At 38.5% G+C, this 66,542-nt stretch overlaps 3 protein-coding genes, 1 long non-coding RNA gene and 5 pseudogenes across 25 annotated transcripts; 5 read left to right on the top strand and 4 right to left on the bottom strand.

The window, feature by feature from the left end:
• Nucleotides 1-13,532: 13,532 nt before the first annotated feature.
• Nucleotides 13,533-17,496, top strand: LOC137724494 (MDIS1-interacting receptor like kinase 2-like). The gene is made up of 4 exons (XM_068463236.1): nucleotides 13,533-15,008; nucleotides 15,231-15,540; nucleotides 15,835-16,808; nucleotides 16,888-17,496. The coding sequence occupies exons 1-4, from the start codon at nucleotides 13,595-13,597 to the stop codon at nucleotides 17,262-17,264; spliced, it is 3,075 nt and encodes a 1,024-aa protein (XP_068319337.1). The 5' UTR covers nucleotides 13,533-13,594; the 3' UTR covers nucleotides 17,265-17,496.
• Nucleotides 17,497-17,810: 314 nt separating this feature from the next.
• Nucleotides 17,811-25,153, bottom strand: LOC137726736 (uncharacterized). Of its 11 annotated transcripts, XR_011067683.1 has the most exons (11): nucleotides 24,980-25,153; nucleotides 24,276-24,410; nucleotides 23,910-23,992; nucleotides 23,563-23,654; nucleotides 23,226-23,268; nucleotides 22,946-23,004; nucleotides 22,762-22,849; nucleotides 22,616-22,677; nucleotides 21,549-22,520; nucleotides 21,307-21,395; nucleotides 17,811-20,978 (listed from the first exon to the last, which is right to left on the bottom strand). It is a non-coding gene; the product is annotated as an uncharacterized lncRNA (long non-coding RNA). The 11 variants fall into 11 exon arrangements; XR_011067678.1 differs by having other exon boundaries at nucleotides 17,811-18,480; nucleotides 18,645-20,978; nucleotides 22,616-23,004; XR_011067681.1 differs by having other exon boundaries at nucleotides 17,811-18,748; nucleotides 18,923-20,978; nucleotides 22,616-23,004.
• A 488-nt stretch (nucleotides 25,154-25,641) lies between these two features.
• LOC137724767 (probable carboxylesterase 12) lies at nucleotides 25,642-27,473 on the bottom strand (annotated as a pseudogene).
• Nucleotides 27,474-29,315: 1,842 nt separating this feature from the next.
• Nucleotides 29,316-32,529, top strand: LOC137724766 (MDIS1-interacting receptor like kinase 2-like; annotated as a pseudogene).
• A 56-nt stretch (nucleotides 32,530-32,585) lies between these two features.
• Nucleotides 32,586-36,004, bottom strand: LOC137724492 (uncharacterized). Of its 12 annotated transcripts, none has more exons than XM_068463233.1 (7): nucleotides 34,851-36,004; nucleotides 34,310-34,442; nucleotides 34,013-34,117; nucleotides 33,878-33,913; nucleotides 33,730-33,768; nucleotides 32,876-33,010; nucleotides 32,586-32,788 (listed from the first exon to the last, which is right to left on the bottom strand). In XM_068463233.1, exons 3-7 carry the CDS (start codon nucleotides 34,036-34,038, stop codon nucleotides 32,701-32,703), a joined length of 324 nt encoding a protein of 107 aa, XP_068319334.1. In that variant the 5' UTR covers nucleotides 34,039-34,117; nucleotides 34,310-34,442; nucleotides 34,851-36,004; the 3' UTR covers nucleotides 32,586-32,700. The 12 variants fall into 12 exon arrangements, 3 of the variants coding, with proteins under 3 accessions (XP_068319334.1, XP_068319335.1, XP_068319336.1); XM_068463234.1 differs by having other exon boundaries at nucleotides 33,878-33,898; XR_011067417.1 differs by having other exon boundaries at nucleotides 32,586-33,053; nucleotides 33,883-33,913.
• Nucleotides 36,005-39,831: 3,827 nt separating this feature from the next.
• Nucleotides 39,832-40,743, top strand: LOC137724765 (uncharacterized). The gene is made up of 2 exons (XM_068463467.1): nucleotides 39,832-40,098; nucleotides 40,333-40,743. Exons 1-2 carry the CDS (start codon nucleotides 39,832-39,834, stop codon nucleotides 40,741-40,743), a joined length of 678 nt encoding a protein of 225 aa, XP_068319568.1.
• Nucleotides 40,744-41,344: 601 nt separating this feature from the next.
• Nucleotides 41,345-44,587, bottom strand: LOC137724764 (uncharacterized; annotated as a pseudogene).
• A 4,720-nt stretch (nucleotides 44,588-49,307) lies between these two features.
• Nucleotides 49,308-56,078, top strand: LOC137726777 (pleiotropic drug resistance protein 1-like; annotated as a pseudogene).
• Nucleotides 56,079-61,544: 5,466 nt separating this feature from the next.
• Nucleotides 61,545-66,542, top strand: part of LOC137724763 (pleiotropic drug resistance protein 1-like) — a 5,494-nt pseudogene continuing 496 nt past the window's right edge.

The following is a 66,542-nucleotide window of genomic DNA, read 5'->3' as shown; positions in this document are numbered from 1 at the left end:
CCATCGTCTCAAGCTATCTTGTATTTTTCACAATACTCACTTTGAAAAGGTATATTCTATAGCTTCGTTCTATTTCGTATGAAAAATTAGTGAATGGTTTGTTGTTTTTAGGTTTTTTTTTTTTTTTTTTTTTTTTTTTTTTAAATGGATTTTTTGTATAATCAATTTATTGTTTTAACTTGACAAGCGTAACTCATACCTTTGCAACCTGTCCTACATTGGCATCAAGTATGATATTCATTTCTGTATTGCAGCTTCAGATTATTCTAGAGCCATAGTTATGGAAGGAAAAAGGATTTTCCGCCTATGACACCCAAGAAAGGTAGTAGTCTTGTCTTTCTTTGTTAATTTATTAAGAAACGATTTCCTAAGCATTCTTCTTTTAACTTATTCATTTGAAGTGTAGGAAGGTTGTTGATTATCTCATTGACCCTGGCCTTTGTTGCTAGCACAAGTGATGGAGATCCCTAATCACTTTATGTAAATAATGTCTTCGTCTTTCTGCACATTTCACACTGAGTTGTTAATGAGATTGTTCTTTAACTAGACAATTGTTTCCCGAAATCTGTTTTTATGTCGTTGCCATGCATTGAGCTATCTCATTGTAGACATCGAAATTTCAGTAAAACAAATGTTCACAAATGCATTAAAGTTTTGACGTGTCAAGGCATACATGGCATACGCCACGTGTTGTACAAATTGTACACATGGCGTGTGACTCAACAAAATAGGAAGAAATACCCTTGAAGGACAAAACAAGTTTTTCTTCTCATGTTGGGCAATGACAAGGCAAGCACACTTCAATCCATTACGGATCAAAGCAAGTTTTTCTCATTTGGGCAATGACAAAGCATACACATTTCAAGTTTAAAATGGTGTTAAGTGGGAAATTAGGCCATAAGTTAGACCACTTCAAGTTTAAAATGGTATTAAGTGGGAAATTAGGCCATAAGTTACACCACTTCAATTTTAATATTGCATTAAGTGGGAAAATTAGGCAATGGTGCTTGGAAAGGAAAAAAATATTTTGTGGTGGTGATTCATTCTCAAAGCCTATAAATAGGCTTCTCCATCAAGGTATCAAGCATCAAGGAATTCACAAATACATTTCTTTACTCCAAAATTAGAAGAGAATTCCCCAAATCCTTGAAGCTTTGAAACTCCAAAGCTTCCAACCATCCAAATTCCCAAGAATTCCGAAGGATCAAGAAAGCTCTCTTCGTTCTTCGTTAAATCCTCTTTCAAGATCAAGCCCCGACGACCCTTGAAGAAAGTGTTCATCCGTTCATCCTAAGCATAAGCCCCCAACGGCCCTTTGGATCAACAACCTCAACAAATCCACACATCCAATCGTTCTTCAAGATTAAGCCCAAAAAGCCCTTGAAGATCCGTTCATCCATCAACCTTCAAGATCAAGCCCAAAAGCCTTTGAAGAAATCCACACAACCATTATTCAAGATCAAGCCCCGACGGCCCTTGAAGAAAGTGTTCATCGTTCATCCTAAGATCAAGCCCCAACGGCCCCTTGGATCAACAGCACAAACAAATCCACACATCCAATCGTTCTTCAAGACTAAGCCCAAAAGCCCTTGAAGATCTGCTCATCCATCAACCTTCAAGATCAAGCCCAAAAGCCCCTTGAAGAAATCCATACACCCATTCTTCAAGATCAAGCCCAACGCCCCTTAAAGATCCGTTCATCAACTGTTCATCCTTAGATCAAGCCCTGACGGCCCTTTGGATCAACAACTCATCCACAAACCTACACCCTACGAAGATAGAATCAGAGGACCAAATTTGAGAGAGATCGTAACCCCAAAATCATAAACACAAAAATATTATTTTGTACACGTTATTCTGGTTTCTTGTTTCAAGGAAACTTTCGTGTTCACAAATTTGGCACGCCCAGTGGGACATCTCTACCTCTCATCTCTATCCTCAAATCATCGAAAAACGCAAATGGCATCAAGAAAGGATCAAGCTGTTCCTGCAATCAAAGCAAAGAACAAGAACATCATCGTCGCAAGTGGTGATATTTCGGGCACCATAACCCGAAGTAAGGCAAGAGCTCTTTTTGCCGCGGCTTCCGCCCCTGCATTAACTCTGTCAAAGGAACAAGAGCACCTGAGGCACGAGCCTGTGATCACCCTAGCCTCGCTAAGGGCATCAAGAGGGGAAAGCCCGAGGAAATACTCAGAGTCCCTACTCTCCGACGCTGATTCGAGCGGCAGTACAACCATGCAAGTCATGACCACTGGAGTAACTTCAATCGAGGAGCAGCTAGCTCAGATGAATTAAGCAATCGCAAAGCTCACACGGACTGCAGAGGAGAAAAACTTGCAAACCGCCGGACTCATCAACCGTCTGGAGGCACAGCATGGCGTCAAAATGAAACCAAGCTCTCTTCCAACTAAGAAGACCGAAGAAGGCTTTAACCCAAATGCCTACGAACTCATGTCAAAGGCTAGGCATGACTTTGATTCCTCTTCAAATCTTGGAAAGAAGGTTTCAAACACCGTCAATGACAAAGATCGTGACTTCACCGAGACTCAAAAGAAGTTGAAGGAGCATGATTACGGAGTTGACAACAACAAAGCTGGACTTGGCTTCACACCAAATACACCCGTGAAGATTTCAAGCAAAGTGAAGAAAGCTAGCGCTCAACACATCAGCGTGAGCATTGAACAAGACCAAAAAGAGCCTAAACCCGCCCCTCGGACGTCGGTCTTCGATAGGATGAGCCATTCAAGCTCCAGAATTTCAGTGCTTAATCGCATTGGTAGTCAAGGCCGAACCTCTGTCTTCAAGAGGCTTAACGTGCCAACATCCCAAAGCTCTGTTTTTGAAAGGTTGTTAAAGCCTAAGAAACAAAGCAACACAGCTATCTCTCCTCTGCGACGATCAGCTTCGGAAAGATTTGAAGATAATGAGAAGCCTTTTAGAAAGAAGAGGACAACACCAAAGGAAGAAAAGTTCGATGGGTTAGCAGAAAAAAGGCGACGTTCGAAGCTTGATTCCTTCAAGGATGAAGCGCCAAGCAATCCTAGAGGTCGACACAAAAGGACCACTGAAGGTAAGGAGGCGCATCATCGTCCACACTGGCAAATCTTCATGCCAACAAACCCAAGAGAACGGCACTGAAGATGAAATCCCTAAGAAAGATGTCACTTCTGGCTCTTTCGACTCAAAGTCTTCACCTCGACTGTTGGGGGCATGCTCCAAGTCAAGTGAAATTGAAGGATGGACTCATGTCACTCCGAAGAAACTGCACGAGAAACATATGTCTTCTCCACAAGTGCACCAATCGGAAATGGGGCAAAGCAGCTACCGTCAACCTTCAAAGCTACATGAAAATGTTGAGGATGATGAAATTACAACACAAAGATCGTTCATGCGGGATCTTTTCTTCCTCGAAGACGTCTTCAATTACTCGATCAAGGCTCATTGCTATGAAGATTGTGAGGAATGCAGTTCGAAGATCGCTTCGAAGAAATTGGACAAGCAGCAACCATCTTGTCCACAAGTTTATCAGTCGAAAAGGGGGCAAAACAGCTCTTGTCAACCTCCAGAACAATGTGAAAGTGTTGAAGATAATGAAATTTCGACACAAAGATCGTCCATCCCCATCACAATGTGCGACCTCTTCCCAGAAGACTTTTTCAATTACTCGGTCAAGGCTCATTCCTATGAAGATTGTGAGGAACGCCTCTCCTAGATCGCTTGACAAATCCACAACAACAAACAAAAGCTCCTCGTTCGCACGAGCCTAAAAGGCGACAACCAAAAGCTCCTCGTTCGCACGAGCCTAAAAGGTGACAACAAACGCTCCTTGCCTGCACGAGCTGAAACTGCAAACGGCACCAAAACGCTCATTGCCTGCACGAGCTGAAACTGCAAACGGCACCAAAACGTTCCTGGTTTGCACGAGCATAAAAGGCGACATCAATTGCTCCTTGCCTGCACGCGTTGAAACTGCAAGCGGCACCAAACGCTCCTTGCCTGCACGAGTTGAAACTGCAAATGGCACCAAACGCTCATTGCCTGCACGAGCTGAAACTGCAGAAGGCACCAAAACGCTCCTTGCCTGCACGAGCTGAAACTGCAAACGGCACCAAACGCACCTTGTCTGCCCGAGCCAAAAAACCTGCGCGAGCTGAAAAGTCTACAAGGACGGCTAGCCTTCATCAGACGTTTCATCTCCAACCTCGCAGGGCGTTGTCAACCGTTTAGTCGCCTTATGAAGAAAGATGTTCCATTCGTATGGGACAAAGCATGCCATAATGCTTTTGAAAGCATAAAGAAATATTTGTCAAGTCCACCTATCCTGGGGGCACCTGTGCCCGGGAAACCACTCATATTGTATATTGCTGCTCAGGAAAGTTCAATCGGAGCACTATTGGCGCAAGAGAATGAATCCCAAAAAGAAAGAGCACTTTACTACCTCAGTCGAACTCTCACCGGCGCTGAGTTGAACTATTCCCCAATAGAAAAGATGTGCCTCGCTTTGGTGTTTGCCATTCAGAAACTCAGACATTACATGCATGCTTACACCATCCACTTGGTTGCTAAAGCCGACCCTGTCAAATACGTTATGACTAAGCCAGTCTTGACAGGGCGACTCGCTAAATGGGCTTTGCTTCTTAATCAATATGAGATCATCTACGTCCCAGCTAAAGCCGTCAAGGGACAAGCGCTAGCAGACTTCCTTGCCGATCATCCAATCCCGGCTGATTGGAAAATCTCAGACGACTTGCCTGACGAGGAGGTGTTCTACATCGACATCTTCCCAACATGGACGATGTTCTTCGACGGATCCGCACGAGCAGACGGAGCGGGGGCAGGAGTAGTATTCATATCGCCACAAAGGCAAATACTACCTTACTCCTTCCAAATGAATGAGCTATGCTCCAACAATGTTGCTGAGTACCAAGCATTGATCATCGGGCTCTAAATGGCGATCAACATGGAAATCACAGCTCTTGAGGTATATGGCGATTCCAAGCTCATAATCAATCAACTCTTAACTGAATATGAGGTGAGGAAAGATGATCTCGTCCCATACTTCCGACTAGCGACCCAACTGCTACAAAAGTTCGAAGCTGTGACACTAGAACATGTGCCGAGAAAGGAAAATCAAATGGCAGACGCTCTCGCCAATCTAGCCTCGAGTATGACACTAGGAAAAGATGAAGTTGCAGACGTGCCAGTTTGCCAAAGGTGGGTGATTCCGCTCGTTAATGAAATGTCACTAGATGATACAAATGTCATCTCAATACTTCCAATCGATGCTGAAGAGTGGAGACAGCCGCTGATCGACTACTTAGAGCACGGAAAGCTTCCAGATGATCTCAGACACCGTTCCGAAATACGTCGACGAGCACCTCGCTTCCTTTACTACAAAGGAACACTCTATCGACGCTCTTTTGAATGAGTGCTCCTGAGATGCCTAGGTGAGGAAGAAGTTAATCTAGCCATGGAAGAAGCACATTCAGGTGTGTGTGGGGCACATCAGTCTGGACCAAAGCTACATTTCCGGCTTAAAAGAATGAGTTACTACTGGCCGAGCATGGTGAAGGACTGCCTGGAACACGCCAAAAGGTGCCAAGCCTGCCAATTCCACGCCAACTTCATACATCAACCGCCTGAACCATTACACCCTACAGTTGCTTCATGGCCGTTCGACGCATGGGGATTGGACGTTGTAGGACCAATTACGCCAAAGTCATATGCAGGGGAAGCTTACATCCTAGCTGCAACAGATTACTTCTCCAAGTGGGCTGAAGCCATCCCTTTAAGGGAAGTAAAAAAGGAAACTGTTGTTCGTTTCATCAAGGAGCATATCATCCACCGATATGAGGTGCCTCGCTACATTATCACTGACAACGGAAAGCAGTTCTCCAACCGACTCGTGGACGAGCTTTGCGACAAATACAAGTTCAAGCAGCACAAGTCTTCCATGTATCATGCTCCGGCCAACGGCCTCGCGGAAGCATTCAACAAGACGCTGTGCAACCTCCTGAAAAAGGTAATCGGCCGAACAAAGAGAGATTGGCATGAAAGAATAAGTGAAGCACTTTGGGCATATAGGACTACACATAAGACTCCTACCCAAGCTACACCTTATTCTCTCGTATATGGCGTAGAAGCTGTTCTACCGCTCGAAAGTCAAATTCCCTCACTAAGGATGGCTATACAAGAAGGCTTGACTGATGAAGAAAATGCAAAGTTGCGCCTTCAGGAGTTGGAAGCGCTGGATGAGAGAAGGCTCGAAGCTCAACAACACTTGGAATGCTACCAAGCACGGTTATCCAAGGCATTCAACAAGAAAGTCCGCCCAAGGTCTTTCCAAGCCGGAGATCTCGTGCTGGCATTGCGTAGGCCTATCATTACAACTCATAAGACAAAAAGCAAGTTCACATCAAAGTGGGATGGACCCTATGTAATACAAGAGATCTACACCAATGGCGCCTACTTAATCATGGCAGAAGACGGGTTGAAGATCGGCCCCATCAACGGCAGATTTTTGAAGCACTACTACCCTTAAAGCAAACGCACCACGCTCCTGGCCCGCAAGAGCATAAACTGTGTACGGCAAAATCATCAAAAAAAAAAAAAAAACCATCACTCATTTGAACTACGTCATGACTTGATCCCTCCTCAACCAAGGGTACGTAGGCAACTTGAAACTTCAAAACTTCAAGTACAGTCACATCATCAAAATAAAAAAAAAATAAAAAAAAAAAAGAAAAAAAAAAAAGGGAAATAACACATCTTGGTGATGTATATGTTTTATCTGTATTTAGCATAATACACTAAATAAAGTAAAGCATGTTCATTAATCTCCTAGAAATTACAAGTGCGTACAAGAAAAAAAAAAAAAAAAAAAAAAAAAAGAGAGATGGAGCTTTCATAAAGGATGTTCACGTGAAGCCCCACTACTTGGGAAAACTACAGAAGCGGGATGCATCAAAGAAGAGGCCTCAATACTTGGTGGAACGCTAGATGAGCCAGGAAAAAGGTGCCTCTGGAAGAAAGCAGCAAGCCTTTGACGGTCACTTTGAATTCGACCACTGGATTCTTGCAGCTCATCAAGCTTCCTCTTCATGCCCGTCGAATAGTTATTTGCAAGCACATGCAAACTTCTATTCTCGTGCTTAAGCTGTTTGATCTCTTGCTTAAGAGTTTCCACCTCCGCCATCAATGATTCCACTTGGCGGGATCGAGCAAGTAGGCGTTGGCCCATGTTGACACAGAGCCTGCGCACTGAACACTGAGAGTTAGGGACTCTTGAACGGCCAACTCATCGGACCGTTCTGAAAACAGCCTACTATCTTTTGGAGTGAGGAAGTTCCTAGCTACTATCGTAGCTGTTGTTGCGTCCTTCATCACAGAATCTTCACCTATCAAAGAGCCATTAGAAGATAAGAAAGAAGGGCACCATACATTTACCTGACGCGGCGCACTCGGATCACTGCTGAGACTCAAATCTAAGCAAATGTTAGACGGGTTAGCCATTGTCAAAAGTTTAAAAGAGAAAGGTGGATGGAGTAAAATCAGAAAGGGCCGAAGACGATTTTCACAAACGGGCGATCTTCAAAGTGTGCATGTTGGAGGTGATCGATACCTCTATAAAAAGCCAAGGCGACACGACCACCGATTCAAAAAACCGGATTTTCCTGCGTGAAGTTCGGCGACGCTTTCGCGGCTTTTCAGATAACGTGTTCAACTTTGTCAAAAGATCTCTGACAAAGTTGAAAACACGTGAAGGTTATCATCCCAACTACGCGCTTTTGCCAACAAGCGTGGTGACAGAGCCGCACCCGTGACTACTTTTTCGAAGAGGCGCTCGCTCAGAAATCGAAGAGACGCTTGTTAAAAAATCGAAGAGACGTTTGTCGACAAGGGTAAAAGAACAGTACCACCACTTGCTATTGGGAAATCCCTATATATGTCGACCTTCATCTTTTATGGCAAGGTAGACCTGAAAAAAAAAAATGCCCAACTCTTCCTCACCTCTGAGGGCGCACTCCCAGCAAAGCCTCTCGAAATACTCAATTTTTTTCTTCTTCCCCAAAGAAGATACCAGATGCCTGGAATACAGATGAGGCAGGAGGAAACGGTAAATCGAAGCATGTGGAGACAAGCACAACAAATATATGTGCTGATTCATTCGCTGCTTCTTCAAAAGCAAAAGTATCTCATATCATCAAGGGCGAAAGCAAAGGTATCTCATATCATGCTTTTTCCCTGTCTTTTCCTTTGCCCTTGTTCTCACCTGCCAAGACAAGGACAGAGAAAGCAATATGTCGGAACCTCCACTCAAACTTGCGCTGCCACCAAGAAGTGAGGGTCCATTCAAATGCAAGGTTTGCATTCAACTCCTGCATCAGAGGACAAATACTACAAGAGAAGATGCTAAACCTGCATAAGGAAATACCACTTCTGCAAAGGGAGCAAGTAAGGCAAGTGAAAATGATACATCGAAGCATGTGGAGACAAGCACAACAAATATATGTGCTGATTCATTCGCTGCTTCTTCGAAAGCAAAGGTATCTCATATCATGCTTTTTCCCTGTCTTTTCCTTTGTCCTTGTTATTACTCACATGGCAAAGTGAAAGAGAGCAATCAGCCGGCACTTGGAGTCAGTCTTCCGATCTGGAACCGACTACCTGGAACCTTTGCCTGGTTGCGTACCTAGCGTTGCTCGAGTAGTCATCTTCAACGGTTGATACACTGCCAGAGAAGGGACAAGGAAACTTCAATCTTTCCAATTCGTATTCAATACAAATTGGAAAGATTGAACAAAGAAACAGGTCAGCACCTCCACCTCGTACTTGCCTGCCATATCCTGAAACCGCTCGTAGACCTTCGGGGGGAGACCAAAAGAATCCTGCTGCCTAGTTCAAGAGTAGCACAAAGGAAAATCAACGAGCGGAGGAGACCAGAAGAATCCTCCAGCCCAGTTCAAGATCAAGCCTCAATGGCCATTGAAGAAATCACAAGTCCGATTCAAAATCAAGTGTTCACCACCCTTGAATCAAATTCAACTCCAGATAAAAGGAGTAAGTTCAGACCTTCGGGGGAGACCAAAAGAATCCTCCAGCCCAGTTCAAGATCAAGCCTCAATGACCCTTGAAGAAATCACAAGTCCGATTCAAAATCAAGTATTCACCACCCTTGAATCAAATTCAACTCCAGATAAAAGGAGTAAGTTCAGACCTTCGGGGGAGACCAAAAGAATCCTCCAGCCCAGTTCAAGACTAAGCCTGTGGAAAATCAACGATTGGAGGAAACCAGAAAATCTTCCAGTCGAACTCAAGATCAAGCCTCAATGGCCCTTGAAGAAATTTCCAGCCCAATTCAAGATCAAGCCTCGACGGCCCTTGGGTTGACATCTACATTAAGGGACTTCAAAACACATCTTCTACACGTGACAAGCACATGTCTACGACGCGCCTTGAAGTGGGGGCATTTGTAGACATCGAAATTTCAGTAAAACAAATGTTCACCAATGCATTAAAGTTTTGACGTGTCAAGGCATACATGGCATACGCCACGTGTTGTACAAATTGTACACATGGCGTGTGACTCAACAAAATAGGAAGAAATACCCTTGAAGGACAAAACAAGTTTTTCTTCTCATGTTGGGCAATGACAAGGCAAGCACACTTCAATCCATTACGGATCAAAGCAAGTTTTTCTCATTTGGGCAATGACAAAGCATACACATTTCAAGTTTAAAATGGTGTTAAGTGGGAAATTAGGCCATAAGTTAGACCACTTCAAGTTTAAAATGGTATTAAGTGGGAAATTAGGCCATAAGTTACACCACTTCAATTTTAATATTGCATTAAGTGGGAAAATTAGGCAATGGTGCTTGGAAAGGAAAAAAATATTTTGTGGTGGTGATTCATTCTCAAAGCCTATAAATAGGCTTCTCCATCAAGGTATCAAGCATCAAGGAATTCACAAATACATTTCTTTACTCCAAAATTAGAAGAGAATTCCCCAAATCCTTGAAGCTTTGAAACTCCAAAGCTTCCAACCATCCAAATTCCCAAGAATTCCGAAGGATCAAGAAAGCTCTCTTCGTTCTTCGTTAAATCCTCTTTCAAGATCAAGCCCCGACGGCCCTTGAAGAAAGTGTTCATCCGTTCATCCTAAGCATAAGCCCCCAACGGCCCTTTGGATCAACAACCTCAACAAATCCACACATCCAATCGTTCTTCAAAATTAAGCCCAAAAAGCCCTTGAAGATCCGTTCATCCATCAACCTTCAAGATCAAGCCCAAAAGCCTTTGAGGAAATCCACACAACCATTATTCAAGATCAAGCCCCGACGGCCCTTGAAGAAAGTGTTCATCGTTCATCCTAAGATCAAGCCCCAACGGCCCCTTGGATCAACAGCACAAACAAATCCACACATCCAATCGTTCTTCAAGACTAAGCCCAAAAGCCCTTGAAGATCTGCTCATCCATCAACCTTCAAGATCAAGCCCAAAAGCCCCTTGAAGAAATCCATACACCCATTCTTCAAGATCAAGCCCAATGCCCCTTGAAGATCCGTTCATCAACTGTTCATCCTTAGATCAAGCCCCGACGGCCCTTTGGATCAACAACTCATCCACAAACCTACACCCTACGAAGATAGAATCAGAGGACCAAATTTGAGAGAGATCGTAACCCCAAAATCATAAACACAAAAATATTATTTTGTACACGTTATTCTGGTTTCTTGTTTCAAGGAAACTTTCGTGTTCACACTCATGAATCTTATGTTTTCAGTAATTCTTTTGTGTTGCCATGTCATCTTCAAACATATGCACTTGCATTCTTTTCCAGATTTATGGAACATGGAGAAAAGTTCCAGGTTTTCCTTTTTCTTTGTTAACAAAGATAATTGTTGCTTATTGTTTTCCTTGGCTATCCTACTTTTAGTGTAGGTTGTGGGAAAATTCCCAAATTACTGCTTAGGATATTAGAATAGGCATCCTGATTCTCATTTTTTCTTTCATAAATATCTATTCGATTGGAAAATAGTCCAGTGTTTTCCTTACCTACTCATTGTTCATAGACTAACTCGAGTGTTTTAAGAGTCGGTACTTTCTATGACATTTTGTAAAGCGAGCAGATGAAGCTCCACTCTCAACTTGATCAGTCTTCAATCTACCAGTTACTTTAATGTCATGTCTTCTAATTTGTATTTGTTCAGGATTTCAAAATTAAGGTCTGATTTCTACCATTTTCATTATTGTTCTATTATTTTAAGCTACAGATGAAGTGTTAAGTGTTATACATGTTAGGTAGAATTAATAAGTGAATTAGGTCCTCTTGAGAATGCAGGGGATAATTCTATGGTTTTTAACTTGGTTTTTAGTTTGATTATTTAGCTATAACATAAAATCTCAATACTTACATTTACAATATTAGAATGCACTGATCTAAACAAGAGACTATTAAATCATTGAAAAAAGTCCTCTCTAGCTGGTATAAAACCATATTATTTTCCACCAAAAAAAGACCATGTAACCATACTTTATACTTTTTTTTATAGTATAAACTTGTTGATGTGTAAATTAATTGCATGTATTTTAATATTTCATATTTTTTTTCCTTGCCTAGGTTGCTTTCTTGACAATCAAGAGTACCGAATGGAAACTTTAGGTGCTTCAATGAAGTTTGATTTTTTCCCATGCCTAAGTTGCTTTTTCGAATTTATTTATTATTTTTTTTTTTTATGTAGAGACAAAAGTTCTACGATTATTTGTACATGGACAGTATTCATTAAATCTTTTGTTTGTTAAAATCTTCTAACATTTTTGCGCAGATTGAACAAAGTTCAAAGACGTGTTATTTTTGAAAAATTCTTGATCGTGTCTTGATCGTGTCCAATCCGTGTGGGTGTCTGACACACTGACACTTCGGATTTTAAAGTGTCCGTGCAACCTAGTCTAAACTACATGAAATTTCAGAAGATTAAAAACACACAACTTTGAAGTTTCAAAGTGTCCGTGCAACCTAGTCTAAACTCTCAGAAATTTCCCGGGGACAGATTTTCTAATCCTTTATTTACGCTTGGAAATTCGGAAAGGATATTTCAACTCAATCAAGAGCTATCCCCTGGCCCCAGCCATGTGAACAAAGACCAGTCCCAGAGTGCGTGGACTGTGAAGGATGTCTTGGACAAGTGTGGAGTTGACGAATAAATATTAGGCGCCAACGTCAAGCGTGTGGGTTGAGGTATGGAAACGTGTCACACGGGAACACGAGAAACACAATACATAATCGAAAAAGAAAAGAATATCTAGAACAGTACAGCATATGTTCTGACGAGTGATTTTCAAATAGAGCAAGCAGCAGAGCAGCAAGTGAACCGAGTTGATCATGTCTTCACCAAAACACTTGCAATACCTTCAAGTAACAATTAATCAAATTAATTAACTAGAAATTCAAATGGACAAATTTGTAAACATTTTCAGACTCGACAAAATTAGCCAATTGGCTAATGAAATGGACAAATTTGCCAAATGCCCATGGAAATTCAAAATTCAAGAACCACAAACATATGCATAATGCATATAACAAAAGAAATTCGGAAAAACCTGTACTTTCTGGTAGCTCCTCGGAGCGGCCGACCAAATGAACCTAAAAAATGCCCCTACTACTGTATCTTGACCGTGTCCGACACTCCGACACTTTGGGTTTTAGAATGTCCGTACAACCTAGTGGAAGACTAAAAACACGACACTTCGAAGTTTCAAAATGTCCATGCAACCTAGTGTAAACTCTGAAATTTCGGAGGCACAGATTTTCTAATCCTTTCTTTACGCTTGGAAATTCGGAAAGGATTTTTCAACTCAATCAAGAGCTGTCCCCTGGCCCCAGCCTTGTGCACAGACTGAACAAAGTCCAGTCTCAGCGTGCGTGGACTGTTGTGAAGGATGTCTTGGTCAAGTGTGGAGTTGACGCATAAATATCAGGCATCAACGTCAAGCGTGTGAGTTAAGGCATGAAAATGTGTCGCATGTAAATACAAAAAACACGACACGTAATTGAAAAAGAAAGGAATATCTAGAAGAGTACAGCAAATGTTCTGATGAGTGATTTTCAAATAAAGCAAGCAGCATAGCAGCAAGTGAACCGAGTTGGTCATGTCTTCACCAAAACACTTGCAATACCTTCCAAGTAACAATTAATCAAATTAATAAACTAGAAATTCAAATGGACAAATTTGTAAACATTTTCAGGCCCGACAAAATTAGCCAATTGGCTAATGAAATGGACGAATTTGCCAAATGCCCATGGAAATTCAAAATTCAGGAACCACAAACATATGCATATAATAAAAAGTAAATGAAAAACAGAAAAACCTTGCGACAAAAAAAAACAAAGGAAATTCAGAAAAACTTGTACCTTCGGCGGGCCCGGCAGTGGCAATCCATTGAGCTTATTGGAAGTCAGAGGCAGCAGAAGATTCAAGGCATTACGCGTCCTTTAATGCTCATGTGTGAAATTCCAAGCGTCAATTATTAGCTCCGACTTATTTGTGCCTTGGACAAAGGGAAACACTCCATGAAAAAATAACAGATCATCATGCAACTCAAAACCATGACATTTCATTATATGCTCCTGCTGCTGTTCGCATTGCCACTGATCAAAACGACATCAATATCTCCACGAAAACAAGCAGAATCACTCATCAAATGGAAGGACGACTTGTCTTCATCATCATGGCCACCTTCGCCACTCAATTCATGGTCCCTCACCAACCTCAACACCCTCTGCAACTGGACTGCCATTGCCTGCACCAAAACCAACACGGTCTCCAAAATAGACCTCTCCCGTATGCAAATGGATGGAACACTGGCTCATTTCGACTTTTCCCTATTTCCAAATCTCACCCACTTCAACCTGAGTAGCAGCTATTTCCGAGGGCCTATACCATCTGCCATTGGAAATCTCTCCAGGCTCACAACTTTGGACTTTGGCAATAACCAATTCTCTGGCCCAATTCCGGACAATATAGGTTTGATTTCTGGTCTTCAACATATTGACCTGAGTAGGAATCTTCTGGAAGGGAAAATTCCACCCTCTATAGGCCAACTCAGGGAGCTCCAGTACCTTGATCTTTCAGCCAACTCCTTAAACTCTTCAATCCCTTCTGAGCTTGGTCTTTGTACAAACCTCTCCTCCTTGTCCTTATCTTCCAATAAACTTAACGGCAAATTGACTCAGCTTCAGCTACTCTATTTGTCCAATAACCACTTGACAGGAGAGATTCCTCAGAGTCTAGGCAAATTGACTCAGCTTCAAGGACTCAATTTGTCCAATAACAACTTGACAGGAGAGATTCCTCAGAGTTTAGGCAAATTGACTCAGCTTCAGCTACTCTATTTGTTCGATAACCACTTGACAGGAGAGATTCCTCAGAGTCTAGGCAAATTGACTCAGCTTCGGGAACTCTATTTGTCCGATAACCACTTGACAGGAGAGATTCCTCAGAGTCTAGGCAAATTGACTCAGCTTCGGGAACTCTATTTGTCCGATAACCACTTGATTGGAGAGATTCCTCAGAGTCTAGGCAATTTATCTCGCCTTCAGGTATTCGATTTGTTTGATAACAATTTGACAGGAGAGATTCCTCAGAGTCTAGGCAAATTGACTCAGCTTCGGGAACTCTATTTGTCCGATAACCACTTGATTGGAGAGATTCCTCAGAGTCTAGGCAATTTATCTCGCCTTCAGGTATTCGATTTGTTTGATAACAATTTGACAGGAGAGATTCCTCAGAGTCTAGGCAAATTGACTCAGCTTTGGGAACTCTATTTGTCCGATAACCATTTGATTGGAGAGATTCCTCAGAGTCTAGGCAAATTGACTCAGCTTCGGGAACTCTATTTGTCCGATAACCACTTGACAGGAGAGATTCCTCTAAGTGTAGGCAATTTATCTCAGCTTCAGCTCCTCAATTTGTCCACTAACAACTTGACAGGAGCGATCCCATCGAGTTCAGGTATGTCGGACCTGAAGCATCTTTCATCGTCTAATAACAATTTGATAGGGGTAATACCAACTCATTTGTATCTCGTCGTAGGCTTAACAGGTTTGGTCACCTTGGAACTCAGCAGCAATTCACTATCAGGTGCAATACCATCAGAATTGCACATGCTCACAAGATTACGGTATTTCATTGCCTCACGCAATAATCTCTCAAGCGAAATCCCATCAGCGCTTGGTCTTTGCACAAACCTCACCTACTTGTCCCTGTCTTACAATAAACTGAATGGGGAACTGCCTCTGTCCTTGTCCAATATGAAAAACCTCGTTGAATTGCATTTAGCTAATAATCTATTTATTGGTCAAATCCTTCCTTCTCTGGTCTCCAATTGGATGAAATTGGTTTCTTTGTACCTTCATAACAATGAATTCAGTGGAGAGTTGCCAAATGAAATGGGAGATCTAATCTCGTTATCCATACTCAATCTGAGCAGGAACCACTTGACAGGAAAGATTCCTCAGAGTCTAGGCAAATTGACTCAGCTTCAGAAACTCGATTTGTCCTATAACCACATAGCAGGAGAGATTACTCAGAGTCTAAGCAATTCATATCAGCTTCAGTTCCTCGATTTGTCCGCTAACAACTTGACAGGAGTGATCCCATTGAGTAAAGGTATGTTGGACCTCAAGCATCTTCCATTGGCTAACAACAATTTGACAGGGGTAGTAACAACTCATCTGTTTCTTGTTGTAGGCTTAACAGGTTTGGTCTACATGGATCTCAGTAGCAATTCACTATCGGGTGTAATACCATCAAATTTGCCCATGCTCACAAGATTAGAGGTTTTCAATGCCTCACGCAATCATCTCTCAGGCGAAATCCCATCAGCATTAGCTAACATGTTAACTCTAAGTAGCTATGACTTTTCGTATAACAACTTGACAGGGCCATTACCAACCTGTGGCATTTTCGAAAAGGCGCCAACAAGTGCTTTTGTTGGTAACTATGGCTTGTGGAGTCATGCAAATGGACGAACTGAATGTAAGTCTTCCAGTACACATTCGAAAAGGGCTAACAAGAATAAAGTATCCATTATCCTTTATTCCTTTTGCGGTTTTGCAACTGTTGCAATTGCCATTTTTTTCTTTCTTATGTTTCGCAAGAGGTCCACGATCCGGCCTCAAGTAATCAAAACTTCTCAAAGCTTCGAGAGTTTTGAAGCAATGATATTGCAAGAGGAAGTAAAATTTACGTTTGCAGAAGTTGTGAAGGCTGTAGATGACTTTCATGAGAAATACTGCATTGGCCAAGGAGGTTTTGGAAAGGTTTACAAGGCAGAGCTCCAATCAGGCCAAGTTGTTGATGTTAAGAGGCTTAACACGGACGACTCTAATGACGTTCCAGCAATCAATCTTCAAAGTTTTCAGAATGAAATCCGTACTTTGACAACTATCCGGCATCGAAACATCATAAGGCTATATGGCTTCTCTACTAGGAAGGGTTGCATATTCTTGCTTTATGAATACTTAGAGAGAGGCAGCCTCGGAAAAGCATTGTATGAGGTAGAAGGGGTTACTGAGCTCGGTTGGCCAACAAGGGTAAAAATTGTGCAAGGACTTGCTCGTGCACTTTCTTACCTACACCATGACTGCTCACCACCAATTGTGCATCGTGATGTAACTATCAATAATGTATTGCTCGAGCAGGATTTCGAACCCCGACTCTCAGATTTTGGAACAGCAAGATTGTTGAGTATTGATTCATCCAACTGGACCAACATTGTTGGTTCGCTAGGATACATGGCCCCAGGTAATGTAAAAATTTTAATGTTGTGCAACTTTGTACTATCTTTTGTAGAGTTGACATATTTTGTTCTCTTTATACGCAGAGCTTGCATATATTATGAAGGTGACGGACAAGTGTGATGTTTATAGCTTCGGAGTGGTGGCACTGGAAGTCATGATGGGAAGGCACCCTGGGGATATGCTAGAGTCCCAACTATCAGAATCATCAACATCAATGAAAGGAAATGCAGACTTGCTTTTGAAAGATGTGTTAGATCAACGACTAGAGCCTCCAGCCAATGAATTGGCAAAGGCAGTGGCGCTTGTAATGAGTATAGCATTGGCTTGTATACGAACACGTCCTGGGTTGCGTCCAACAATGCATTTTGTGTCACATAATGTATCAGCTCAGAGTCTTCCTTGCCTTCCTGAGCCAATTGGTATGCTTACCATCAACAAGCTATCGGCCCTTCAAAACTAGAAGAAAATAGAGAACATGCAGCTCCAACTTGAATTCTTGCTACGAGCAGTCTATCAAATAAGGACAAGTTGTGGAGTTTATTTTTTTTTATTTTTTCTTAATGTTTACAACAAACTTCATAAACATGTAATTGATATCTGCACCACCCTGATTACGAGTGTTGCAAATTGTGTTTGGCACTGTGGAATTCGTACTTGCATAAATAACCAGTTACACACACGTGTTCTGTCGAGATACTTTCTTTTTTGGTTTGATTTTCCTATTTGTCGTAATTGATATTGTGATTGTAATTATCTCTCTACCAATGATTTACATAGTTGTAGTTAGGGACCACTAGAAAATATGCCCGCACTTTGCTATGGGGATTGAATGTATTAGTCGGAACATGCATGAATAATTTCTACACAAAGTAACTGAAATGAAGGTACAGTACGTAAAAGTAACTGAAATGACGGTACAGTACGTAAGAACCAATTATACTTTGCTAGCTATACATGGATATGCATGCTATAAGAAACATTCATTTGCATATCGTATTGTGTCCTCAATATTGTACTCATAGTTTCAAGTAATCAGCCCACTCTGCATGAAAAACACAAAAGTAGAAGACACAATACTTGAGCATCTGGCAGGATTAGCAAGCTTGTGAAAAAATTGCTAAACCGTCTTACAAATTCAATTGCCAAATGTCATACTATAACCCAAGACAAAGATAAAGCATATAGTTTGTTTACAAATCAAAACGAAGTGCTGCCATAATGTGTGACTAAAAAAACGCCTCTTAATGTCGTCCTGCAAGAAATGAATGCAGTTCGAAAACAACCCAAAAACACCCTAGAAATCTTTATCACCCCAATCTTACTAAATAGAAGCAATAATGGACAGAATCCCTCCCTAATTTTGTAACAGAAATTCTAACAGATAGTATCAGGCTCCAAAGGTCTTGACTTATCTTTGGCATAAATATGTACACTGCAAGTTTAGTTCGAATGAAACAAATACGCATGTAAAGTAAAAGGCATCAACACTCCATGCACTGCTTTACAACCATCTCAAGTTGTTGACACAATGCTTAAAATATTCGAGACTCAAAAGATTTTCACACAAACAGAACACCTCACCTAAACAATAACCGAAGTTGTGGTATCTGAATTAAGCAGGCATACACTTTGCAAGGCTTTCTTCAATATCATCTCATATTTTCTTTTCATCTTTCCTATATGATACAATAAACCATTCACACTCAGACGTAAATAAGAGAATCTGCCACACTGTACTATTACAGTTGCTAATCCTGAACAAAAATGCAAGTGCAGCTGCTCTTAATCGAGAACTTCATCAAATAAACAACAATAAAATTTAATGTAATCCGTCAAATACCAAAAAAAAAAAGCGATCATTTGAAGGCACCGTAATGCCTTCGCCATCGTACACTTGCAGCATGTAATCGATGCATCTGTTGTTCAATGAAATCATTTGCTTGGCTAAAAATAATACGAAAAAAAAAAAAAAAACAATTACTGAAAAGACAGAACAATGGTCTAGTAATGGCAAAATACACTCCTCAACAATGCACACGAACTTGTGAGTTGAAATTTTGAAACATTCGACAACAAAAAGAAAGAAGCAAAATTAGAAGAAAAGAAAGAGATGCTCACTCAAAAAGAAAGAAGAAACAATACCAGGCTTCTTCTCTTCGGCGCCCAGAATTCCATCACTGACTCTTTCAACCGTAAATGTATTTAAAATACAAAGGGGAAAAAAACCCAGTAGAAATCATCCCATAGAATTAAATCATCCAAGTAAAATTAGACCATGGACACAAAAAGAAATGAAGGCAGTTTAATCTGACTTAATCAGTGACTTACTGAATAATCTTGGAATCTGTCCCATGCAAGCGTTCGATTTCAACCCCCATCCTCGTTGCCCCTGTAATATGTAGACATAAAGAAAAAGAAATCAACTTTAAGTTATCAATCAAATCATTTGCTTGGCTAAAAAGGTTAAAATACAATAAATATATTCACATCCAATTTATGAGATATCATGCAAAAGCAAATGTAAATGATTACAAAATTATGAATACAAATAAGAAACACAAACTTGCCAAAAAGAAGACCTATTATAGCGTGTCAAGATACTCACAGCACATAGTGTCAAGATAACTGCAACAAAATTTCCATCCAATGACTTAACACTCAGATCAAAGTCAAATAAAAGATGTCGCTTCATAATTTCCAATTTTAGTTCCTTACCAGCCTCAGTGAGCATTTCATCAATTTCAATCTCTTCCTAGAACTTTTATACTTATCTCCGTGGTAGAATTGAGAAAGAAAAAAAAAAACTCAAATTCAAGTCAAGAAAAAGAAAATCCGTATTTCTAGCATTTAACTGTTCAAAGAGAAAACTAAAAGCATAATCCTTTAACCGTACAACGGAAATCTCACTATGCTAAAACAAATTCAAATCAAGAAAATGCATATCCGTATTTCTAGCATTGAACTGATGAAAGAGAAAACTAAAAGCATAATCTTTCAACCGTACAACAGCAATCTCACTATGCTAAAACAACCATCAATTTCTTGAATAATGTCCATAGTGCATACCGAGAGAATTGAACTGTAGAGCCTGGGACATTTGATTCATTTCATCTGTGAAAACAAATCTTTTATTCTCTCTTAAACTAACCTTGATAAATATACCATTAATAAGTCAATAGTCAAAATCCTCATATAATAATTTTTCATTGATAATAAGCCAAAAGATAGATACTCAAACATATAATGAGCATAAAATTACTACAACAACAACAAAGCCTTTTCCCACTAAGTGGGGTCAGCTGTATGAAGCCTAGAATGTCATTGCGCTCGGTTCTATGCCACGTCTTTCGTTAGATCATAATGGGCAGAAAAGTAAGAGTAAAAAATCCAAACCTCAAGAATATAATTGTATTACACCAAAGGTGCATGCTTAATTAAAAGTCCTCCCAAAGTAAAGTCAAAAACTAAACAAAAATGAAATTTAACAAAATATTTAGTGCTAAAAGAAGTAACGCATACAATTAACCTATTTTATAAGGAATCGAATTAAAAGAAGTAACGCATACAATTTGCCCTACCAACTTGTCGAACACAAAAATACACAGATTTGAGCTTTTACCTCAACGAAAGTGAAGGAACAATCCGCAGCAGAATGAATTGGGCCAACGACAGAGAAAACCCAGTTGAGAGAGAAAGACTACGTAAATAACGCTATGAAAACCATAACATTTTTAGATAGTCCATTAGCTAGAACAAATCATAACACACATGGCAGACGAACCCAGAAAAAGACATTAATTAGTTATACTAGAATTACTAAGACTTCACAGTAAAAGATTTTATTTACCTGGACAGTTTGTATCCGGAAACTATAACTTTACATATGTTTTAGAAGGTCAATTTTTGTTCTTATCCATAATGCAGTACAATGTTTGAAATCTCGATGTGAAATTTTATCTGGGCATGTAATCACGAATTTTATAGCCAAACGGCATATATAAAAACAAAAAAGTGCAGAAATTTTGAATGATTCGTGTATGGCTCACCACATCTAATTCGATTATAATGTAATTCCAAGAAAAGAAAAAAGGTAATAATAGAGAATATAATGTCCAAATCTCCCAACAGTCTGCATACTTCGTGTAGAGCCTTCAGCAACAAAGTGTTCAGATTTCTGCATACAACCCAATATCAATCAATTTTCCCTCTGTATTTGAAGTAATTTCATCCCAAAAAAGCAACATAGCAAACCTGCATCCACACCATACTCATGAGAATATATAACTTCTATAGTTAATTAGTAATACAGCTACCACCTAAGTTCCTTCGTGAAAAAAAAAAAAAATAACAAAACCTAAAATTTTAAGGAAAACAATAAAACTTTTTTCTCCTGTAAGGGACCATACCAGCACCCGATTCAATCGAGGGTTTTTACAAACCCAAAACTATAAAAAAAAAAAAAAGAGAAATAAATTAAAAGTTGTGATCGATGAACACCATACCTTGGAAACGGTAAACATGCAGAGCTCTTCGAGACCGATCCCAATTCGCTTGCTGTAGACTAGAGACACAGAAGAACATAACCTTCCTCCTGATTTCATAAGTTTCCCAGTAAACAAAAAAGGCAAAACGATTGAAAGAAACGTCATATGTCAGGTATCTTTCCCTTTGAGAGACAAATAATTGACATTAACAAAAGAACAATGGACTTGCAAAAATATAAACGCTCTTGAGCTGAGCTTACATTCTGGATTTTCTCTTGATGACTTGCACGTTCAAAAATCATTGGTCCAAGTTAGCACCCATAGGCACACCCCAACAGTCTGAAGAGTTTTGTTCCAAGTACAGCGCACCCTTCATTTTCAAAATAAGACATCTTGTACCAAGTAAATGACAACATAAGGTATCATTTTCAATCTACAGAATTTTGTAATCGAACCCACACACACACACACACGTAGAAAAATCAACTATTTCCCTAGTACTAACAAAATTAGTAGTGTAAAAACCCCCAGAAAAACCCACTGCATCAACTATGAAGCTACCAGAAAAGCCCAAAGTCTTGACAACGTCCAAAGCTTTGGATACACTAATGCTAGGTTCAGAAAGAACCAAAACATCAAAGGCATGAAAATTGAGCATGTTTCCCATCTCTTCTCGAGACACAAGTGGGCTATGCAAAATTGTGCTCAATTTCATATGCGGCAATTCACCCCAACCATCAATTGGTTTAGCCAGTGCATTTATAATACGACCTAAAAAAGCCTCACTTACCGGTATCTGAGCAATTCTTCCTGTTGCTTATATATATAAGTACACTTTTGGTTTTGGAGGAGGAAGCAACCATACCCTGAATATATATATATATATAAGCACACTTTTGGATTTGAAAATTTTCTTCTTGGATAATAAAAGTGCAGGGTAAAACATACCTGAACCTTTTCACCGACGAAGTTGAAACCTCCAAGGTCCATAATGGATCCAGCTAGCAAATATTCACTACTAACATGTCAAGTTTTGGTATGAAGGAAGCAGAATATGAACATTAAGTAAGATAATAGCATTAAGGTTTCTCTATAAGTTCATTAAGTTTGGAAATATATGTACACGCATATGTACTTATGAATGTATGTATCATATCGGTTGTCCAGCGCAAGCAAAGGCAATGCCACCACAGGATGCAGATACAATAACGACCACCAAATCTGATATTAATCTACAATGAAACCAGTAGATGAGTTCAAAATCAGCATTTTTTGTTAAGAGAAGACCAATGAACTTAACGAAACTGTAATAAGCCTGTAAGTTTACCTCAAGTCTATTTGCAGTACTGGATATTTTGATTTAAAATTTGATATTATGAAGACATTGTCCTAAAAATATTAATAACAAAGTTACATTTAGGACTGTTGAGATAAATAACTGGAGCAATTATATTTTCCATGAAGCAATCTTACATTACGATCAATCAGTGTTGGTGTATCTTCTCCTCTATTATCATTATCCAGATTGAAAACATCATGTAGTTGAAACGACCTATTTATACTACAACATAGTTGGTGAGAACAGGCCATAATGGCTAGATTCCAAGGACAAAGAATATATGAAAAACTGTACTGAATTTAAGTTAGAAGCATGTACTTTTCTTCTTTCGTCTAATTTTTCTTTGACTTTACTCTCGCAACTGTTTCAAGTACCGCCTGATCCACACAAAGATAGGTAAAAAATGAAATTAGAAAGAATTACAACATATTGCATTTGAGACCGAATCAAGTATGCATCAAAACATTAGATTGCACTATATTTGCGCTAGCAGCCCATGAATTACGATAAGAAATGGTTCAATGTAAATTCCTTAAATAAAACTGAATCAGATCTTAAGAAATGGTTCAATGCTAGATAAAATTTGCTTAGTATTCACCTGCTGGCCAGCGACGCTGTTATTGAAACTTCCAGATCAGTAGCTGCAAGAATAATCAAGCAAGGGAAACAATAAATTTAATTTAAGACTAAAAACATGAATTAGCTAACAATAACAACTGTATTTAACAATTTAAGCATAATCTGATGGATTTTAAAGAATGAAATTTCACCACAACCAACTTTTCTTAAAAAATTTCTCATCTTTTCTTCTCATCCAAACACAAAATCCGAAGATCCTGGAAATTTTATTCTCTTTTTGTTTCAGGTTTCGACCTAAAACCCTAATTTGAACCAAAATGTATAGAAAGAGGAAGCACATCGGATCTAATACGAACCTTCATTCTGATCATTCTCTTTGAACTTATTGTAAGCCCGTTAAGCCTATAAGTTCACTGGTTTCCACTATACATGCCATAACGATCATATACTGCAGTTAGCAATTCCAAAGTTTATGAAATATTATGCATAAAATCTTTCATTTAATGGAAATTGAAACTGAAAAAACATTACTCATATCCATGCTAGATATATTTCCTAACAAACAATTGGTTTTATGTTTTTCCTAATATCTGTTGAAATTTGAAAAGACAAAACTACAACTTGTGTAAAGTTCAAAATCTGCATTTCGAAGGTAAATCAGAATCCAATGTCAATGGAAGCGGAACGGTAAATAAGAGCTTACTTGTTTTTTCTGAATATCCAACACACGTTGATCTGTCATCGTGGTTTCCAATTGAATCATGAGTTCCAGAATGTAAATCGAACCTTGAGTATAAGAAAACCCAGAGAAGGAAAATTAAATCCCTCACAAATGGTGCAAGAAAATATGAGAAACCTAAATTAGTCCCAACGGTGAGAGCTTTCATCAAGGAAGTAGACAATCCACACGCTAAATCACCAATCGAATATGAAGAGATCACTAAGAAGAAATCCCTCAAACCCAATATTTTATTAGAGTTGAAAATCAAAATTAAGCCAAAACGGAACCTTCACTACCCAAATTAAGCTAATAATCCACTAACCCAACAAAAAGGCAAAGAAAAATCACCTCTAGATGACTGACATTGATTCAATGCAAAAAGAGCTCAAGCTGCTTCATATTGTTCTGAAATTAGAGAGAGGGTGCGAGAGATTATGAGAGGACGGAGGGCCGAATGCCGGAGTGAGACTCAGCGCCTCTTCTCTGCATATAAAAGATGCCGCACAATTATGCAACTGACCCCGTAGACTTATAAACATCACAAGTATAAATTCTGAAACTGATATACATTGAATAGACTATACACAAAGCATAAACAAATTCAGCATATGAACACCAAAACCTACCAAACTCATGTGCTTGCTTGAAGCAGCTTTTGGTCATTTTTCTACAATCTACTGCATAAAAAGGACCAAACTATAACGCTAATCTATATACATAATTTGCTATAATACCCAAAAAAGTTAAATTAAATTAAATTAAAAATTGAGTGGAAGCCACGACCAAAGTGGTAAAAGTCAAGAAAACATCCAAACCCCAGGAAGAAAAAAAAAAATTCTTTCAGAAAAATCAGAGAAATTCAATAAGGTAATCAATCAATTAAGTACCTAATTCCCCTTGGATGCCTTGAATAAATATAACACTCCAAGATAAATAATTAACTGTCCAATATTATGTTTTTCCTGTTTCCTTCTTATTCTCGGGAAAGAAACAACCCCAAAACAAGTAATTGAAGAAAACCATACAGAAAATATTGGGGAGGAGTGACATACAATCTGCTGAGTTCTTCTTCGCTTTGCAGATAAGAGATGGTGCCTTCTCATCGAGTTCATGCATGTATTGCCCGGAGTGAGATGGTGAGCGGGCGTGAGAGAAGGGCAGTGGGAGTGGGAGAGAGTCGGGAGAGAAAAAGAGGGAAAGAAAAGGGAATGGAAACGGAGGGGACAAAGGAGCAATCATCGTTAATAAATAGAAATTTCCAATCCGAATGGCACCAAAGGGTTGGTGGCAATTTTGTAAATAAAATGAAATCCACCCCAAAACACTGTTCATTTGTAGGATTTATGATTTTGTATTCTCATTGCGTCCACCTTATAAGGATCCTTCACACCATTTTGTAAATAATCAATGAATGTTACAATTTACATCAAATTTCATATGTTCAAATTTAATATTAGAACACAAAGTTGTATGTATAGTTTTGATAGATCTATTTTCGTTTATTTAATTGTCATGCCACAATTAGATAACTAAACGGTTTCTACTTTTAGTAAATTTTTGCATGAATAATCTTTCAATGGTAACCAAAAAATTAATCGAGATTAAGAGAAATATTGTTCAAGAAAAGATACATAAAGCTCATAAAATATAGGAATTTAGTAGGTTGTAGTATAAGTCATAAAACGGATTACAACAACGGAAAAACCCGCAAACACTAGTTCAAGAACAAGACTATCTTTTTCTGCATGGCCACAACATTCTCACAGGCAGGTTCGGACAGATGGTAAACATGGTCCTCCCCTTTGCTTCTATCACCTCCACAACTCCATTCCATCCACTCTCTCTCAAGGCCTTCCCATAGTATCATCCCGTCTTTCAACACATCTAACTCAGCAACAAAACCAGCACTTTCCCACACCCCAATTCCCCAAATTTTGGATCCTTTTTCAGGGTTGAAAAGTGGATCATCAGATGCATTAGTAGACGGGTAGGTAAAACGCCACAATGCAGCAATAAACTCTCCTTTAGTTGCAGGGGCAGTGATGTCCCCCCCAATTGGCTCTTCCCCCCATAAATATGGGTCGACCAACACAACCCCAATCAGTTTAACACCAACCAGCCCCTCAGAGCCTACTCTCATTCCCATGTGGTGCACTATATTAGCTCCGGTGCTGTCTCTAGCGAAGAACACGCGCTGCAAATCCGCATAGCCACTTAGCCAATCATCATCTTCTTCTTCATCACCGTTTCGCGTTCCATCAAAATGGGAAGCCACCCATTTGATAACAGCCCAAGAATCGTCGTAGGCAGCTGGGAGAGGGTTCTTGGGGGCAAGCCTGTACTCAACAGAGACAGCCACAACATTGGCGTCGAAGACTAAGGACCTCTCAGGTTTTACACATTACTTTGGATGACAGGATGTTTCCTTAATTAATCTTTTTTTTCTTTTCAGTTTGGCCAAGATGATTTCTCTTTTTCTTTCGATTCAATAAAAGAGGGCATTTTAAGCTTTTGTGATGTTTTGGTATATAATATATATGTTTTCATGAAGAGCCCTGAAGAAATATTATTGGACCAATTTCAGGAATCACATCATGCAATTTGTTTTCAAATCACTACGGTTGTTGGGCATGTTTTCTTGGTTTGGAGATAGTTTTGAGAGATAATATGCGTAGTAATTTTACTACTTCCCAAAGTTTATCAAATCGTTTCTTTTTAAATTTTCTTATTGCTTTTCAGTCTTAATTGTTTTTCCTTTCTTGCAATTCTGAATTATTTCAAACTAGGAATGTAAAGAGACTATTTTTTACAACATTGTTGAGAGTGTTGGTGAAGGTGTTAAAAGAGAAGTGTTCTATGTTTTGCTGAAAATTCTTGCAGATTTTGGTGTTTAATTTTATTTGAATTTTTTAATTTGATCAAAGGATGCTTTGGTTAGTAGCCATTTTTATTCATTGGGTTTTTATTCGAATTTATAACACTGAGGGTATGGGTGAATGATGAAGCAATTTGTTTGGTTTCAGAGAAGGTGGTTTTAAGATTATGGGCCTTTTTATTCAAGGTGAGCAATTTCAATTTCTTGAATTATTGAATAATTTATGCGAATTATACGGAATTGGTTTGAATGATTTCTTTGAATTTACATTTAGATCTTCTGGAATTTCAAATTTTTTTCATGGTCTGTACCCGTCTCCCTTCCTTATCGTTTATGAAGCTTTTAATTTTAGTGATTGCCCAAGTTATTTAGTTTTGACTGTGCTGGTGTTTTATTTACTAATTTTTTTTTTTTTTTAATAAAGTCGTGTATTTAATTGAGTTGTAATATATAAATTCTTGCTGGATTAAGGGTTTATTTGTGTGACGATCACAGGACTACAATTCGATTGGTTGAGCGTCAGTCTTTTCATCCTTGAGTTGTTCTCCGAGCATCTGCTTTATCAATGCTTCCCTGCCTTCTTTTGTCCAGGCTGAAGCAATTGTGTTGCCCACCTTCTCCCACATTCCACCACCACGCCGGTAGACATTTCCAAACACGTGAATTACCATCGTCTCAAGCTATGTTGTATTTTTCACAATACTCACTTTGAAAAGGTATATTCCATAGCTTCGTTCTATTTTCGTATGAAAAATTAGTGAATGGTTTGTTGTTTTTAGGTTTTTTTTTTTTAAATGGATTTTTTGTATAATCAATTTATTGTTTTAACTTGACAAGCGTAACTCATACCTTTGCAACCTGTCCTACATTGGCATCAAGTATGATATTCATTTATGTATTGCAGCTTCAGATTATTCTAGAGCCATAGTTATGGAAGGAAAAAGGATTTTCCGCCTATGACACCCAAGAAAGGTAGTAGTTTTGTCTTTCTTTGTTAATTTATTAATAAATGATTTCCTAAGCATTCTTCTTTTCACTTATTCATTTGGGAAGTGTAGGAAGGTTGTTGATTATCTCATTGACCCTGGCCTTTGTTGCTAGCACAAGTGATGGAGATCCCTAATCACTTTATGTAAATAATGTCTTCGTCTTTGTGCACATTTCACACTGAGTTGTTAATGAGATTGTTCTTTAACTGGACAATTGTTTCCCAAAATCTGTTTTTATGTCGTTGCCATGCATTGAGCTATCTCATGAATCTTATGTTTTCAGTAATTCTTTTGTGTTGCCATGTGATCTTCAAACAGATGCACCTACGTTCTTTTCCAGATTTATGGAACATGGAGAAAAGTTCTAGGTTTTCCTTTTTCTTTGTTAACAAAGATAATTGTTGCTTATTGTTTTCCTTGGCTATCCTACCTTTAGTGTAGGTCGTGGGAAAATTCCCAAATTACTGCTTAGGATATTAGAATAGGCATCCTGATTCTCATTTTTTTCTTTCATAAATATCTATTCGATTGGAAAATAGTCCAGTGTTTTCCTTACCTACTCACTGTTCATAGACTAACCCGAGTGTTTTAAGAGTAGGTACTTTCTATGACTTTTTGTGAAGTGAGTAGATCAAGCTCCACTCTCAACTTGATCAGTCTTCAATCTACCAGTTACTTTAATGTCCTGTCTTCTAATTTGTATTTGTTCAGGATTTCAAAATTAAGGTCTGATTTCTACCATTTTCATTATTGTTCTATTATTTTAAGCTATAGATGAAGTGTTAAGTGTTATACATGTTAGGTAGAATTAATAAGTGAATTAGGTCCTCTTGAGAATGCAGGGGATAATTCTATGGGTGTTAACTTGGTTTTTAGTTTGATTTTTTATCTATAACATAAAATCTCAATACTTACATTTACAATATTAGAATGCCCTGATCTAAACAAGAGATTATTAAATCACTGAAAAAAGTCCTCTCTAGCTGGTATAAAACCAGATTATTTTCCACCAAAAAAAAACTATGTAACCATACTTTATACTTTTTTTTTAATATAGTATAAACTTGTTGATGTGTAAATTAATTGCATGTATTTTAATATTTCATTTTTTTTTTCCTTGCCTAGGTTGCTTTCTTGACAATCAAGCGGAAACTTTAGGTGCTTCAATTAACTTTGATTTTTTCCCATGCCTAGGTTGCTTTTTCAATTTTATTATTATTTTTATTTTTTTATGTAGAGACAAAAGTTCTACGATTGTTTGTACATGGACTGTATTGATTAAATCTTTTGTTTGTTAAAATCTAACATTTTTGCGCAGACTGAACAAAGTTCAAAGACATCTTATTTTTTTAAAATTCTTAGGTGGACGGCTAAAGGATATGGCACGCAAAATGATTGGTCACATTAGGTCATTTTAGCAGAGTCTAAGTCTAATAGCGTGTGGGTTTAAGGCATGAAAACGTGTCTCAAGCAAACACGACAAACAAAAGGTGAACCGAGTTGATCATCATGCAACTCAAAACCATGACATTTCATTATATTCTCCTGCTGCTGTTCGCATTGCCACTAATCAAAACGACATCAATATCTCCACGAAAACAAGCAGAATCACTCATCAAATGGAAGGACGACTTGTCTTCATCATCATGGCCACCTTCGCTACTCAATTCATGGTCCCTCACCAACCTCAACACCCTCTGCAACTGGACTGCCATTGTCTGCACCAAAACCAGAAGAGTCTCCAAAATAAACCTCTCCGGTATGAAAATATACGGAACACTAGCTCTTTTCGACTTTTCCCTATTTCCAAATCTCACCCACTTGAACCTGAGTGGCAACTATTTCTGAGGGCCTATACCATCTGCCATTGGAAATCTCTCCAGGCTCACAACTTTGGACTTTGGCAACAACCAATTCTCTGGCCCAATTCCGGACAGTATAGGTTTGATTTCTGGTCTTCAATATATTGACCTGAGTTCGAATGTTCTAGAAGGGAAAATTCCACCCTCTACAGGCAAACTCAGGGAGCTCCAGTACCTTGATCTTTCAGCCAACTCCTTAAACTCTTCTATCCCTTCTGAGCTTGGTCTTTGTACAAACCTCACCCACTTGTCCCTGTCTTCCAATAACCTCAACGGGGAACTGCCTCTGTCTTTGTCCAATCTGAAAAGCCTCGTTCAATTGGATTTACATAATAATCGATTTATTGGTCAAATCATTCCTTCTCTGGTCTCCAATTGGACGGAATTGGTCTCTTTTAACCTTCAGCAAAATAACTTTAGCGGAACCATTTCAGCAGAAATTGGGATGTTGACACAATTGTAGTATCTAAGGCTTTATTCCAACGAATTCAGCGGAGAGATTCCTCGGAGTCTAGGCAATTTATCTCAGCTTAATGTACTCTATTTGTTCGATAACCACTTGACAGGAGAGATTCCTCATAGTCTAGGCAAATTGACTCAGCTTCAGCTACTCGATTTGTCTGGTAACCACTTGACAGGAGAGATTCCTCAGAGTCTAGGCAAATTGACTCGGCTTCTGGGACTCTATTTGAAGCATAACCACTTGACAGGAGCGATTCCTCAGAGTCTAGGCAATTTATCTCAGCTTTGGCGCCTCGATTTGTCCACTAACAACTTCACAGGAGTGATCCTATTGGTTTCAGCTATGTTGGACCTCAAGCTTCTTTCATTGTCTAATAACAATTTGACAGGGGTAATACCAATTCATCTGTTTCTCGCCGCAGGTTTAACAGGTTTGTTCGACTTGGATCTCAGCAGCAATTCACTATCGGGTGCAATACCATCAGAATTGCGCATGCTCACAAGATTACAGTATTTCAATACCTCACACAATAATCTCTCAGGCGAAATCCCATCAACATTAGATCACATGTTTACTCTAAGTAGCTATGACTTTTCTTATAACAAATTGACAGGGCCACTCCTAACTAGTGGCATTTTCAATAATGCGCCAAAAAGTGCTTTTGTTGGTAACCTTGGCTTGCGGAGTCACGAGGGACTAACTGAAAGTAAATCCTCCAGTACAAATTCCAAAAGTGCTAAAAAGAATATAGTATCTGTTTTCCTTTTTTCCTTATTGGGTTTCGCAACGGTTGCAATTGCCATTGCTTTCTTTCTTACGTTTCACAAGAGGTCCAAAATCCGGCCTCAGGTAATCAAAACTTCTCAAAACTTTGAGGATTATGAGTCAATGATATTGCAAGAAGAAGTGAAATTCACATTTCGGGAAGTTGTCAAGGCCATAGACGACTTTCATGACAAACACTGCATTGGGAGAGGCGGATTTGGAAGAGTATACAAGGCAGAGCTCGAATCAGGTCAAGTTGTTGCAGTGAAGAGGCTTAACACGAATGACTCTAATGACATTCCAGCAATTAATCTCCGAAGTTTTGAGAATGAAATCCGAACTTTGACAACTATCCGACATCGCAACATCATAAGGCTATACGGCTTCTCTTCAAGGAGGGGTTGCATATTCTTGCTTTACGAATACTTACAGAGAGGCAGCCTTGGAAAAGTATTATATGGGGTGGAAGGGGTTACTGAACTTGGGTGGCCAACAAGGGTAAAAATTATGGAAGGACTTGCTCATGCACTTTCTTACCTGCACCATGACTGCTCACCACCAATTGTTCATCGTGATGTAACTGTCAATAATGTATTGCTCGAGCAGGATTTCGAGCCTCGACTCTCAGATTTTGGAACAGCAAGACTGTTGAGTATTGATTCATCCAATTGGACCAACATTGTTGGTTCGCTAGGATACATGGCGCCAGGTAATGTAAAATTTTAATGTTGCACAATTTTGTACTATCTTTTGTAGAGTTGACAATTTTTCTTCTCTTTATACGCAGAGCTTGCATATATTATGCAGGTGACGGATAAGTGTGATGTTTATAGCTTTGGAGTGGTGGCACTGGAAGTCATGATGGGAAGGCACCCCAGGGATATGCTAGAGTCCCAACTATCAGAATCATCAACGTCAATGAATGAAAATGCAAAGTTGCTTTTGAAAGATGTGTTAGATCAAAGACTAGAGCCTCCAGCCAATGAATTGGCAAAGGCAGTGGTGCTTGTAATGAGTATAGCATTGGCTTGTATACGGACGCGTCCTGGGTTGCGTCCGACAATGCATTTTGTGTCACAGAAACTATCAGCGCAGAGTCTTCCTTGCCTTCCCGAGCCATTTGGTATGCTTACCATCAAGAAGTTATCGGCCCTATAAAACTAGGAGAAATGGGTAGCTCCAACTTCAGATTAGAATTCTTGCTACGAGCAGTCTATCAAATAAGGAGATGTTTGGGAATTTTATTTTATTATTTTTATTTTTAATGTTTACGACGAATTTCATAACATGTATTTGATATCTACACCGCCCTCATTACTAGTGTGTTTCAAATTGTGTTGTTGAAAGATATAGCGTTCAGCTTTTTGAAATTCGTACTTGCATAAATAACCAGTTACACACAAGTATTCTGTCGAGATACTTTCTTAATTATTTGGTTCGATTTGCCATTCGTTATAATAATTGATATTGTGATTCTAGTAATCTCTGTCAAATATTTACGTAGCTGAATTTTAGGGACCATACTAGCAAAAATGCCCACGTTTTACTGCAGGTTTTGAAATCGTAACCCACAGTTTAATAAACCCAGAAATCAATTAGAGAAAACTTCAAGTAGAATTAAAATGAGTTCTCAATCACAGAGAACTTCAAATTTCATGCAAGCTTTTTTGTTCTAATTTCGGGGCTTAAACAAAATGAACTAACAAAAAAAATAGAATCTATTCCAATTTGATTATCCGTTCAGGTTCAAAAAGACGAAACGAAAAATATTTTTAAGCATCCAAACATCAATTAAACTAAACAATTAAAAGTAATAAGTTCATTGAAGACATAGATAACATATTTGGTTCTTTGTACCCCAAATGGAAAACATTGCTTTCCTGTATGCTCTGAAGTTTGCATAAGTGCTGGAAATTTGCAAAATATAAAGAGAGAATCTCAGAATAAAACACATTTAAAGGAAAAGTAATAAGAAAAGAAAATAGTGGTTTTACCTATAATCCATGTGAGTAGTAGTCACAATTGACAACCCAGGAGCTCTGTAAATCATTAAAAACCGACAAATAACCTGGTCCAATTTGGAGGAGTAATTCTTCCTGATCGAAGAAACGGTCTGAAATACATCTTCACTGTCAGAACGCAAATCACAATGAATTCAGTTTTCTCATTTGCCTGAATAAGATAATACAAAATCAAGATTAGGAAGCATAACACAGGAGCAGAAAACTCTAAAATTTAGTTTTCTCATTCCCCTCCACTACAGCCGCACCATCAACACTTTCAAAATCTGGGTTTAATGAAATTACTGAAATTAATCAGTCCATTAGTTTTCTCATTTAAACCGTCGTGGCATGGACAAATGCAAACACATTCCAAAATTTATTCCCAACTTCTGAAATTAATCGATAAGATTGTGAATTTGATCCAAATTAAAAAGAAAAGGAAACGAATTGTTTAAAAATTGTATCTTTATCGTTAAGCACCGAACCCCTTTCCCGTTGAATCAATCATATAAGGGGGAGAGAGAAGATAGAACTGAACCCAAAAGGTGAAAGCCTTCACTAACAAAGATACACATTTGTTAAATATGTACAATTATAGCTCTCTAGTCTTAAACATCTCTGCTCAACCTCATTCCAGCTGCAAGTTATTTGATCTTAAGCATTGTGCTTTTCCCTTATATAATAAATTGTGTAGATGTCTGTTGAACAAACAATGTTCCATGTTGTTATTTTTTCCCCGAATGACTGCAACCATGGTAATCTTATGTTATGATATTATGATTCGCTAACACGTTGGTATCTATAGAAACCAAATTACTCGTAAGGAAAAGAAATAACAATGTTACCTTGCCCCATCCTTTGAGTCACATAACTCGAGTTGATGACTGCCATATGCAAAGAAGAGAAGATACATGTTATCACTCATAAATAAACGGTATAAACCACAATAAACAACATAAGCTGGAAGGGACAACATTGGATAAGTAAAATTACCTCACCTGCCATCTCAAGGGCCTAATGGGGTTGTCACTTGTCAGAGAAAATCCCGGCAAAAGGATATCACCTCAGACCTTATTTCAACATAACATTATTAACACGACTATAGAATGGAGAAATAACAATACGTACTGTTCCCTTGCCAATAGCTGACGCATTTGATATTAACAGATCTTGGTTTCTTTGAACAGATTTGCAGCTTGCTTGTAAGAGTTGTCGTCCAATGACAAATACCTTCTGTAATCAGAACCGATAAATCCACAGAAACTAAAATCAAGAAACGACAACATAAACAAAAAAAAAAAAAATTCAAAATGTAGATAGAAGTACAGTTTATAAACTAAACTTCACAAACAAAATGACATTTACAATAAGAAAGAACAAAAAGATAAATTCGATCACAATCGAAAGGGGGCAAAAAGCGCCAACCTTGCACAAATCAGTAAATCGATCTTGGAGAAGACCAGAATCGCGGCTCTCGGGATTTGAATTGTTGGAAGCTGAACTTGAGGCTTAGCATCTTCCATCTTCACCATAGCAGGTAGACTCGTCTAGACCCTAGCTGAACCAAACCAAAATCAAGATTACCAAAGTTAATTCCAACCGTTAATTTCTAAAAAACCATACCTCAAAAGTTAAAACAAAACAAAATTGAAGGGTTTTACATGGATTTGCCAATGCAAGAATTTGAATTTCCAAAAACCCACTACTGTAAAAACCCAAAATCCCGGGATTTATACCCAAAAAAAGAAAGAAAATTTGCAAAACCCAGAACTCAAATTCTCATTGTACGTTTCCCAACTGCTGTAATTGATCTCTTCAGTTACTCGATCTAAATTTCGCTCCAAAAATCAATAAATTTACTTTGCAGAGCAGTCAATTAATAAGTGAGAAAATAAATCACCCTAAAGGTCAGAGATATCCAAAGCCAAAAGGAAATTAAGAGAGAGAGAGAGAGAGATCGGAGTACTGTTAGTTAAAGCGTGTCGGCGTCGGTTCTCCGAGCACTGTAATCCCTGAAGATCTCTTCCGCCGTTCGCAAACTCGAGCCCATCTCCCTGCTCCTCCCTCTCCTTCCTCTCACCGAATCTCACACCCATTCCTCCATCTGACCGATAGCAACTCTACCCTCTGTGAGATGGAAGCAGAAGTCGAGAGCGACGAAAGCAGATTTGTGAGAGAGAGAAATGGAATTGCTCAGCTAAACCTCGTTCAGGAGAAGCGTTGGAATTCTTCAGGCTCTCTCTGGTAACCCATCCCCATCTGATGGTCGACCCAACACGTGTATAGGAGGAGAAATTTTTCAGAAAATAAATTAAAAATAAAAACAAAAAAAGTTAATTAAAGAAACCGTCCCACATATTCGTCGGAGTCTCCGACCTCCACCCTACCCCCACCCATCTCTCCCTTCGCCTCTCCCTTTTTCTTTCTATCTCCTTCTACCTTCCTTTACATCGAAGAGGGGCACTATAAATTATCGTCGGACCCCCTGAACTTTGATCAGAGGTTGGGGACAGCAGATCTGAAGGTTGGAGTTGTCGCCGATCACCCTCGGGCTCCATGACGAGGTAAGAATGGAAGAGGAGAAAATTAAGAGTAGGAAGTGAGAGAATTAATGGGGTGTCGCTGTTGTAATTATCGCCATCAATGGAGGTGGTAGTTGTCTTGCCGTGAGTTCATGGCGGCGAGCAGTGGGTGATTCGATGCTGTGAGTTCTTCGGCGCGGGGAGGGTGGTTTTTTTTCGAAATTCCGTTCCACTTTTAGGGGTAAATTAGGAATTGTATTGACCAAATAAGTTTACGAATTTTAATGAGAACGACTTAAACTAAGTTTATTTTAACCAAAAACTACTTTATAATTTTTTTTAATATAAAAAGCTTAAAATTTAATAAAAAGAACAAAATATAATATAATAAAAACAAAAACTTCTTACTCCAAATTTAGGAAATAAGCCGACATGCAAAACCAAAATTTCTTATTCCAACCAATGCCCCTGACGGAAACTCCGTTCCGTGAGTCCAATTCCATCAGAAAATTGAACTTTCCCAGGTTTGAACTGAGTGAAAGGTTTGTCGGGGCGACACTCCCATTAAATCTTAGTTTGGTTGTGTTTGTGTCTGCATGTCCACGGGTTTTAGCCTCCAATTCTCTTTTCCCAGTTTCTTAGCCAATAAGATGTGTCACATGCCCCACCGCCTTCTCTCTAATCTTAAAAATTAGAACCTTCATCCCCAATTATTACTCCGTTGTTATTTTTAATTATTAATTTATTAGCACTATAATTAGGCATATATACGTAGGTATATCCACCACAAAAATATCACTCATTTTTTCTTCTTACTCAATCATTCTTTCATTTAACCCGATTTTTGACACAACTTAAAAACGAAATCGAAACCAAGAGAGAAAAGTATTTGTTTTGTTTGTGCACAAACAAATACTGTATCTGAAAAGAAAAGAACGAAAATCTAGAAATAGTGACTTAAATTTCAGAAACAATGACTGAGATTCCATAAACAATCTATGTTTTAACCTTTGACTGTTTCTTTTGAATCCAGATACAATAAATTTCACTATTTCTTTTCTAGCTTACATTTAAGAAACAGTGTGTCTATTTCATTTGGATCCAAACACAGTGACTTAGATTACAAAAACAGTTACTTAGATTTCAAAAACAGTGTTACTTAAAATCCAGAAAAAATTTATTTTTACAGTCCAAAAACAATGAACCATCGTTATTATTGAATAGCATGCAGATCTCAAATTTATTTTCTAGATAAACAAACGATGAACTTCACTGATGAAGAAAAATTGAAAAACAGTACCTCAAATACACTATGAATAATAACGACGATCACATTTCAACGAAATAATACAAAATATAAATTAAATAGCATGAGGATCTATATTTTTGTTTCAAAGAAAAAGAAGAAGGTCTGCAAAACAAAAATGAACTCCATTAACGATGAAAATCTGGAACTCAACCTAAAAAAGTTAGGGATAAAATTGACAAATAATAATTTATTATAGTTGGGCCATTTTTTAGTTGGACTACTTTAATATAGGTCTTGTACATTGAAGAAATAGCTAAGCAGGAGAAACTAGAGATGACAGCACAATAGGAGATTAAAGGATTACAGGGTGGTGGCGGCTGGCCCTCAACAGCCGCAAGGGAACCATGACACACCTTTTATGGAACTGTCGTGGTCTAGGGTTAGACACGGTAGTTCGGGCCCTTCATGGGCTAATACGAAAGCATAGACCCGCTATGATTTTTCTCGCTGAAACAAAAATGAAAGATCATAGAGTAGATGGAGTAAGACGAAGAATGGGGTATCTGAGGGGGTTTCATGTTTCCCCTATTGGGAGAGCTGGGGGACTAAGTATGTGGTGGGATGACTCTTTAGAGGTGGAGATTGGGTATTCTTCCAAACATATTATTGATGCACGAATTAGCTATGTGGGCTCGGCTTACATGGGTGTATGGTACTTCTTATCGGACCGAAAAGTTGGAATTCTGGAGGTGGATGCACAATTGGTTCCAATCGACTAATATACCATGGCTTTGTGGAAGAGATTTCAATGAGATCTTATGGGATTATGAGAAGTTAGGAGGAACAAATTTGAGCTATAATCGTTCGAGGTACCTGGAGGAGTTCTTAAACGTTACGGAGCTTATGGACCTGGACTTTAATGGGCCTCGCTTTACTTGGCGTGGCACAAGAAATGGGCAACTTGTGGAGGAGCGGTTAGACAAGGGTCTGGCAAATAAGCAGTGGCAAGACTGCTGGCCAAATAATATGGTTATTCATGAAACTGTTATCGGGTCGGACCATTGCCCACTAATTATTCAGTGTCAACCACATGTTAAGAGATCGAAGAAGCCCTTTCGCTTTGAAGCTTTCTGGGCCAAAGAGGAGAGGTGTAAGGAAATTGTGGAACGATGTTGGAGGCAACAATGTAGTGGAGATGGAATCACGAGGTGGCAGAAAAAAATGGATGACTGCCGTTTACAGCTAAACAGGTGGAGTCGTCAGGAATTCAAGTTGAGAGGTAGAGAACTTGAATGCCTTATCTACAGGCTGGGGGACCTTCAACATAATTGGAGCAAAAATTGGGAGGAGATCAAAAAGTTATCTTTACGTATAGACAGATTATGGGAGATTGAAGAGCAGTTCTGGCAACAAAGATCTAAGGTGAAGTGGCTACGGGAAGATGATGCGAATACTGCCTTTTTCCACCAATCTACGCTTCAACGACGAAGGAGAAATAAGGTAGTTAAGATCAAAGATGGGAATGGAGTATGGATCGATAATCAGGGAGAGGTTCAGAAGTTTATTGAAGATCACTATGCCAATCTTTTTACGACCTCTGGTCCAAGGGAGTGGGGACAGACTTTGGATTGCATACAACATAAGGTGAGTGATGAGATGAATTTGGCCCTGATAAGGCCGGTTATGGTAGAGGAAATTCAAACTGTTGCCTTCCAAATGGGAGGTATGAAGGCCCCGGGACCTGACGGGTTCTAGGGAATTTTCTACCACACCTTTTGGAACTCTCGTATGGATGAAGTTAACGGAATTGTGCATGACTTTATGCAGGGGGTACGTCTCCGCAACGTCTCAACTCAACACATATTGTGTTGGTTCCAAAAGTCACAAACCCGAAATCTGTCGGGCAATTCAGACCTATCAACTTATGTAACTACTCCTATAAAATTGTCTCAAAAATCCTTGCTAATCGTCTCAAGCCTCTACTATCGGAGATTATATCTCCTATGCAAAGTGCTTTTGTGATGGGGAGACAAATACAGGATAATATTGGTATTGTACATGAGATGTTCCACTTCTTGAAACTCAGAAAGGCAAAGCGTAAATTTGAGATGGGAGTTAAGCTTGATATGCATAAGGCATATGATCGGGTTGAATGGGACTTCCTCGAGGCAGTCATGGACAAGTTGGGATTTTGTCCTCAATGGAGGAATCTGGTCATGGGGTATGTCAAGACTGTGGATTTTGCTATAATCATAAATGGGCAGCCAGGGAGACAATTTATCCCGTCTAGGGGCATCCGTCAAAGAGACCCTTTATCTCCGTACCTCTTCATTCTCCTTAGTGAGGAATTGTCTAAACTTATTCAACAGGCTGTTGATAGGCGGCAGCTCACGGGAATCCAGTTGAACTATGGCTGTCCGATTATCTCTCATATGTTCTTCGCGGATGGCACCCTGATTTTTATGCAAGCTGATAAAAAAAACTGTGGTAATCTGATGAAGATCTTAGAAGCTTATTGTGGTGCGTTCGGTCAACAGGTGAATATTCAGAAGTCCTGTATTTTCTTTGGTGCTAATGTGCCAAGAAGCTTATCAACTAAGTTAAGTCATGACATTGGTATGCCAATGGTGGATGATCTGGGGAAGTATCTGGGTCTCCCTTCTTTCTGGGGTCGCTCCAAAAAGCAGGGGCTTGCTTATGTGAAAGGTAGGATTCTGGAAAAAATTCAGGGATGGAAGCAATGCACTCTCTCACAAGCAGGGAAAGAAATTATGATTAAGGCTGTGATTCAAGTTATCCCTGCTTACCCAATGCATCTTTTTAAATTCCCCACTACGTTGTGTTCGGAATTTGATGCGTTAATTGCTGATTTTTTTGTGGGGACAAAAGGGGGGGAGAAGTGAATCCATTGGGTTTCTCGTGACCGGTTGGGGCTCTCGAAGCAGGATGGAGGTATGGGGTTTAGGAATTTTCAAGATTTTAATGATGCTCTGCTTATTAAACAGTGCTGGAGAATTATACATGATCCAAATACGTTATGGGCGCAACTTCTTAAGGCCCGCTATTTTCCTCAGTGTTCTTTCCTGGAAGCTAAACACGGAGGTAGGGCTTCTTGGGGCTGGTCCAGTCTTCTGGTTGGCCGTGATATTTTACTTAGGGGAGCACATTAGCAGATAATGAATGGTAGAAGTGTTAGGTTATGGCAGGACAAGTGGTTTCTGTCTATCCCTGCTGGAAAACTTACGCCCATTGGGGATGTGCGAGTGTCTAGGAATATGCGGGTGAGCACTATGATTAGTGAAACGTCCGGAAACTGGGATATTGATGCCATAAAACCTCTTATTTCTGTGGAGGACTGTGATGCCATCCAGGACACTTGCATTGGAGATATTTTGAGGGATGACAGAATTGTCTGGCCGGCCAATAGGAATGGGAAGTATTCAGTGAGGTCTGGCTAGCATTGGAAGCATGCTTGCTCGATGCCTCTGACTCGTAGGGCCTCTTCATCTTCCTCTGTGATTCCTTCCCAAGTCTGGAGATGTATTTGGAAGTTGATGATTCATCCGAAGATTCGAAACTGTATGTGGAGGGCTTTAGTTTGCGCTTTGGCCACTATGGAGGATTTGTTCAAACGTCATTGCCCCCTCTCCCCTTATTTTCCTATTTGCCTTGCTCAGGTTGAATTTGTGGAACACCTGCTTCTTTCGTGCCCGTGGGTTGAGCCTATATGGTTTGGCGACCCTTTAAATTATCGGGTGAATCGAACTAATGTCTCAAATCTGCCCGCATGGGTGTCTTCCTTCTTTGGGTCTAACCTGGGATCCAAGGAAGAGCTTGCTCGGATTTTGTCATATGTGGCTTTCACCTGTTGGCACATCTGGAAGGCCAGGTGCAACTTTGTTTTCGACAACAAAAGTATCTCCCCTAATCAGGTCATTATGTCTATCTTTACATCTGTGAATGGCTTTCTGGGGGCTTCTCGTACTCCTGAGGGTCGTTCTCAGAGAGTTCAGACGGCCCTTGTCCCTCCAGCTTGCTGGTCTCCTCCTAGCCCTTTTTTCATGAAGTTGAACGTGGACGCGAGTTAGGTGGCTACCTCTAAATGCGGCTATGCTAGAATTGCGGTTAGGAATCATGAGGGGAATTTTGTGGCTGCTAAAAGAGTGCAGATTTGTGCGCCTAATATGGCAGCAGCGGAGGCCTTTGCGATTTTGCTTGGTTGTGATATGGCCAGTTCGTTGGGGTTGGACAGAATTATTGTGGAGTCTGATTCCAAGGAGAATATCTATAACTTAGTAAATGCTTCTTCTTCGGGCAGCTGGGAGGCTTTCCCCATTCTTTCTAAAGCTTTGCATCTAAGGGGTTCCTTTCAGGATTGTCGCTGGTCTTGGGTTCCGAGATCGGCCAACGCGGCGGCGCATCGGTTGGCGTCGAGGAGTAATCCGGAGATGTGCGGTTTAACTTGGGTTAATCACCCTCCATCTTCGCTGGTCCATGTTTTGAACAATGATGGGTTACCCTGTCCCCATTAAATTTTGGTTTGGTAAGGGAGGGGGTGACGCCTTTGCACTTGGTGCTGCGTTGTTTGCTTTTTTACCCTCCTCCTCTGCTTGCTGCTTGTTGTCTTCTTTGTTGCTTGCCTTTTGTGGGCTTCTGTGTTTGCGTGGCTTCGGCCCTGGTTCAATGGTTTCCAGTTCTTCAAAAAAAAAAAAAAAAAAACTAATGTCACAACGCTTGAATAGCGAGACAACAGAATTAGGGTCCTCTTTAGTAAAAATTGTAGCATGAATTTTCTTTTTCCATTAACAATCCATTAAATTGTACTGTCTACGTATATGAAAATCAAGTTACACTTTCTCATGTTCTAAATGCTTCATTGTACAATGACTCCGAGTTGAAACTCGAAGATTTCTATGTCAGATTCTGTAGCTGTTTTGACGAATCACAAGGCACAAGTTTAAAATATGGAGTGGATTTGCTTCTGTTTCTGTTGGCGATGGCCTGCGAATTAACTTTTCTAGTAACGGCAACCTTTCTCAGATCATTTCTCTTCATCCTCAGGGTCTGATTTTGCAAAAACTGTTTCAAGCTGGGTTTGCGCATAAGCTGGTGCAATGTACTTAGGTTCTTTTGCTGCAACATCTGCATACTTCGGTATGGCTTCTCTTGGACCTTCGTCCATCCACGTCTCCTTGATCATACCCCCTTGCTGAGATGGAACTCAAAGGATCAGTATACATTTTTATAGGGAAAAAACATTACCTTCATGAGGTACTGGGTCAATAAGCTTCCTTTACTTGCGCCGGCTCTTCCAAACCTGGTCCCATCATGGGGAGTTCGGGCTTATGGGCTTTCAGTGGGTCTTTCAGTGCTTTTTCTCGCTCACGCTTACGGCTTGGCTGATCTCTGAATAAGGGTAGAGCATGAGGGTTGTGTATCACTGGTTTTGCCTCAAAATCATCAATAGACTTTTTCCTGGGGGCATGCGCAACACAAACGAGGGCTCCTCTTTCACTAAGTGTTGGATCATATAACACATGAATTCCTCCTTGGCTTTTATCTCCTGATGTTGCAAAGATCTTCAAAAACACAGGCGTGTAAGATTTTTCATTTTTCATTTTTTTGATTTTGGAATATCAAAGGCACGTAACTTCTGAGTATATTTCCATTCTTCATAAATTGTGCATGCATGCATATGAATGTGTTGTGTGGTTCCCAAATAATCAATGTGCGCGCTAGAACAGTTCAGGAAAATGGACTAAAAAAGCATGTTATCAGTGAGAGCATTACCTGATTGAGTTTTGGGTGCCAGGCATACTGCACAATACTGCACGTGGGGGATATCCCAACCTTTGAAACAAGTTCAAGTTTTGCTCGATCAAAGAAGCATAGCAAACCTCCAGTGGTGGTCTCCTTTCAACAGATGTTCCAGTCAGGAAGAGTTGCTCATCGGAACTAAACGCTATATTAGTTTGGGCATAGTTGTTTGGGAGATCCTCAAACGCCTTAAGAGGATCCTTCATCTGATGCAAATCCCAAACCTGGCACACATTATGGAGTTAGTAGGGAAATACACAACAGAGAATAAATCTTGATGAAGCACATCTTAGACCGGTAAATAACAGCAGTACATTCTTTAGACACAAAATTCATTACCTTCAATGTACCATCAAGGCTTCTTGACAGTAAAATTCTCCCATCCATAGAAAATTTAAGCTCGGTAATATCGTCTGAATGACTATTCTGAACGTGTATATCTGGCCGACTTCCCCATCCAGGCTTAAGGTTCCATCCATACCTGTCAGAATGATACATGTAATGTGAGAAGGAGCTGATGCAAACAGCGAACAACATAAATCTATCTATCCAACCAATGAAAACTTCCATTTGTGAGCTAATTCACTACTGTGGTTATTGAAGTAAGAGATTCCATCCAATACCTGCATAGAACCATCTCCTATACCACCAGCAATGCGTTTTCCGTCGCGATCCCAAGCACAGGTGGTGACCGGAACTCTTCCAGGCCTAGCAAGTTTTGGCTTGATTACCTATTCATTGATATATAACATAATTTAGTCTTAACACATCAAGTTCAGTAATATGCATTCTCAATAACAAAAGCAAAACGATGTCTCAACATTAGAAATCAATCTAACATTACATATAAACAATGTTTGATTAGTAATCCAATTCACTATTATATAAAGCAATCAACAATGAACAAAAATCAACTCTCTAGTGCCATAGTTATGAGTTTTGTAGTCATTGACATCCCAAATATGCAGCGATCCATCCTCGGACGAAGTCAAAATCGTGTCTTTACTTTTAGGATTCCACTCTCCACAAGTCAATCCCGAAATGTGGCCCTTGGTGTTCTTGAGATCACGAATATACATGTCCCCCTTGACAAACTCCCCCAGAGTAAGTCCATCACGATCATAAATCTGCAAAATCCGCACGAAATGGAAAGGGTAAACACAATGCAAATTGCCCATCATACACCAACCCGAAATACCCAAAACCCAAATCAAATAATGTAAAACAATAACAGGAAGATGAATTGTAAGGGTTGAGCACTACCTTTGCCGTAGCTGAGCCCGTAACACAGAGAAACCGGTACGCAGTGGGGCTCCAGCTGATGGTTCGAACTTGGTGGCCTTCCGACGGCTCGAGCTGCCGGAAAGACTGCAACTTTGAATTCATTCCCTGGAAATCGTACATCCGCACGGAGTAGTCGTAGCTGCCGGAAACAACTCTAGACCCAGTGTGATCGACGGCCAAGGCAGAAACAACTTTTGTGTGGCCCTTGAGAACAATCTCATTGCTCAGCGGAATCCGAAACCTGTTCTCGAAATTCGCCTCCGAATCGGAATCGGAATCGGAGTCGTCCCTACTGGAATCGGAATCGGAATCGGAATCGGAATCGGAATCGGAATCGAATCGGAATCCAATCATATCACGCTCGTCGTCATTATTGTCGCCAAGATCGGACTGCGGCCGCGGAGGGGGTGGTCCAACCATGGCATCGCCATCGTCGTTCTCGTTAGAGTTGGGGTCAGGGTTAAGGTTTTTGGGGGCGCGGAGGGAGCTGAGCCAGGTTTGGGAGGAGGGGGAGAGAGAAGGGAGGCCATTCGTTTTGAAAGCGTCGGAGGAGGGTTTTTCCGGAGGTTTGTTGGTGACGGAACGACGAGTCGTGTTATGAATGGCTTCGAGAGAGGTTTGAGACTTGGATTGCTTCCCGAATGAGAGAGGAAACGCAGCTCTAATTCCGTCGTATATCTCCGCCTCGTCGTCCGCCACTGGACTTTGTCTCTGTATTTCTTCACTGCACTGTTCTTTTTCTTCTTCTTCTTCTCGTCGTCGATGGCTGAAACTTCGACGTTTTTCTGGTGTTTTCCGACGAAGACTTATGCGTCCAGGCTCCACCGCCATTAACCGGGAGAAATAGCTGGTGGGCTAGCTCAATTTTTGTGTTTCTAGGACTGAGCCCAAATTCTAAAGCCCAATGTACTTTGGCACCCATTCCCTAAAATTTAACATTACAACATGGGATGTGCTATTCACACATCCCATTTTACTTCTCACCTCTTAATAATTTTTGTCCGTTGATCTTCTTCAATTCATCCGATCTGACAGCCGAAAATTAAAAAGGTGTTTGAGAAGTAAAATAAGGTGTGTGAATATCACACCCCTATAACATAATTCTAAAAGGTAATGTTACGAACGCTAAATTTTTTAAACCAAATGATATGATTGTAGATGATTGAATCATTAACTAAATATCAATTAATTAATAACTTATTTTCCAACCCCATAAAATAAAATTTTATTATTGTTAACTAAAGTGTTTTTAAAATAGAATATTCTTATTATGGTATTCTGAGTCAATATTGATACACATAATAAATTACTAGTATATGGGGACACACAAAGTGTGTGAGAAAATTTTTGGGAATTGTTATTGGCACTCAAAAATTCTCATTCTACACTCCAAACTTTCTATATTTAGAAAGAAAAATACACTTGTGAGAAGTGTAGAATGAGATTTTTGGAGTGCCAATAATACTTCCCTAATTTTTTATTTTTGTTGTTGAAATAGAAAGGAGTGATAGAGAACGTGGGAGTAGGAAGTTTTTATTTTTATTTTTATTTTTTTATTTTTTTTATTTTTATAATTAAATATATGTTAGGATTACATGTATGTGAGACTTTGAAAAAAAAAAAAGCAAAATTTGGTTGTTTGAAATTACATTTCTATCCCATATTTCTTATTCATGTTTTGTTTTAATTAGAGGATTAAACTAGTAATTTCATAAAATTTTAGTTGACAATGAGTGTTTTATTAATTAATAGAAATAATTTACAATATATGATTTTAAACTATAATGATAATGTATTTGTTACATATCTTTTTCATTGATTTGAAAGCCCTAATGATGACGTAGTCATTACTTGTCTTTTCCTTGATAATAAAGTGGTATTCCGGATTAAGTAGTCTCCATTAGGCAGGCATGTAAGGCTTTTAATACTTGGAAACCATTTCAGTAAAACTACTCACTAGTCCTAACTTTTTGCACTTGTAAACCAGACCCGTCTAGTTTGAAAGGCTCAGCAGGAGGCAGTCTCTATTCCAGTTTAGCGATCATGTTTGAATCCGAACTAGTTGGAGATTCGCACATGACTCTACGCAATTTCATGATGCAAAATGAGAGAATTGAAACTTCATAGCTGAGTGTGAAATGTAGTTAGCAAAAAAAAAAAAAAAAAAAAAAAAAAAAAGCCCAATCGGATAAATGCTTTTTCTGATGATAAGTATTCGGAAGTTTGCCTCATGGTAAAAAAAGTTATGATTTAAACCTTCATGGTGTAATCCGTTAGCAAATTTGTCCAAAAGTGATATTTTCGTTTTGAGGAAATTGTAGCAATGGTTCATCAACTAAAAATTCATGATCATTGGTCCCTTAACTCCTTAAAATGTGCAGGTATGGTCCTTTTCGTCTACTTCGTTAGAACTTCCGTCAAAATGAGTCACATGTAACGCACATGAGAATGAATTAAGGGGCAAATATGGAAAACTAAATGAGAAAAATTGTAGCAACGGTCCCTTAATTTTAACTCAATTGGAGAAATGGTCCCACAATGTTAACCCAATTGAAGTCCCTCAATTTTAACCCAATCGTAGTAATATCATTCCAACATAACTCATTTTGACATAATTAACAAAAATGATCATAACTACACGTTTTTATGAGTTAAGGGACCAATGATCATGAATTTTTAGTTGAGGAAGAGACCAATACTCAAATTGAATTAAAGTTAATTATCGATTAAAAACAGATTTTTACTCGCTCTTTCTTTCTTTCTTTTTCCCTTCGCTCTCCATCTCTCTTCCTTCTGTCATATATAGCTTCACCTTCTTCACGCCTTTCTCTCTATATCCAACTATTTTTAAGGGGTTTCTATCCAAATCAAATTAGTAGGACCACAAAAACAGAAAATTGGTATAGCTGATTTTCTCCCCCAAATTCTTAATGCTTTTTTTTTTTTTTTTTTTTTTTTTTTTTTTTTTGTCAGACGATAGATTTTGTTAGATTAGATGTTAGATTAGCCATCAAGGGGTTTGAACTCAAATTCTTAATGCTTTTGAGGTGAACAAATATATCTATCACAAGATACTTCAGTACAATCGAGAAACTGACAACTTTTAAGTTAGATAGACTTTTGACGACGAACACTGTTAATCGTTCAAAAAATAGAAAATTACACAAGAAGTATTCAAGAACATCAACAATCATATCAACAAACGGAAATTAAGATTTTTTAAGAACTTAAATTCACTATTGTACTCATGAGAATGTTGATTGGGACTATAAGAATACAAGGGACCTTTTCCGAGACCTAATAAGTGGTCAAGAAACATATACATATCATTCTCATAACACCGTATCTTAAAAAGAATTCCAACTCAAGTTTTTGAACTACCTTTTCCATTGCAAGAATCCAATTCTATTAAGATGGTAGTTAGCATCAAAGTTGAGAGTCATAGTAGACATCCACACATACAAATAAAACAAGAAACATAATAAGAATATGTCTTTCTCAAGATACAGCCTCCTTTATATTATCGGGAAGATAAAGTATATAAATCTTAATGAAAGTTACGAATTAAAAAAAAAAAAAAAAAAAAGGTATGAAAGTTGCATGCATCTTAGTTATAGGGGTGTACTATCCACACACTTCTTGTTAATTTCTGTCATTTGATTTTTTTCAATTTATCCGATCCGACAGCCGAAAATTAAAAGGGTGTGTGAGAAATAAAAAGGGGTGTGTGGATATCACATCCCTAGTTATATCCAAACCACTAAACTTATACGTTTATAATTATACCCTAATAAATCTCTTAACCAAGATCAAAGTCAGTCCTTCAAAATATATCAAGTTAGATCCATAAAGTGCTACTGCAAATCTGAGATATATGTTACTGAGTAATCTTAACTCTTTAATTTCATGCTTCCTTTCAACTATTTTATTCTGTTTACGAATGGCATAACCAAAATAACCATGACAACAAGAAAGAAATCCAACCAAATACAATTTAAAAATCCAGTGAAGTTGACCTCATTAACTTTCGTAAATATAATACAGGGACTAATGGTGCAGAACGTGTATCATTGGTTCATGTCGTTTACTTTCATAAAAAAATTCTGCTGGTCTTATAACGTAGCACACATGCTGATTTCACATATTTAATCCTAAGTATATTCACAGATCAAATTTAAACTATAGTAAAACTTCTAAGATTAATTATGGGTCTTATGTCTTATCATGTAATCAAATTGACGGAAAATCTTGCGAAAAAAATGAATGATGGTGCGCGTTTATTACATTTAGGAACCTTTGTTAACGAAATTTTAATTCATAAATCAAATCTAAATAATGATGAAAATTCATAGATCAACGATGTAGTTCGATATTGGGTTTATTTTTTTCCTTTTTTGGCAAATTAAGTTTAGAAATTCTGTCATAAAGCTATTTGGGGGAATTTGGCCCAATTTCTGGACCATTGGACTCTGTAATCCATCTCGAACCCATTTAAATCCTATGCGCGCCGCCGGGCCCCAATCCAATAATTCAGCTGAGAATTGACCTGCATTTTATTATTTGGAGGGTTAATAGATGTGACATCCCAAATCCCTCCCTCCACTTATCTTGGGCTCTCACATGATTGACTTTTGTTGGTGCTCGTCTTAACTTTAGGGAGCAGGAATCTCCTCCATTTAAATCATCTTCTTTTTTCTTCTCTCATACTTTTTTTTTTGTCTGTCTTCCTATAAAATTATCAATACAAAATATTAACATAATTTAATCGTGAATGTTTAAATAGAATATATTTGAAAGAGAAGAAAAAAGAAAGAGGAGAGAATCTAGATCTTAAATTTAATTAGTATAATGTTGCTCACAAACAAGGTAAATAGAATAAGAAGTCAAAAATTCGTTGTGTTTTGTTCAAACACATTAACCGCTTGACGTGTTTTACCTGTACTAAACTCTTGATTTAAATAACACTTCTTCTCTCTACCTATCTCAAGTAATAATGCGTTTTAATAATTTGTGTGCTTATGTAACAATATGAACGAACCCGAAAGTGAACAAATACAAACCAAAATTTTCTTCTTCCTTTTGGATTTGATTGTTTGGATTTTCATCACTTCCAACTGCAGTCGCGTACATTGTTGGAACTCACATGATGAAATAGAAATAGGGCAACAATTTTGACCAAAAATATAGGGGAAACAACTTAACTGTACATGATATCATGATTTCATCCATGATGTCATGATTTCATCCCCTGTTTTTTTTTTTTTTTTTTTTTTTTTTTTTTTTTTTTTTTTTTCAACCCAATAATCTTATTAAGATAAAAATAGAAATACACATAAGGGGGACATTGTCATGATTTCATCCATGATGTCTAATGCCAGCACTAAACTTAGGATCATGACATGGAGCAACCCCACTGAAATTAACAGCACAAATTAATATCTTATCTTCCTATTAAAATTAATTTCTGCAAAAGCTAAAGAAGGAGGCCGACTAAAACATAGCCAAAAAGCCTTTTTCCACCATACTTTCCATATATATATATATATGTGTGTATATATATCCACACATATTTTGGAAGGAAAGGGGACTTGGGTTTTTGTTGGTTTATAATTTCAAGCTAGTAGCTACCCAAGTTCAAGCTGTTCTTCTTCAATGGAGATCAGTTGTAATCTTGAGAAAGCAGGCCACAGTTTTACACGAAATTCTTCCTTCTGGATTGACAAGGGAAGCGAAGTTTTCTCAACGTCTTCTCATGGAGAGGACGATGAGGAAGCTCTCAAATGGGCTGCTCTTCAGAGGCTTCCGACTTTTCAGCGCTTGAACAAAGGCCTGCTCTCTACTCCTCAAGGCCATGCCAATGAAGTTGACGTGAGCAATCTTGAAGTGAAAGACAGGAAGATATTGATCGAGCGGTTAGTTGGAGTAGCTGAGGAGGATCATGAGAACTTCTTGTTGAGACTCAAGAGCCGCATTGATAGGTAAGAATACGAAAGTCTTTGCAACTCTGCGTGTTGCCATCTTCTCGGTTTTTTATAATAATGGGGTTGTTTTACTTGGTTTTTATCTCAGAGTTGGAATTGATATTCCGAAAATTGAAGTTAGATTCCAGAATTTGAAAATTGCAGCTGAAGCTTATGCAGGAAGCAGGGCTCTGCCAACAGTTTTTAATTACTGTGTTAATATGGTGGAGGTAAATGATTAACTACTAGAGTTTGCATATATAATCTTTGGACCCGTCTTGTAACCATTTCGTTTTTAGTTTGGATACATTCTTAATGAACTATTTATTTTCGGGTTCCAAAGGGTTTGTTGAACTCCCTTCATATTCTTCCTAGCAAGAAGAAGCACTTGTCTATCCTCAAAGATGTTAGTGGGATCATTAGGCCTTGCAGGTGAGAGAGTGTTGCAAATTGGTTCATCTGTGTTTTGTTTTTTGGTCGAAAAGAAAATGACTTGGTTGATCATCTGTTTGTTGTACAGAATGACACTGCTTTTGGGTCCTCCGAGTTCTGGAAAGACCACGCTCTTGTTGGCTTTGGCTGGAGAACTTGACCAGGATCTTCAGGTTAAACAACACGAAATCTGGATTTCAGGTTTTTCGATTTTAGCTTTAGGGGTTGCTGTTGGTTTTTTGTCACTAATTTATCTGAGTAATAATTGTTGTGCAGTTTTCAGGACGAGTGACCTACAATGGTCACGGCATGCATGAGTTTGTGCCTCAGAGGACTGCTGCCTATATCAGTCAACATGATGTCCATATGGGAGAATTGACAGTCGGAGAAACATTGAACTTCTCTGCAAGATGCCAGGGGGTCGGAGCCCGTTATGGTGGGTTTAGATAACTGACTTTTGTTCAATATTCAGAATCAAACCGATGACTCTATTAATCGAAGGTTATTCGTGGTTGGTTTGACTTATCACAGAGACCCTAGTAGAGTTAAGTAGACGAGAGAAAGAAGAGAATATTAAGCCGGATGCAGACATAGATATCTACATGAAGGTGAGAAATAAGAAAAGCTACTTAGCAGAACTTAGATATCTACTTGAGAGTTCTACTAGTTAGTTAGTGTTTTGTTAATTATGTTTTCGATATAATCAACGATACATGTTGTAATTCACTGTTTCTGTTAATACAGGCAGTGGCATCAGAAAGCCAGAGGGCACAAGTGGTGACAGATTATATACTAAAGGTAAAATCACGTTTATATTTTGTACTAGAAGGATTTTCTGAAAATTACACTTATTGATCAGTTATTCATTTGATTTTTCCAGATTTTGGGATTAGATGTATGTGCAGATACCTTGGTTGGGGATAACTTAATAAGAGGCATCTCCGGCGGACAAAAGAAACGAGTCACAACTGGTAAAAACATAATTCTAGTTCTTAAATTAAAGAGCATGATTTACAAGTTTGGGAGAATTGATAAAACCATGAATTGTATGTAGGTGAGATGCTGGTTGGACCAGCTAAGGCGTTATTCATGGACGAAATATCTACGGGTTTGGATAGTTCCACAACATATCAAATCGTGAATTCGATCAAGCAATATGTTCACATTCTGAATGGCACCGCATTCATCTCACTGCTGCAACCAGCACCCGAAACTTATGAACTGTTTGATGACATTGTTCTCCTTTCCGATGGTCACATTGTGTACCAAGGTCCTCGCGAAAATGTTCTTGAATTTTTCGAATCCATGGGGTTCAGATGTCCCGAGAGGAAAGGCGTGGCGGACTTTCTGCAAGAAGTAGGTCACTACATAGCTTTTGTTTGAGCATTACACATAAAAGTGTCACATATATAATTTTCCGTGTGTGAATAAATCATAAATGTTGCAGGTGACATCAAGGAAAGATCAGGAGCAGTATTGGGCAAGCAGAGATGAGCCTTACAGGTTCATTACGGTTGAAGAATTTGTCGAGGCATTCCAATCATTCCATGTCGGACGCAAACTTACAGATGAACTCGCAACTCCATTTGACAAGGCCAAGAGCCACCCAGCTGCATTAACAACAAAAAAGTATGGCGTTAGTAGAACTGAACTGTTGAAAGCTTGCTTTGCAAGGGAGTTCTTGCTCATGAAGAGGAACTCATTTGTCTACATTTTCAAGCTTGCCCAAGTACTGTTTTCACTTTATTTGACTCATTCCATGCTGCGCTCAAACTTACATGTTTTTAATCTTTATTTATTTTTCCTTATTTTTTTTAGCTCTCAATCATGGCTATGATTACAATGACATTGTTCCTACGAACTGAGATGCATCACGATTCAGTAGATGACGGGGTAGTTTATGCCGGTGCTTTGTTCTTCTCCCTGGTTGCTGTTATGTTCAATGGACTGGCAGATCTTTCGATGACTGTTACAAGGCTCCCTGTATTTTATAAGCAGAGAAACCTCCTCTTCTTTCCACCGTGGGCATATGCCCTTCCCACGTGGATCCTAAAGATCCCTATCACCTGCATTGAAGTTGTGGTTTGGGTATTTACCACCTATTATGTCATCGGATACGATCCAAATGTTGGAAGGTAAAAATAACTAGAAAATTCTCCCACTTTTTTCATGTTTTCTCCATCCGAAATGACAGATATTCATGCCCATTATGCAGGTTGTTCAAGCAATACTTTCTACTCTTACTCATCAATCAGATGGCTTCAGGGTTGTTTCGATTCATTGGTGGAGTTGGTAGAACCATGACTATTGCCAACACATTTGGATCATTTGCTCTTCTCGTGCTTTTCGCTTTGGGTGGTTTTGTCCTGTCAAGAGGTATAACAGTAAAAAAAGACACTTCATGTTTGATAACTAGCTGTTATTTGAACTTGTGTATTTATCTTTTGGCTTGCATGGCGCAGAGGATATAAAGAAATGGTGGATATGGGGCTACTGGATTTCGCCTTTGATGTACGGACAGAATGCAATAGTAGTCAATGAGTTCCTCGGAAAGAGTTGGAGACATGTATTCCTTTGAACATTAACCATTTCAAACATTCTAGTTTGTGTTTTGTTCCCAATTCATAGTCTAATTTTCTTTTTTACCTTGAAGGTTCTTCCGAACTCAACGGAACCATTAGGAGTCGCTGTTCTGAAGTCGCGGGGATTCTTCACAGAGCCTTATTGGTATTGGATTGGCGTGGGAGTATTGGCTGGATACATGCTTATATTCAACATTTTTTTCACTTTGGCTCTCACATATCTAAAGCGTGAGTACTTTCATCTTAATTATTTGCACCCATATCTTTGAAGCGAGAGTTACTCATAAATATAAAACATTGTGCAGCAATTGGGAATCCACAGACTGTTAAGTTGGAAGATCCTACCTCAACTCCTCAAATTAGTAGAGGTAATACATCTAACATTCGTGTATGTCGGTTTTGTGCGCAATAGTTCTATCTGGCATTAATTTTTTGATCATTTTGACGAAAATTAAATTTTTTGAATGTACAGAAAATAGAGATGGAAGTAACTCCTCCAGGTCCTCCTCAGTTACAAAAGAAGCTACTAATGACACAAATGGTAACAAGAAAAGAGGAATGGTTCTTCCGTTCGAACCACATTCCATCACCTTTGATGATATCACATACTCCGTGGACATGCCACAGGTGATGTATATGCAACCAAAGTTAAAATGTGTTTGACACTTGACAACCTTGCGCAAATCCAATATTGTGAGACATTTTCTTGAATCGAAATTGCAGGAAATGAAGAATCAAGGTGTTCCCGAGGATAAACTGGTGCTCCTTAGGCAAGTGAGTGGTGCTTTTAGGCCAGGTGTTTTGACAGCTCTAATGGGAGTGAGTGGGGCTGGTAAAACAACTCTAATGGACGTACTGGCTGGTAGAAAAACTGGTGGATATATTGAGGGAAATATCACAATTTCCGGGTACCCAAAAAAGCAAGAATCGTTTGCACGGATTTCTGGATATTGTGAGCAGAATGACATCCACTCTCCTCATGTTACTGTCTATGAATCATTGATGTACTCGGCATGGCTGCGTTTATCTTCAGAAATCAATTCTGAAACCAGGAAGGTTGGTGTATGAACTTAATTTGTGAGCTTAAATTTAATTCTTTATGAACTGATGGAAAATTTGGTCCTGTTTTAAGGCAATTACCGGCCTCATTGTCGATCATTAACTTTCAATTGGACATGATTGCAGATGTTTGTTGAGGAAGTGATGGGACTTGTGGAGCTGAATCCATTGAGGCAAGCATTAGTAGGGTTGCCTAGTGCCAGCGGTCTTTCAACTGAGCAGCGTAAGAGGCTGACCATTGCGGTTGAACTAGTGGCTAACCCCTCCATAATATTCATGGATGAACCGACTTCAGGCTTGGATGCAAGAGCTGCGGCCATTGTTATGAGAGCAGTTAGGAACACCGTTGACACTGGAAGAACAGTCGTCTGCACCATCCATCAGCCAAGCATTGACATATTTGATGCTTTCGATGAGGTGAAAATCAAAATCTTCTATGATATAAATTGTTTGAACTTTGAACTCTATTTTGATTGGTCTTTTCTACTTGAGTATGATATACATATATAACATGTCGTTGCAGCTATTCCTACTGAAGAAAGGAGGACAAGAGATCTACGCAGGGCCATTAGGCCGCCATTCTTGCAATTTGATCAAGTACTTTGAGGTATAGTGAAGGAAGAACTTTCAAGTCTCGGTAGCTTTATAATTGTTGAAGGTTTTTCTAATGCATGCACATTTATATATAGGGGATCGATAACGTCAGTAAAATTAGGGATGGCTACAATCCAGCAACATGGATGTTGGAAGTCACTTCGTCAGCCAAAGAAATGGCTATGGAGATTGATTTTGCTGAAGTGTATAAGAATTCAGAACTGTACAGGTTTGCTTATTGCCTATCGGCCTAAAAAACCATTTACGAAAGAATGTCTCTCTTTGTAAACAAGATTTGTCGAAGAAATGTACTTATATATGCCATAAATTGCAGGAGAAACAAAGCACTTATTAAAGAACTAAGCACCCCTGCTCCTGGTTCCAAGGATCTCCATTTCCCTACTCAATACTCTCAGCCATTTTTAACCCAATGCATAGCTTGCTTATGGAAACAACATTGGTCCTATTGGCGCAATCCGCAGTACACAGCCATCAGGTTGATCTACACAACCTTTGTAGCATTGATGTTTGGGACAATTTTCTGGAACCTTGCCTCCAAAACGTAAGTCACACTGCCCAAACAAAAGATAGATGTATTCTAACCAATATGTTTTGCTTCCAAATGTAACTTTGAAAATTTTGAGTACAGAAAAAAGCAAAAGGATCTCTTCAATGCAATTGGTTCAATGTACGCTGCTGTTCTCTTTCTCGGTATCAAAAATTCTACAACTGTGCAGCCTGTTGTGGATGTCGAAAGAACAGTCTTCTACAGAGAACGAGCTGCTGGAATGTATTCTGCCTTGGCATACGCCTTTGCGCAGGTGGCTAATCATACATTGTGCTAAGATTAAGTTATATTAAGTTCTAGTTATAGGACTATTTGCAGTATTTGTCTTATCTTACTCCGTTTCTATATTTCGTTGCAGGTTACAATTGAGATCCCGTATGTTTTTGTACAAGCTCTTTTCTACAGTGTCATAGTTTACGCAACGATTGGGTTTGAATGGACCGTGGCTAAATTCTTGTGGTACCTATTCTTCATGTACTTCACATTTTTGTACTTCACCTACTATGGCATGATGGGTGTGGCCTTGACGCCGAACCAGCACATTGCCGCTATAAGTTCCAGCGCATTTTACGCAATATGGAATCTCTTCTCAGGGTTCATAATCCCACGAACTGTTAAGTGTTGCTTGCCCCTTAGCTCCTAATGCAGGCTTTGTTGTCCTTAAAAGTTAGAACCTATACTTATGTTTTTTTTTTTCTGATCCTACGATTCTGATTCGTGTTCATTTTGCCAACGGCAGAGGATTCCTGTATGGTGGAGGTGGTACTACTGGGCGTGCCCGATGGCTTGGACCTTGTACGGACTGGCTACATCGCAGTTTGGAGATATACAGGACAAGCTCGAGACGGGTGAAACGGTGGAAGAATTCATGAGGCAATACTTCGGCTTCAAGCAAGAATTTATCGGAGTGGTTGCAGCTGTGGTTGTTGGATTCACTCTACTCTTTGCACTCATCTTTGCCTTGTCCATCAAGAAGTTGAGCTTCCAGAGGAGATAAAAAGGTTTTGTTGCTTGTACATCAAGAAAGCAGGAACTGCTTTGATCTTATGTGTTGCAACTATTTGTAATTGGTCAATCTTTTCCTAAGTTTGTAAATGTAGTAATTAATTAAGTAGTAATTTGGGCTCTTTGTTTGGAAAACTCACGGTGGACATTTCTTCTTGATAGAGCCCTATTTTTTTTTTTTTTTTATACACCTAGCATAAATATAAACAATTAGTATTTAAAATTGAAGTGTTAGATTTAGTATTTAATCCCAAATCCATAAAAAAAAACTTGGGGTTTTTAGATCCAGGTCCAAAAAATAGATGGTTTTTAGGAGTGGGTCCAATTACCTAATTATATGTATTTATTTTTTTAATACTCATTTTATATTTTCTAAAAATATTAAAAATCAATTAAAATCTTCTAATATTATGCATTTTCAACCCCAAAAAATATAATTAATATCTTATAACAAAAAAAATATATATATATATATATTGACATAAATCTATCTGCAAATCATTATACCCTAACTCAAGTATCAAATATATGAATGTATATCATACCTATAAGTAAGATATGAAACCGAACTAAAAGGTAGAAAAAACATAATATATCTACAAGCAAAACACATGAATCTTACTTGATTATAAAAAAGAATCTGTCATATAGGTAGATAAATATAATTAATCAATGATATAGGTTGATTATATAAATAAAAAATAAAATATATAAATGGGGTTTAAAATGGGATAAAGAACAAGAAAGAACAAAAAATAAATAAATAATCAAAGAGATAATTAGGAAGAAATTTGATTTTTATAATAAATCTTATCATTGAAGAGATAATTATTGATAATAAAATAATAAGATTTAAGGAATTGGACTTATTTTAATAAATTGGACTATTCCTACTATTGGCTCAAAAAATTGGACATATATCAAGTTTCCCCTAAAAACTTTTATATCTTTTATTCAAGTTAAATGTTGGATATATGTCAACAATCTGTGATAAAATTATACATGCTAATAAATAATAAATGCGAATAGGAAATTAACAAAGTATGAACAAAACAAAAATATAAAACAGACAACTTGAAGATCGAGGCTTGCGTACCGCCATGTCCTTGAAATAGAAATTTCGTCCCTACTCAGTGTTTGTAGTTCTACAGACATGTGCTTCACCAGGATTCAACTATCAAGTTAAAATTCCAGCACTGGAAAACTTAACTTATGGCGAATTTATGTGTGATTCTCTCAGTAAGAAGGTTTAGGAATGTAGAAGAAGAATTTGATAATTTTTGTGTTCTAAATGCCATACAGATGGATGTATATATAGTGGGATTATGCCTGTTCGCAACAGGTATGAGAATGAGATGTGACTGTTGGGAGACATCTCTTCAGAAGGGTGTTGTGCTCTCTGCATTTTTCCATTAGCTTCAGACTTCATCTGAAAAGATGAGTCTGTTCAAAAATAATTTAATTAAATTCGAAATTAATTAAAAAAATAATAATTAATTAAAGAATTTAATTTTCAGAGCCTAAGAGCCCATCTTTTGATAATTAATTATATATTAATTATTAATTAATTAGTACACCCCAAAGCCCAACCCTAATGTTGAGCCCAATTTCATTCTGAAAAGTCCATTACTCCAATCACTATCTATAAGAGACAAAACCTTATAAAGTGAGAAAACCTTTTAGAAATGGCCAATGTGGGACAATGAAATTTCTACTCAAAATTTTCAATATTAAATTCGAAGTTAATTAAGTTATTAAAGAATTAAGACTTGAGCACATATTACTGAATATATTGTTCTAGTTAACGCTGCTCAAGTACGGAACAGACTATTCTAGCTAACACCTTAATGAAGCACATACTTAACTGTGATGAGTAGCCAACTCAATTTGTATGTAACCTGAGACCAACGTAAAAGTCTCATTTTAGCAAGGGAAAATGTTATGGGCACTCCAAAAATCTCATTTTACACTCCTCACAAGTGTATTTTTCTTTCCTAATATAGAAAGTTTGGAGTGTAGAATAAGATATTTAGAGTGCTAATAACAATTTCCTTTAGCAAATAACAAATCGAACTTTCCTTCACCTTCGCGTGTTGTTAAATTTTGATTTTTTACGCTAATTTTGGGTTAAAAGGAATCTATATAAGGAAGTGCTTTTGAATGCCACAGCTCACGAGTGGTTAAATGCATGGGTCACGTTGTTGGTGACGTCATATGATACTACGACAATTGCCCTCTCCCCATAAATGGAAAATTTGGAAAAATAACAAAAATTTAGACTCTATAGAATTATAGCTATCTTTTTTAATTTAGGGGAAGATTGATTACTCTCACTACCAGCGTCAAGGCGTACCGATAATCTCGAGCTGCAAGGATTTAGTAGTACCCAACTATCAGCTGCCACTAGTATGGATTTACGTAAAAATTTGCAAATAGCGCATCAACGAGGATTGCAGGCAGCATAACTTTATGCTATCATTCTTGCTATCGAGTTAGCTCATGCACGTGGTTGGTAAAATTTATGGCTTGAAAATGACTCTTCTAGTGTGGTATCTTACTTTGCTCATGATTTCTTTTTCCTCGTAGGTCACTTCGGACTTGTTGTAGAAACTGTATTTCTCGATTGCAGCACGTGGTTTTTTGTTGTACCCATACATTTCAAGAAGGGAATGCAATTGCTGATAAATTAGCCAATTTAGGGCTTTTCTCATCTTCTCTTGTTTGGCATGTCGATCCTCCTCTTGAGATTCTTCCTTTTCTACAATAAGATTTCTTAGGCATGCCAGCCTACAGGTTTAGCTTTACTTTTTTATGATGAAGTTTTTGCCGATTGGAGTTGGAGCAATATATGGAAGCTTAAGCTACCTACTTGAGTGCTTCATTTTTTATGGTTGACTCTGCATTGGGAATTGCTTTGCAATGAGCAGAGAGCTAAGAGAGGTATGACTGGTAATTCCTATTGTGACTTTTGTGAAATTTGTGTTGAACCTATTGATCATATTCTTCGATCGTGTGATCATGCAAAGTTAGTGTGGAGTTAATTCGGTATGCATTCAAATTTACTATACTAGGTTGTTATTGACTTTCATGATTGGATGATAGTGAATCTTTTTTCGAGAATATTGCTATGCCATAATCTGGTTTGGTGGTGTATTTTTGCCTTTGCTTGTTTGGTGGTTATGGAAATGGTGGAATTTAAGCATTTTCGCGTCTGATTTTGTTTTCCCAATTCAACCTCAGATTCTTATTTTCAAAGCTACTAAAGAGTGGTTTGAGGCAGGGCCATCTCTAAGATTTTGGGTACCGTGTGCGAAATTCATAAAAGGGGCCCTTCTTATAAGACATCTTAACAAAATTGAACGATGTATTGATGCTAAAAAGCAATATTGAAATAAACTTTAAAACTCACTAACCATCTGTTTCTAAATAATATTAAATGTAAAGAAAGCTACAAAGTAACCATAGTACTAATAACTAACAATAAGTTCAATCTAAAGAAACCAAATAAACAAAACTTAAAAAAGTCTAGCACTGAAGTTTCACTTAAAGATGGCTCTTCGTACAGTCGGGAAACAATGCATCCTCTTCAAATAGTTCAATATGTCAATGGATATCTTTATTTCTTTTGGCAAATGCTCTTGTAAAAGCTTCAACTCTATTAATAATGCATCCCCATCAACATCAAAGAGCTCGTCTTTCTTGAGAAAGTTTTGAAGCAGATCACAACAATCTTTCAATTTATCATTGTCCATCAAATTCAACTGTTCTGAAGTGAACAAAAACCCAAATATATCATCATACACTTGATATTCTTCAAACCTTCTCTTCAGTGAACCAATAGCTTGATTTATTATATACAAGAAGTAATGAACCCTAAAAGATTCCTCCGTTCATTGTTTAGTTGGTTGGGACGATTCACCTTCATTCTCATCAAAATGTGTTTTTCTACGAACTTGACACTTTTCTGGTAATACAGGATCAATTTCCATTTCAATAGCAAGTTTTTTAGCATTAATCATAGTCTCCGCAAACCTAGTTTTTATGTACTTTTCAAAATAAGTGATCAATCCTTATACTTGTTCTATAGCAATATCAATAAGCATGTCATTAGATTGCAAATCTTTACTAAACTCATTAACAACAACCAATATTTCATACCAAATAGTAATGCCCAATAAAAATTCAAAATTCCCAATGTCGTATGTTGCCAAAGATTTAGTTGCACTTCTTGTTACTAAGTCACTATCACTTTCTGCTAATTGGAGTAAAGCTTTTTTTATTTGTAGAGGTTGGGATTGAATTGCTTTAGGACTCGCAACACGGCTTTAGGACTCGAAAAGAAAATGACTTAGTTGATCATGTGTTTGTTGTACAGAATGACACTGCTGTTGGGTCCTCCGAGTTCTGGAAAGACCACAATCTTGTTGGCTTTGGCTGGAGAGCTTGACCGGGATCTTCAGGTTAGACAACATGCAATCATGATTTCAAATTTTCAATTTTAGCTTTAGGGGCTGCCGTTGGTTTTTTTCACTAATTTATCTGAGCAATAATTGTTGTGCAGTTTTCAGGAAGTGTGACCTACAATGGTCACGGCATGCATGAGTTTGTGCCTCAGAGGACTGCTGCTTACACCAGCCAACATGATGTTCATATGGGAGAATCGGAGAAACATTGAACTTCTCTACAAGATGCCTAGGGGTCGGAGCCCGTTATGGTGGGCTTAGATAACTGACTTTTGTTCAATTTTCATAACCAAACCGATGACTATTAATCGAAGATTATTTGTGGTTGGTTTAAATTGTGGTGACATCCTAGTAGAGTTAAGCAGACGAGAGAAAGAAGAGAATATCAAGCCGGATGCAGACATAGATATCTACGTGAAGGTGAGAAATAAGAAAAGCTACTTAGCAGAACTTAGATATCTACTTGAGAGTTCTACTAGTTAGTTAGTGCGTTGTTAATTATGTTTTCAATCTAATCAACGACTTGCGTATTGTTAATTCATTGTTTCGGTTATTATAGGCAGTGGCATCAGAAAGCCAGAGGGCGCAAGTGGTGACAGAATATATACTAAAGGCAAAATCACGTTTATATTTTGTACTATAAGAGGACTTTCTGAAATTACACTTTATTGATCGGTAATTCATTTGATTTTTCCAGATTTTGGGATTAGATGTATGTTCAGATACCTTGGTTGGGGATAACTTAACAAGGGGCATCTCCGGCGGACAAAAGAAATGAGTCACAACTGGTAAAAACATAATTCTAGTTCTTAAATTAAAGAGCATGGTTTATAAATTTTTAAGAAGTTCTGATAAATCAATGAACTGTAAGTAGGTGAGATGCTTGTTGGACCGGCTAAGGCGTTATTCATGGACGAAATATCTACGGGTTTGGATAGTTCCACAACGTATCAAATTGTGAATTTGATCAAGCAATATGTTCACATTCTGAAAAAAAACTGCATTCATCTCACTGCTGCAACCAGCACCTGAGACTTATGACCCGTTTGATGACATTGTTCTGCTATCCGATGGTCACATTGTGTACCAAGGTCCTCGTGAAAATGTTCTTGAATTTTTCGAATCATGGGGTTCAGATGTGCCAAGAGGAAAGGCGTGGCGAACTTCCCGCAGGAAGTAGGTCACTACATAGCTTTTGTTTGAGCATTAACACAAAAGTGTCACATATATAATTTTTCATGTGTGAATAAATCATTAATTTTGGAGGTGACATCAAGGAAAGATCAGGACCAGTATTGGGCAAGCAGAGATGAGCCTTACAGGTTCATTACACATGAACTCGCAATTCCATTTGACAAGGCCAAGAGCCACCCACCTGCATTAACAACGAGAAAGTATGGCGTTAGTAAAACTGAACTGTTGAAAGCTTGCTTTGCAAGGGAGTTCTTACTCATGAAGAGGAACTCATTTTTCTACCCTTTCAAGCTTGCCCAAGTATTGTTTTCACTTTATTTGACCCATTCCATGCTGCGCGCAAACTTACAAGTTTTAATCTTTTTTAATTTTTACTTATTTTTCTTAGCTCTCAATCATGGCTATGATTACAATGAAATTGTTCCTACGAACTGAGATGCATCGCGATTCAGTAGATGACGGGGTAGTTTATACTGGTGCTTTGTTCTTCTCCATGGTCGTTGTTTTGTTCAATGGACTGGCAGATCTTTCGATGACTGTTACAAGGCTCCCGGTATTTTATAAGCAGAGAAACCTCCTCTTCTTTCCACCGTGGGCATATGCCCTTCCCACGTGGGTCCTAAAGATCCCTACCAACTGCGTTGAAGTTGTGGTTTGGGTATTTATCACCTATTATGTCATCGGATATGATCCAAATGTTGGAAGGTAAAAATAATTAGAAAATTCTCCCACTTCCTTCATGTTTTCTCCATCCAAAATGATAGATACATACTCCGTTCGTACCACATTCCATCACCTTTGATGAAATCACATACTCCGTTGACGTGCCACAGGTAATGTATATGCAATGTGTTTGACACTTGACAACCTTGTGCAAATCCAATATTGTGAGACATTTCCTTGAATCGAAATTGCAGGAAATGAAGAATCAAGGTGTTCCCGAGGATAAACTGGTGCTCCTTAGGCGCGTGAGTGGTGCTTTTAGGCCAGGTGTTTTGACAGCTCTAATGGGAGTGAGTGGGGCTGGTAAAACAACTCTAATGGACGTACTGGCTGGTATAAAAACTGGTGGATATATTGAGGGAAATATCACAATTTCCGGGTACCCTAAAAAGCAAGAATCGTTTGCCCGGATTTCTGGATAGTGTGAGCAGAATGACATCCACTCTCCTCATGTTACTGTCTATGACTCATTGACATACTCGGCATGGCTGCGTTTATCTTCGGAAATCAATTCTGAAACCAGGAAGGTGGTATATGAACTTAATTTGTAAGCTTAAATTTAATTCTTTATGAACTGATGGAAAATTTGGTCCTGTTTTAAGGCAATTACCGGCCTCATTGTCGATCATTAACTTTCAATTGGACATGATTGCAGATGTTCGTTGAGGAAGTGATGGGACTTGTGGAGCTGAATCCGTTGAGGCAAGCATTAGTAGGGTTGCCTGGTGCGAGCAGTTTCAACTGAGCAGCGTAAGAGGCTGACCATTGCGGTTGAACTAGTGGCTAACCCCTCCATAATATTCATGGATGAACTGACTTCAGGCTTGGATGCAAGTGCTGCGGCCATTGTTATGAGAGCAGTTAGGAACACCATTGACACTGGAAGAACAGTCGTCTGCACCATCCATCAGCCAAGCATTGACATATTTGATGCTTTCGATGAGGTGAAAATCAAAATCATCTCTAATAGAAATTGTTTGAACTTTGAACTCTATTTTGATTGGTCTTTTCTACTTGACTATGATATATATATATAAAACATGTCGTTGCAGCTATTCGTACTGAATAAAGGAGGACAAGAGATCTATGTAGGATCATTAGGCAGCCATTCTTGCAATTTGATCAAGTACTTTGAGGTATAGTGAAGGAAGAAATTTCAAGTCTCGATAGCCTTATAATTGTTGAAGGTTTTTCTAATGCATTCACATTTATATATAGGGGATTGATAACGTCAGTAAGATTAGGGATGGCTACAATCCAGCAACATGGATGTTGGAAGTCACTTCGTCAGCCAAAGAAATGGCTATGGAGATTGATTTTGCTGAAGTGTATAAGAACTCAGAACTGTACAGGTTTGCTTATTACCCTATCGGCCTAAAAAACCATTTATGTGTTGTGCGGAAGCTTCAAATATGAAACCAAAGCTAATACGGCAAAATATGACAAGCCAAATAATCCAACAATAAACACAAGGATTTATACTGGTTCGGCGTAAGCCTACATCCAGTTCCGAGACGGCGAGGAAATTCCACTAATGTCAAAAGGAGATTACAAATAGAGTTTTAACTCTCAAACCCAATAGCCCACATACACCCAATAGCTCTCACTCTCACAAAGAACAAATGGAGAAGATGGAAACATATACCAAATTCCTTCTCTCCCAAAAGCCACAAAATGTAGCACAAATATCTTTGATTGAGTGATCACTAACAAAAGGGGATTACAAACAAATGGGAAGGAGCAGCACTGTTTCAAATGGGAGAGTCGAATGCTCTCTCCTCTGCTCTCCTTGCTCTCTGTATTCCGCTCAAAACATAAAATGAGCTCAACTCTTTCTACTCACCCTCCGTAGCTTTCTATCTCTTTCTCTTCTCTATTATTAGGCTGCAAAGGCAACCACCAAAACATAAAGGACCAAACCCACGGGTGTAGAAGAGAAAGAAAACCTTTTCCCTTTTTTTCTTCCCTAAAACAAGGTAAGGTGTTGTCCACCTTTTTCATATTTTAATAGCCGAAAGTTATATTGTCTTGTTGTCCACTTGGTCACAAATCCAACAATCTCCACCTTGACCAAGTTCCGAAAGCATCACAGAGAATCGAATCAACAATCACCATAAGCACCCAAAGTACACACTAAAGACAACGGGAACTAAATCAAATTCCCCAAACTTACCAGTGCTCATAACAATTTCCACCTCGACTCAAACTGTACCAAAGCCAACAAAAGTAGACCATTTCTCTACCGTCTTCTCCAAATTTGCAAACCATAAGTGCCTTGATCAAAACAAAAGGTGATTCAAACGAAGAACTGAAATTCTTCAATATCACCAACAAAAGATCAAGTACACCATACCAAAGTTGGACACACAATGAACTCCACCTGCTCACAAACACCATGGTCTTAAACTGCACCAATAGACTCATTCACATAGCATGGCACATTCTCCAAGTCAAAACTGCTTACAAATTTGGCAACAAAGTCTCACATACCACATACGAAAATATGCCATTCACTCAAGTTTACCATCATCACATGAGCACCAACAGGACAACCAAAATTTCAAATTCAAATAATCAGTAGGAGATCCAAAACCATACCTCAACTGGAGTCTTCAAGAAAGCTAATTGCAGATGATGGAGACCAACAGACCAAATAGCAGTGGCAAACACATCCAACCAAATGTCCATAGCCCAAACAAAGTTAGAAAGCATATAACTTGCCTTCTACACGAGGGTTCCACACAAATGTTCTGCAGTGCATGTGGTGTATCCAAAATAGTGTGGTGCCTCACTATCCAAACTTGCAGAACTCAACAAATTGGCCCTCACTGAATTCAACTTTACCAAAAAAAGCAAAACCATACCAATATCCAAAACAATAAAAAACACCGATGAAGAGCAACTGACATAACACAAACATACATAGAGGCTACTAAGCAACTTTCTCAAATCATAACAAGGAATCCTTACAAACTCTTAAATCTCCATATGTAGTGGAGAGATTTAAGAGTACCCACAACACCAGATTCTCTTCTTTTTTTTTTTTTTTTTTTTAAATTTCAAATCTGGTGTAGCCAACTGTCATCATAGAACAAAGTCGAAGTCGTCATCGACGACATTCGCACTCGCACCAGCATTATCTTTCAGTTTTGGGCAATCAACTTTCCAATGCCCTTCCTTGTGACAATAGTTGCATGTGTTGTTTCTGGTCTTAGACTTCGATCTCAAATTTCCTTTATTACTACCTGAACCATATTCCCTATCTCTGCCTCTTGCTATCAAAGCCTCAGAATGAGAATCATTCAAATTTCCAAATACTTTGTTCTTTAACTCTCTTGAATTCAAAGCGGCTTTTACATTCTCCATACAAATAGAATCTCTCCCATATAACAAAGTTTCGACAAAATTCGCATACGAAGGAGGTAAAGAACACAACAAAATCAAAGATTGATCCTCATCATCAATTTTATTATCCATACTTTTCAAATCCATAATAACCTTATTAAACTCATCAAGATGATTTTGAATAGGCGTACCTTCATTCATACGGAGAGTGTACAAACGTTGCTTCAAATACAAACGATTGGTGAGGGATTTGGTCATATATCTACTCTCCAACTTAAGCCACAAACCAGCTGCAGTAGTTTCATTATCCACCTCACGAAGAACTTCATCAGATAGTGATAACATAATTGCACTATGTGCTCGATTCAAAGCGTCTTCTTTTTCTTTAGTAGACCAATCTTGTGGCAAGGCTTCCACACCCTGTAGCGCCTTAAGCAACCCTTGTTGAACTAGCACAACTCGCATCTTAACCCGCCAAAGGCTAAAATCATTCCTCCCATTGAATTTTTCAATATCATATTTCACCGACATATTCGATGGTTTCATAGACATACTTGTACAAAGCCCCAAGTCGAAACCCAGAGCTCTGATACCACTTGTTGTGCAGAAGCTTCAAATATGAAACCAAAGCTAATACGGCAAAATATGACAAGACAAATAATCCAACATTATGAATGAATGTCTCTCTTTGTAAACAAGATTTGTCGACAAAACGTACTTATATATGGCATAAATTGCAGGAGAAACAAAGAACATATTAAAGAACTAAGCACCCCTGCTTCTGATTCCAAGGATCTTCATTTCCCTACTCAATACTGTCAGCCATTTTTAACCCAATGCATAGCTTGCTTATGGAAACAA

This window comes from Pyrus communis, chromosome 2 (assembly GCF_963583255.1).
Source record: "Pyrus communis chromosome 2, drPyrComm1.1, whole genome shotgun sequence".
Taxonomy (NCBI): Eukaryota; Viridiplantae; Streptophyta; class Magnoliopsida; order Rosales; family Rosaceae; genus Pyrus; species Pyrus communis.
This window is presented reverse-complemented; position numbering and strand designations above follow the sequence as displayed.

Bases quoted from the DNA above. Each gene is read 5' to 3' on its own strand.
- LOC137724494 (XM_068463236.1), top strand. From the start codon at position 13,595: ATGCAACTCAAAACCATGACATTTCATTATATGCTCCTGCTGCTGTTC. The intron at 15,009-15,230 runs GTTCAGGTATGT...AAATCCCATCAG, and splicing joins GACAGGAGCGATCCCATCGA to CGCTTGGTCTTTGCACAAAC. The intron at 15,541-15,834 runs GCTTCAGAAACT...CATGCTCACAAG, and splicing joins AGTCTAGGCAAATTGACTCA to ATTAGAGGTTTTCAATGCCT.
- LOC137724492 (XM_068463233.1), bottom strand. From the start codon at position 34,038: ATGCGTCAGCTATTGGCAAGGGAACA. The intron at 33,769-33,877 runs GTAATTTTACTT...TGCATATGGCAG, and splicing joins CCCTTGAGATGGCAGGTGAG to TCATCAACTCGAGTTATGTG. The intron at 32,789-32,875 runs GTAAAACCACTA...GCAAATTTCCAG, and splicing joins ACTACTCACATGGATTATAG to CACTTATGCAAACTTCAGAG.
- LOC137724765 (XM_068463467.1), top strand. From the start codon at position 39,832: ATGAATGGTAGAAGTGTTAGGTTATGGCAGGACAAGTGGTTTCTGTCT. The intron at 40,099-40,332 runs GTGAGGTCTGGC...TGCCTTGCTCAG, and splicing joins ATAGGAATGGGAAGTATTCA to GTTGAATTTGTGGAACACCT.